Genomic DNA, 72,089 nt, shown 5'->3' with positions numbered 1-72,089 from the left:
TGACACTCTTGGGGAGTGCCGTTTTTAACACACTCTTCCCTCCTCCTCATGTTCAACATACACAAAACTCTGAACTTGAAGCAAGGAAATTGACTTATAGTGCCTTCCCTAGCTACTGTCAAACATACTGGAGACAAAATGGTGGAAAAGGGTTTTTTCCAAGTTGCTTCATTGTTTGGTTTTGCATGTGTGAGTGGGAGCAGATGGTAGGGCATACTCAAAGGAATTGTAGATCCCCTTGTGGGTGGATCCAGGACCATGGAGATGGAAATGCAACACACACGTCAGCTGTAGGACATGTGCAGACAATAAAGCTTCCTGTGTTTGTGCAACACAGACAAAGGGGGCATGGCTGCAGCCCCCTCGCTGTGATCCTGGATGCCAGTGAGCTCTACTCCCTGTAACATGTGTTGTGAGTTCTATGAGCTCACTAGTGGGTCTGGAGACCCTGCTTTTATTTATGGAACTTACTGCTGTTTTCTCTTCCCTTCCTTCCTCCCTGTCCCATCCCACCATCCTCACAATTCAGTAGCAAAGGAAAGGATGTGATGATCTGTGGCATGCACAACTCCTAGACTCTGTTAAAGCAGGAGCTGAGTGTCATTACTGCTATTCTAGCCACTTGTCTGCTCCTGGCCCTTCTGCTGAATTCAGGTGTGTGTATGTATGCATGCACGTGTGTGGGGGCAAGGGGTGGGTAAAAAATGGGAAGGAGGATAAAAGCTAACAACTGCAGGCTCTAGAGGTGCTTAAAAACAGGGAGTAATGACCTAATAATATTCCCAGTATGCATGGAGATAGAAGCTGTGCTGACATGCCAGTAAGCTCTAAAAGATCATTGTGGATATGGCACACATCTTGGGGAAGGGTGCAGGTATGACTGATGCTGAACACACTCTGGATCCGCCCCTGGATCTCCTGGGCATGTAAAGGAGTAAATCAGACATGACCTTGGTGGCTAAGTCTTCTTGTGAAGCTACCTCTTAATGGTATGGCCTGGTACATATAGTGTTTCAAGCTTCAGGTGGTGTATTAGAGAATTAAACCTTCCCACCACAAAGGGATGAACTGGGCCCCCCACAGTTCAGAGCCCTAGCAATGTGCCTATTTGCTAATCCAGCCCTGGGCTACACCCTGGGCCCCCTCCCAGCTGGGGCTGCTCCACCCCTGCTCAATGGATGGCAGTTCCACGTTAATGTACAAACACAGTGCCTTCAAACAATCAAATCCAGCACTATATGCCCCAGAGTTTGTTACTTCATGTTAATATGCAAGGGTAGATGAACTCAGTCAGTGCGTCTACATCAGTGGTCACCAACCAGTCAGTCGGGATCAACCGATGGATCCCAGAGCCTCAAAACTGATTCTGGGCTGTGAGGGCTGAGCATCCATGCATGCCACCCCTGCCCCATAACCAAGCCCAGCAGGTCAGTGAGGGGGGAGGGAAGGAGAAGAGGCCTGGGAGGCAGTTCAGCAGGACTTGGGGCACAGATGCAGGTGGGGAACACAGCCTGGGAGGGTGCATGCCCCCAGATCTGCATGTTGGGTGGGGAGGGCAGGTTGGGGCCAGGGTAGTGGCAGCATTGGGCTGTTTTTGGCTAGGCTGCATTCAGGCCAGATGGCTGCAGTGGCAGCACTGGGACCGGGGCCATGTGGGGGGCATAGCTTCCCCAGCCCCCACGTACAGTGCTGCCACTGAGCACAGCATGGGCCAGGACTGGCAGGAATAGCCCAGTGCAGCCTTCCCTTCCCCTTCCCCTTCCCCCACTGGGGAAGCTGCGGGCTAGTGGGCATGGGGGAGGGCAAGCTGCAGCTGCAGGCTGTGCTGGGATGTTCCCATTGGGCCTGGTGTATGTTGCACTCAGTGGCAGCACTGGAAGCAGGGGTTGGTGGGGCTATAGCCCTCCCTGTGGCCCCACTCCCAGCGCCACCACTGCAGCCCCCCAGCCTGAGTGCAGCCCAGCCAGGAACAGCTCAGCACCACTAGTGCTTGCACCTCAATCTGCCCTGCCCCCTGACAGCCCTTTCCTCTCTCCCCTCCCCTTGCCACAGACTTACCTGCTGGGCAGGGGGAGGGAGGTAGATATTCAGTTCCTTTTAAATTCTAAAAGTGATCTCTGATCTAAAAAGTTTGGACAACACTGGCTACATGTCCATTAATCGACCATAGTTACTGCACATTAAGTTTAGTACTTGGATAACCAAGTACTAAATCAATGCACAGTATCTTGTGCTATTGTGCAGTAGTACCAGTGCACGGCTTTTTTTCAGATATTAACTGTGCAGTAGCCTTATATTACTGCAGAGCATCATATTAACACAGTTTTTGCTAGGCACGCTATTGCACAGTGTTATTAGGCTACTGAACAGTTAGCATTTCATGTAGATACACCCAGTGAGTGTTAGTCACTTTTGCATTATGTTTTGTTTTAGTATCCTGTCTCTCAGATCAGTTAGTATTTTTATGGCACATTTACATTGGAAACCATATGCAGTCCTGGCACACCACTGGGTAATCTCTATTTTCTGTGATCCCTATCTTCTGTCCTGAGGAATACTGAAAATTGGAAGAGTAATAATGAGATATGTGAAGAAGATATTTACTAAACCTTTGACTGGCCGTGGAAGATGATTCTGGAATTCTCAGGACAATAGCTAAATAAATTGCTGCCATTTGACCTTGCATGAGGGTTTTGAAAGCCTAATGATTCTCTTAATCCTTTTACATAATGGAAACGTAGAGTTTATTGAAACAGAAAAATAGAATTCTCTTTAAGATTGAATTAGAATCAATGGAATTAATTAAAGAAAATGACTCATGGCCTATGTATGTGCTTGGAGGTGGGGGGAGGGGCATTTTAGAGTGGCCTCTGGACAGTCACTCTTAATAAAATGGCTCGGTATCATGTGTATTAAGTCTCCAACTCCTGCCCCTGCTTTTCAAAATGGTCATGGGGGCTATTTAAAACTCATTCAAAAAGGTTTGGTTAAAGTGCAGCCACCGCCATTTTGAAATGTGGGGGGGAGGAGGGGCTAGCTTAATACATGTGGTGCTCAGACGATGCTAGAGCATTCTAGTTAGAACACATCAAAGCACATCTGCAGGCAGCCATTGGGCATAGCAACACATGCCATTGATGTGCAGCAATAAACTGTGGAACTTTTTGTTCTGCAGCTTATTGCTCCTGGGAAGCTCCTGGCCATGCAGTTTACACCTGAAATTGGACCACAGCACATTGAGCCAGATCACAGCAGCGGCAGCTGGCAGGGGACCTTGGAAGTCAGCCTGTCAGCCCCAGACTGTGCCAACCAGGTTCAATGTGCTATGGAGAGGCTGGATGGGGCATGAGGGTGCTTCAGGATGGGGCTAGCCAGCAAACAGCTCCCACACTAGACCACCATCATGCCCCAGACAACCTGATCAGTATCTACAGCTGCACACAAAAATCTCTGCAGCAGGGTAGTATTTTTATTTACAAGTACAACCCTGCTATGTGTGCCCTGCTCAACACAACTTGAGTATCTAAGGCAGCACATGAAACTAAGGCAGTTTCCCCCACCCCACCGACAGGGCTGTCCCCACTGTCGATGCTACTGGTAGCTTCTGCAGGTGCTCACCAGCCTCATCCCCACTGCTGACTCTGGCTTCTGCGGGTGCCCCCACCAGACTCAAGAGGCATCAGTCACTCATGTTGTTATCTGTTACCTTTGTACCTGGAACAGTCCAGTTTTCATGGTCAACACTTTCAGCCTCTGCACACTTTTAGTTTTTCCGTTAATTGGTTTGTCCTCATTGGGGTGACCTTGAGCTCCACGGTTTCCAGCTCTTAAGTTCTGCTTCCTCATGCCTTTTTAATTAATGGATTTATAACTTCACACTCAGGCTGTATCCAGACATATTCTTGGTCTGTGGTAACAACAAATGGGATCTTCTGGTAGCCCATCCTGTAACAGTGTATACCATCCTGGGCAGGTTTTCATAATTAGCCATTGGAGCCATTTCCGATATTTTCTCAGCATTTCTCCAGCCTGTTGTTGAGGCTTCATGCTCCACCATCCTCCTCCATTGTGTCATCTGCCATTTTCTTCCCTTCGTGTGCATAAGCTCAGTCCAGTAGCTGCTCTTAGAACTGAGTAATTTCACAATTGCCTTCTTGGAGAAGAACCACCAAAAAATGGTTGGAGTAATGATACAGGAATGAGTGGAACAACACAACATATGTTTATTATTAGGAATAAGGTTCTTCTTCTTCTTTTAAGTGCAAAGATTTTCTACTTATTTGTGATTATCTGCATATACACATGGACATTCACAAGCTAGAAAGAATTACTGAAAAATTTTTAGATTCACCTCTGGTTTGAATTTGACCACACATGCTATTTTATACATATTTTTTCTCCTCATTATAGCAAAAAGGGGACTTTCCATTATAGCAGAAATTTAGTTTCAGATCAGTTCAATACCTTAGGTAAGCTGTATGAAGATTTTTTTTTCTCATTATCTACCCTCTATTAATGACTACATTTCTAGCAGATTTTTAGCAAAATCCTGTAAGTTAAAATAAACATAAAATATGACTAAGACTTTTTTTTTTAATGAAAATTAAATTTTATATATGGGAAGAGGAAATTTATCACTATATTAGAAGCTGAAGAAAGATATGGCAAATAAGAGTTGCTTTTTCCATTTAATTTTGAATATAAATCCATAAGAATTATATCCTAATGGTATTTTATTAATACCTTTTCATTAGGGCTGTGCTAAGCTTCAGTAGCCACTTTGATTCAGAGGAGATCTGGCTCAATTCAGTGGCCGAATCTCTGATTCCAGATTGAAATGGGAGACCCATTAAAAACTCTGAATTGAATTGGAAGCCTCCAAATTGATTCGGAAAAGATTCAGTGCTGATTTGGATATTCAGCCATAGGCTAAACAGGCAGCATGCTTGAGGATGCTGGACTCAGCTGCCTCCAGCTGGTAAGTCTGTTGTGGTGGGTGGAGGGGAGAGGGAAGGGGCATGGGAGGGGGACAGATCAATGCGCCCACAGTGAGGGAGGGATTGGGGCTGGGACTCAGGGAGGGGGGCTCCCACCACTGCATGCCACCTGTCCAGGAAGGCATGGGAGTGGGCATGTGTCTCTGGAGCTGCATGGGGCAGGCTGGATCAGGCTGCACTCCAGGAGGCTACCCCAGCCGCCTGCTGCCAGCTGCATTCCATGGAGTAGGTGGAACCAGGGCTGTGCTCTGGGCAGCTAGACCCAGTTGCAGCCCAGAGTGCATCCCTGGCTCTGCCCTCCCTACAGAGCACAGTGGAGTAGGGTGTATGGGGGGGATGCAGCCACCCTAAAATTCCCTGTAGCCCCTTCTACTGCCTGTCCAGAAAGCAGCCCAGCCTAGCCCTCCTCATGCAGATCTGGGGGCACACATGCCCACTCCCACACCCTCCTGGACTGGTGATGCATGAAGGCGTGCAGTACAGAAGCCCTCCCCCCCTGAGTTCCACATCCCCCTGCCCCAGTTGGGCAGCTTGTCTCATCCCCAGCCCCAGCCCCAGCTCCAATCCCTCCCTTGATGTGGTGGGCATTGATCTGCCCCCTCATGCCCTTTCCCTTCCCCCTTTGTCCACCACAACAGATTTACCAGATGGAGACAGCTATGTCCAACATCCTCAAAGACTGCTGCCTGTTTAGTCTATGGCTGAATCTCCAAATTGGCACGGAATCTTTGGATCCGAATCGACCGAATCACATCAGGACAATAATTCAAATCACTGAATCAAATCACTGTCCCTCTGAATCAGCTAAATCCGATAAAATCTGATAAATCTGAATAAAATACTTGCTCCTTCGCATAGGCCTACTTTTCATGTTGTGTATGCATGCATGCAGCTGGCTTTGAAACCCTTCCTGATTTCACCAAAGGGTCCTAAAACTTTCTGAACATTTCTTTTTCCAGTTTAGCTTATATCCTTTGCATTAATAAAGCCACACCAATTTGTTTGTATGTTTATAAAATGAGTGAGTGAGTGAGAAATAAAAGGAACTATGGGACAATCATATTGCAGAAGCAGCATAAATAATGAGATATTTGATCATTTAAATGTGAAAGGACCTTTCTCCAAGACACTATCTTTTTTTACCCTGGGTCTTTTGCCACACTGTGTAAATCTTGAGCAGGTTCTGATCTAGTGTAAGTTGTCATCACTCCTTTCCTATTGTTACCACATAAAGACATTATTTCAGGGTCTTTACTGTAGGCTAAACAAGCCTACTGGAGGCTTAAAGTATATATACACAAAGCTCACATCTTCCCTGATATTGTTACTCATGCTATCTAGATTAAAAGGTAGTTAGGTATACTTACATAAGATATAAATCACACTTTCCCTTGTGGTGAAGGTGTACCCTTACACTTTTTGAACACTATAATGTATACTCCATATCTGTGTAATGGGAGCCTTAAAACGATTATAATTTAGAATGTGTTCTAACTTCTTAAGAACTATACTGCAAACATGCACATACAGCTCATCATTTTTCAAGCTCCTGTCTCTTATGTTCAACATCACTGCTCTCTATGGCTGTGATATTCTAATCAAATTAGAGGCTCATTTTGTTTATTTGCATAGACTAAAGAACTGTGAACAACACCAAAGTGTAGGATTTCCATTTCATTATTATTTATTTCCATTACTATATTTATTCAGAGCTAAGACTAATATTGGACATATGTAAATTGTAAAATAATCCTAGCATATGAACAACATAAAATCTATTTATTTCCTCTTGTTCTGACACCTTTTTGATGCTGATGACAAGTACAACATGGCAAAAAGTAGCAGAGTAATTTCATTTATCCAGTTCATGGCACTTTTTTTTTTTTAACTTAGTGTAATATAAACCAGAGAATCTAAATTAACTTCATTTGGGAAAGCAACCCAGGAGATATAAGTTTCTATGCCGCTTAAGTTTTAAATAAACCCTTTAAAGATGGATTTGGAGGATTAGCTATGAGCTTAGTGATGTAATAGGTTCCCTTATGCTGTATCTATATTGGAATGATTGCTTCTTTTCCTATTTCTAAATGCATTGTCAGCAAGCTATAAAGATATTATATATAAAAGCCTTCCCTTTCATATTATATATAGTTAGCCTGCAACTGAAGCTGAGAGACACTATCTGAGATTAAAAATACTTTTTCAGGTGAATCAAAAAAAAAAAAATCACATGAGGAAACCAAATTATTTAGGGCCTCAGCTTCCATCATTGTTTCTAGGATTAAATTTGACAGCAGAGTTGTCTACCTTCCCCCCTAGTAGATATGAGCCCTGCAGACAGGTTTTTGAAGCTTCATATTTTCACTCCATAACCCACATTTCAATTAAAAGCATTTAAACTTAAAAATGATTATCTCAGTAAGATAGAGGGTCATTTTTATAGCTCCTAATCTTTTATGACCTAAGCACAGTAACCTTGATTTAAAGTACAATAAGCTGATATTTAAGCAGGCAATGTTCATTCATTAAGTACTCCATTTTAAATTCTCCTGTAATAAGTGATTAACTTGCCAAAGACGTATGCCATATCATATATTTTGGCTTGCCATATGCTCTGACACAAAATATTCTCTTGTAGTCCAGCAAAATTATATCATGGTGTGTATACCCTTTTCTCAAAAGATTTGTCTTTACAGCAACATCAAGTTTAACTCCTGTGAACCCAGTTAAGAAGCAAGTAATTCTCCTTTCCATCTGGAGAATGTGTTGTAACACAGTGGGGAGCCAGTGATTGTAGTATTTTTGCAGAAGACCAATGGAAGCACAGAGATTCACATGCCTGCAATTTTTTTGCTTAGACTTGAAAATGAAAGGTTCTAGCTGAAACTTTTTATTTAAAGTTGCGTTTTTACAGGGATAATTCTCATCTGAAGCTCAGATATAAATATGCTAGCTGTGCATAAGTCTTGCATATATTGGAAAAATGGCATCATCAGTGGAGTATAACCATAAATAGTAATGGTGAAAGGCATGGTATGAATATGGAACAAATTAGATCAGAGTAGAAAGGGAATTTAGAAATTCATCTTAAAAAGAACACGTAAAGTAAAATGAAGATGGGAAAACAGTGACTCTCTGTACATCAGTTATTAAGTGTTAGGATTTAATCAGGGTAATCAAAATGGAAACATACAAAAAAAGAGAATTACAGAGAGGAAGTGTAGGTAATGTTATACATGGTCATTGTGAGCTAGATGTCTTGTTCCATTTCAGCTTTGTTTCAAGAGATTATGGTAGCTGACAGCACCACAAGCAGCTTTAAAAGTTAGCTGGTATAGAATGTCCTGAATCAAATTGCATTTGTATTTCCCTTAGGCCAGGTACAGATATTACACTTTTACTGGTCTAAGTCAGGGATTTTCAACCTTTTTTAATAAGTGTACCCCAGGTAGCTGGACGTGGAGCAGCAGGGTGGGGTGGCGCAGACAGAATGCAGAATGGGCAGTGGCATGTGGAGTCACAACAGCATGGGGTGGTGGATGGTGGCAGCACCTGGATTCATATGCAAGCTTCCTCCTCCCCCACACCTCCCACCAGCATCCGACTGGCTGGACAGCACATGTGCAACCCACAGAGGGGCACCGCTGCACTCGCCTTGGGAGGTGGTGGTGGAGGATGGTGGTTGGCAGTGCTCCATCTCTGCCTGCCCGCATGTACCCACTAGGGACTTCCCAAGTGACCCTTGGGGGTACGTGTACCCCCAGTTGACAACCCCTTGTCTAAGTGATTGGAATCCTATCTAAACCCATAACAGAACAGAAGTTTAGCACACAGAGACTGATCTAAAGATGCCAGAACCTGGTCTAAGATAGACCTGAGTCAACGTACACTGAAACTTAATCAGTTTAGCTTAGACTGTTGAATCGAAGCCCAGTACCAGCTCCCCTATCAATTCAAGTTAAGCCTCATCCCAGCATCCCAGCATACTTTGTGGAACCCTGCTGCCCCCCTACCCCACAACACTTGCCCCATGTTCCCCTGCTCTGGCTGAGCCCAGCAGACCTGGATGCCAAGATGTCACAGAGCTAAATCAGCACAGACCCTTTTGGCAGCCCTGCCTCCAGTGAGCCGTCAGTGCATGCAGGTAGCAGGAGAGGGTATGAGAGTCATCTGTTTTCACATACACAAACTCCAGCACCTGGGCATCCACATCCCTGGGCTGTACCACTGCACCATCATGAAGCAGCCCATGATGTACACACAGACCTTGACACGGAGCCCAGGAAAACCCCCGTGCTCAGGTACAGCCTCATGGAAATGGAAACTGACTGGGCTGTTGGGCACAGGCAAGCTTGCCTTTTTCCACTGCTATGTCATCTGTCAGCTACAAGGCAGGCAGTGGAAGGAGGTTTGCTTACCCATGCCTGGTCACCTAGTTGGGCTCCACAGGGCTACACCAAGCACAGGGGTTCTTCTGGGCTCCCTGTGAGGTCTGTGTATACATTGTGGGGATCTTTGTGACAGGGTGTGGGGGCACAGAGCAGGGACATGGGTGCCCAGATGCTGGGGCTTGTGCACAAGAAAACAGATGCTTCCCTTCCCCACTCCCATTACCTGCCTGTGGCTGAAAGATGACGTGCCTGGGGATGGGGGTATGATTGCCTGTGCCCTGAAAGCCAATCAGGGGTTGCCTGGGCACTTTGCTGTGCTCAGTAGTTTTCAATAGCCTAGGGCCTCCTGGGTGGCATGCAGTAGCATCTCCAACCTGCTCACCTGGGCTAGTGCAGGCAATTTGTTACCAACCTAACATATGCTGCTTACAGAAGACAATGTAACTTAGACTGATTCTGCCTCAGGCTTTTTGAATATCTGTACCTAGCCTTAGAGTCAGAATAGACCTGGTTTCTTGCCACTTTTTTACTTGGAGATGAAAGTAAAAAGTCTTTTATCTTCTTTCTGACTGTGTATTCACCATAATAAAAAAGATATTGTTTATGACCTGGAGTCCTTCATCTCAACTGCGTACCACCATGAGGAAGACTGATATATGGAGAGCTAGAACCTTTCAGCAGGGTTGGGGGAAAGGACTAATTACAGTCCTAAATTACTAAACACAGCAGTTACTTTATAATAAAAGAATCCAGCAAAGAATTGTAATGGCATCTTCAGCAAGACTAACCAAGATAATGACAACAACTTGTTCCAATCATAAAATTATAGAAAATTAGGGTTGAAAGGAATCTCAGGATATCATGTAGTCCAACCCCCTGCTCAAACCAGGATCATCCCCAACTAGATAATTTCAGCCAGGGCTTTGTTGAGCTGGGCCTCAAAAACTTCCAAGGATGGAGATTCCACCACCTACTTCCCTAGGCAACCTGTTCCAGTGCTTCACCATCATCCTAGTTAGACAGCTTTTCATAATATCCAACCTAAACCTCCCTTGTTGCAACTTGAGACCACTGCTCCTTGTTCTGTCATCTGTCACCAATAAGAATAGTCTAGCTCTATCTGCTTTGTAACCATCCTTCAAGTTGTTAAAAAATACTATTAAATCCTCTCTCAGTCTTCTCTTCTGCAGACTAAATAAATCTAATAACTTCAGCCTCCCCTCCCAAGTCATGTGCCCCAGTCTCCTAACCATTTTCACTGCCTTCCGTTGGACTCTTTCAACTCATCAACAGTGGGGGGCCCAAAACTGGACACAGTATGCCACATGTTGCCTCACCAGTGTAGAATGGAGGGGAAAAATTACTTCCCTCAATCTGCTGGCAGTGCTCCTACTAATGCAGCCCAGTATGCTCTTAGCCTTCTTGGTAAGAAGGACACACTGTTGACTTATATCCAAATTACTGTCCACTGTAACCACCAAGTCCCTTTCTGCAGAGGTGCTGCTTAGCCAGTCAGTTCTCAGGCTGTAACAGTCCATGGGATTGTTCCATCCTAAGTGCAGGACTTTGCATTTGTCCTTATTGAACATCATAAGATTTCTTTTGGCCCAATTCTCCAATTTGTCTAGGTTATTCTGAATCCTAGCCTTACGCTCCAGCATATCTAATTCACCCCCCAGCATGGTGTTGTCTATGAGTTTGATGAGGGTGCAATCCATCCCATCTTCCAGATTGTTAATGACAATATTGAACAAAACTGGCCCCAGGACTGAATCCTGGGGCACTCCACTTGATACCGGCTGCCTACTAGACATTAAGCCATTGCTTACTACCTGTTGAACAAGACAATCCAGTCAGCTTTCTATCCACCTTACAGTCCATTCATCCAATCATCAGACTTCAGCATAGATTGGTAATAGGATGACATTGGGAAAAAATCCTCATAAGCCCCTTAACACTAAATTGTGGATAACTGACTCAACACTAATCCTGTACATGCAAGTAGCAACTTTAGGTAATCTCTTTTATTTCAACTTTGCCCAAGGTAAATTTTTCACATGTTAGTCAAGGATTTACTCAGAAATAGCCTATTTGCAGAATGATATACTAGAGAAAATAAACCAAAACACCAATCTTGGCTGGTTTATAGAAGATATCATAAGACTCATTGTCACTATACCAAATATTGCTGAAGTTGTGGGTGTCATGCCAATTTTTGTGTATTTGTTTTACTAATATGTTGTGTGGTCTCATTTTAAAGCCAACACTAGGCTGTATTAATTTAGGTTGCTTTTATCATTGCAAAGTGTGTTACGATGTCTGTATATAGCTTTATGATTTGTAATCTTTATGATATATCTTTATGATTTAAAGTATGACTTCCTAGTAACTAAAGGATAGGGGTGCATAATTAAGGGAAAAGGACTAGGTATAAGTACTAAATAAACTGCTCATATCTTTGTATCATGATACTACGGCAAGGACAATTGACACTCCCAATAATAGGCAGAAGGGATTGTTGGTCGAATGGGCACCCAAGTTAATTGTCTGCTTGTAATGGAAAAGAACAACCACACAATAGCAAAGGCATCTGAGTGAAATGGTTCTTTAGTCAGTGGAAGAATCTTTTCCCTAGTCAATATCAGGCCAGAGAAAGTCACAAACCTGGAGATAGTGAAGAGTGAGCAATGTCTGTTACAGACTTATCAATGTGGACATTAATTATTATTTATGACATGGAGAGGAGGGCATTAGGCACTCTAATACAGTGACAGAAGAACTATACTTTTTTATTTCCATACATAGACAAAAAGGACTGTAAGGTTTAAATACTTATTTTAGAATAACTGTCTTAGCAAGGCCCTAAATGTACACAAATTAGTACTTCAGAAACAGAACCTAAGAGCAGCACTGCATGTACACTCAGGGCTACCCATAATAGAATCATGGGAAAATCTGCACAGAACAATATCCCATGAAGCTGCTGCATGAATTGCATCCTAGGTCTGACTCCACAAACCACTGGCCTATAAAGAAGACTAGAGGTGACAGTATGAACTATACTCTTTTCCCACAAACATCTATTGCTACAGGTGAGGAGTTCATATTAGCCACCACAGAAAAATGAAGAAAATCCTGGCAGACCCTGCTTGAGTCAACTGATATGATGCATAACAGGAAAAAGGCATGGGCGACAATAAGTAAACTAAGCGACAACCCATGGAAAGTAGATCAACATCATAATGTCACCGCTACCCAAATTGCTCATCAGATGCTTCTCAATGGAAAAAGCCCCAAAACCAAAAATAAAGACAAAATCCCTTAGACTGGAAAGGTACAAATACCCCAAAGACCTGGATTTTACAAGCACCCTCTTAATAATTGAGTTTAATACTAGTATTAGCACATGGAAGACCCAGAAAGCAGCTGGCTTTGATGATGTACTTACTGAAAGTCAAGCAAAATTGAAATCAAGCAATTTGGACCCCAGACTTGATAATGCATCCTTTGCCTATACAAATCATGCAGAGCCAATCAAAACATTCCAAACATATGGTGACACGTTCAGGTAGTGGCAGTTCTAAAGCCAAGGAAAGACCCATCTGACCCAAAGAGATTCAGCCCTCTCTCTCTCTCCTAGGCCACATGTACAAATTGTACAAATGGCTGATACTGAACTGGCTTGCCCCATATGTGGATAAATGCCTAATCCCAGAACAGGGTGGGTTTCACCCTAGAAAAAGCAACAACCCAGCTACTCAATCTAACTCAACATATGAGGAAGATTTTGAAAGAGACCAAATCACCAGAGCTGTGTGCATCGATTTGACAGCTGCCTATGATACAGTTAACTACTGACAACTTCTCCACAAGATCCTGGAAATGACAAAGTGATTGGAAAGCAAAGCAGACAGAGGTAATGTCTGAAATCATGCAGGAGTTTCCTCACCGGCACCCAACTTCTCAATGCCACACCCAAGAGAAATAACAGTAGATGTAGAATGAGAGGCTGGAGAAAATACTTAGCAGTGAAAAACTGGACAATCCAGTGGCTGAGTCCTTGGCACCAAGGGCTAAAGAACCACGGCAAAGATGGTGATGTCTGAACCACCTACATCCCTGAGTTGAATGCTTTAAGGAACTAATGAAGAAGTGGGGCTATACCATTGTTCAAACACCTGTGACTGCAGCACAGAGTCTCAGATTATGCAATACCTCCTGCAATTCTCAGTGCTTGAAAGCACATGTACAATGAAAGATCTCACGAAGTACAATAAACAATCACAAGCATGTGTAACAAAGGTATTAGTTTTACTCCTCGGCTCCATGGTGTCTGTGTAGATTGGGTGCTTGAGCAGTTAACTCTTGTTCAATTTTCTGTCCACTATAACACCCAGATCCTTCTCAGCAACCAAACTAATCATTCCCCAATTCATATTACTGTAGTACATTTGATTGCTCTGTCCTAAGTGGACTACTTGACACTTCTTACAGAGTTTCTTTTAGTTAATTTTCTGGTTTATCAAGGTCATTTTGAATCCTAATCCTAGCCTCCAATGTGTCTGCTACCCACCAAGTTTGGAGCAATCTATTAAATTTGCATTTAGTCCCATTTTCTAAATCATTAACAGGTAACATCACTTTTTAGGACCTGATACATGCAGAGCAAGAGTACATTGACAGGGCATACTTACAACTGCTCCCACTGAAAAATATGTGGCAATACAATGTTGTTACTTGAATAGCAGTAGGTCTTACAGGAACCAGATCCCAATGTATTCAGCACCATCTACACAACACAAGGACAGTTGCTGCCCAACAGTCCATTATTCATTAGACTAGTCCATTATTCTCTTCTTCCCTCCCTGAAATGCCACTTCTATTATGTAGAGGTAGTGGAACTGTAATGAAAGGGGGCTTGATTTTGGTCTAGCTAAGAATTTAGAGATTCTTCTTAATAAGAAGATTGACTCATGCGCAATAAAGATGGCAATTATGTTCTTTGTACACAAGAGGAAAAACACTACCTTTCAAGATGTACCATTAAAGCAGGGTAATCAAAAAGAGAGAAAACAGACAAAGGAAGATCTCAGTGGCACAAGTCCACCAGGTACAATGATTAGGTCAAGCTCAAAGCCTTCCATAGATAACTTGATACTGAAGATCTTTCCATGTATTGCTAACCACATAAATGGTATGCTCCTCTGTTGGAAGCAAAGTCACCATGAGCTGCTAACAAATACATTTAGAAGGCTTTGAAAGTCTGTAACATGTTGCAATACTTGACCTTTTCAAAATGCTTCTTCTCAGGTGCTTTTGTTAGATGATCACATAATTGAACAAACTTCAAGTAATGCTTAACTCAGTTGGTTTCTGGATTTTTTAAAGTTACAATTTGCAAGCCAACATTCAAAGTTTGCTTTCACAGGAGAAAGGAAAAAAAAGAAAAAAAAACCCTTTCCGAACTTTCTTACTCATGTCTACATGCCAAAATTTGTTATAGCTTCATGCAATTATATCAAAGCCTATCAGCAGTTCCACTATAAAGAGCGCTTTGCTTTCTTTCTCTCTTTTTGAAAAAAAGAACCATGCTTAAACATGACAGGTGTCCTTCAGAGAATGTGCATTTTCTTGATACTTGGTACAACGGTGATCATAAAAAATGCTTGGAATTTCTGATGTCCCTTTTTTCTTTTTTCGTGGCCAAGTGAATAACATGAATCACTGACTTTCCTTAATGATATATTTGAAACAGTTTCTTCACACTGGTAAATAAACTACAGATCCAAAAAATATATATATATATTGTAAGTATATGTTGATGGTTAGACAGAACTGACCCAATATTTTGGAATATTTGAGTCCAGACATTAGGCCTTTGTGACCTAAAACCTATCTAACATGTCTCACAACCATACAGTTGGTCCTCTAAGAAATATCACAACATCCTTGCTTCTCAAATATTTGGGGACATGTGGAAACATTATATTTGTTCTCTGGTAACTTTGTAAAAAGAGGTCTTTTCATGTAATTACAATCTCTCACTGAGAATTAGACACTTGGTGCTTTGCCTTATGTGTTCCTATGGATGTGCAGTGGTTACTTGACTTAAAATGGCAGGGTGTTGAGTGTTCTTGTTTTATTTAGAAGTCTTTTGCTTCCAGGCATCAGGAAGAGTCAGCTGTACCTGAATAAATGTCAAGTGCTGTGAAATAGTGCTTTACCATTCTTTAAACAAATATACTTTTAGTGTTGCTAAGTGCTTTGCTTATCTACTATGAGGTCAGGATCAGGTTTTATTAGGAAAAAGAGGGAGTAGGATATAGGACTTTTTTAGATCTGTCTTTAACTTTGTCATGTGCTTTTTTGTACCTCTATATATAAAGAATTCAGAATAAAAGTTCCTCTTTTCAAGTGTAGCAGTTAAAAAGGCTCGCTTGGCTGCAAGCTGAGTGGGTAAGCTGTGCCTAAGAACTTTGCAAGAGGGCTGGCAAAAACTTTGCAGAGTGTGCAATAGCTTTTCCAAGCAGGCGGGTATGCTGTGCACCGTACATGCTTTTTATTGCAACATTTGAACTGTGACCAGAGCCCTCATTGCAAATCCCCACTGAAAACCTATTGGCAGCTATTCAGTCATAAAAGGTTGTGGGTAGGAAAAGAAGAACAGAAGTCAGAGAGGAGCCAACACCAGCCTGGAAAGAGGGGCAGAGAGCCAGCCAGAGGGAACGGAGCTGAAATTTGCCCAGAGAGCAGACATCAGAACAGAGGAGAACCTGAGTCATCCCAAGAGAAGCTGATTCCCCACCTGGGTTTGGAGCTGTGCAGCCAGGGACACAGCTGCCAGGGAAGGAGTGGGGAGGGGTTGGTAAGCTTGCTGGGAGCTGGGAAAAGCTGTTTGGTCAGAGACCTGTGGAGGGAATCCCCTGTTTGAGCTGGGAAGTCTTGTGCTGCAGGAACAGAGATATGCACAGGGAGGAGTTCTCTCTCCCTCCCAGCACCTCCACCCCACTGTCTACAGGTGGAGGTCCTGGAAGGGCAAGATAGCCCAGATAGGGAGTGGGCTGTGAGACCCCCAAACCTGCATGGTTGTGTGAGGGGACACTTAATCCCTAGTGTCTGCAGGAGATGTATTTTCAAAAGGAAACAGGAAAAGGAAGCCTATTGCCTGCAGCGGCTCATGGGAGACTTGTCTTGCTGAGCCACCAGGAAGGATCAAAGGAGCAGCAGAAGCCTTGCCTCCACCTTCTAGTGGTGTATCATAGTCTTTGCTATGTTGCCATTTATTGTTATGGGAAAAGGATTGTCATCAGAGGGAAATCAGCTGGTTTATGGGGGGAAATTATTTTAAAGTGTTATAACCAGGTGAATGTTTGATATAAGTAGGACCACCCAGTGTGCTGGAGTTATCCAGTTAATGTTGCAGTTGTAATTTCTATTTAAACTGATAGTTTTATTATTAACCATTGTTATTATATTTTTTGTTTATTTTTTATTTTTTGTATATATAGAATATTTGCGTGTAGTAAAGAATAACCTGTTCATCAGGTTCAGAGTGAATTCCTGGGCGGTGAGAGTGGGCACATACCTTTTCACAGGATATGTCAGTCAGCAGACCTGCCTGAGGTGCCATAGCTACTGGCACCCTGAGGACCACCCAGCCCACCATGCCAGCATGGGTTACACAAGAACTGTTCTTTCATGTCACTTAAGAGAGGAATAGCTTAAAAAAAACATTTTTAAAATGTATTTATTACTAAAAAACAATCAAACACAGCATTTAAAGATACACAGAGAGCCAGATCTGCTAAAATAAGGTAATGAGAACCTATACATGGTCTTAAAGCTGAGAATATCCCCATGCTTTGTTAAATTACATTGTTTAAAGGGTAAGGAAGGTTTCTTACATTTCTCTTCCCACCATACTCAAACATTTCTAATAGTATACACAATACAGGATGGTTTACCCCATCAGCACTTCTCCTAAATTCAATATTAGGGTTTACAAATAAATTCCACAAAACATTATATTCTCTGTTTAAAAAAAGTGACAGGTGAATGAATGTGTCTTTGAATCTCTTAAAAAGATATCATAAATGAAGTACAGCTGTTGGGGAGAAATGTGATTAGTGATTCCACAATTATGACATAAAATTGACCTAGCTCTAAGACAGACATAAAAAGAGAATATCAGTTCCTGTGGTCTCTAAAAGTGCAAGGTCAATATATATTTGGTTTAGCATTTAGAGCCTTTCCGTTTTCTGTGCAACTTCCTTTGATTTTAGAAGAACTTTAAAATTAAGAAAATCCCCTGAATCCAGGTGTTGTCTGTAATCTCCCTTTAGTAGCATCACTTTTTTTGAAAACCACTGTACATCTACAGAAAACTTGTCAGAAAGAGGGATTACATGAAAAATCTACAAATGGTAGATTTTTTTCCACTTTAAATATTGGTCTGGAATGGATAAATATTTATATTATAATTAGAATATTAGCATATTATAACTGAACTATGAGCCTTGCATTTAAAACTAGATTGGTGGACCCTGGGCATGTCTACATGTGCACTTTACTGAATTTTAGACTAATCTAATGCTCAGTAAAGCATCATCATCTACACATGTGCAGCAATTACTGAGCAGCAGGTTAATTTAAAATGCTGTTTGCTAGTACCGACAGATATAGGTACTAGAAAATTGTACTTTGAACTAGTGTACCAAAGTGCATATGCAGATGCTTACCAGGAGCAAATTGCTCCATCAGCCCAGCCAGCAGTGGCCACAACTGCTTTTGGCTAAGCCTCGAGCTCCAGGGGGACAGGAGGGAGCTGTCCCTGGCTCTAGGGTAAGCCCCGAGCTCCAGGGCACATGGGAGAGCTGTCAGAGCAGCTCCCAGCCATACAGAGTTGGCCACAATGTTTCCCCCCTCCCACCCTCCCATCTCCTGCAGCTTGCGGTTAACCCCGAGTGCCTTCTGGCTCAGAGACATCCCTAGAACTGAGACAGCTCTCTGCTCTGCATCCCCTGGAGCCCCAGCCAGACTACCCCATGCCCTCTGTCAAACCAGAGCTGACCCCTGGTCCCCTGCCAGCCCAAGGCTGTTTCCAGTTCTCCATGCCAGCCTGTAGCTGGCAGCCAGGGGAATCTGGAGCTCCTCTGGTTGCTGCAGGGGGCCAGAGGAGGGCAGGAGTAGCACTGGACTAGGCTGCTCCTGTCAGACTCAATTTGCATCTGACCTTGGAGCATGAATATGTGCGCAGGAGCACTTTAATACACTGCAGAGTAAATTCAGGCACATTAATTGCATGTGTAAATTTGCCCCTTGGGCACATGCCAACTGATTTGTCTGAAAAGAAACACCTACAAGTGACAACCACACAATCATTTTTCTAAAATGATGTTGTCCCATTATTTTTTAGCTCGCAACAAAGATAGATTCATGTTCATGACAGTTCCACCCCCACACCAAAAAAACGGGAGAGGTGCGGGAAACAGAAGCTGTTGCTTTGGGAAGAAAACCACCTGGTAAAGTAGTGTATATAGAAGAGACAGAGGTACGGTTGTGATTTTCAGTATATAGCTATGAGCAGGGATCCTGGTTTCTCCTCTGCTTAAAAAGCCAAAAATTTCTCATTAAAACCCAAAATCCATGTTTTTCCATGATTAAAATGAAACACTACTATACATAGATATCACTTGAACAGTGTTTTATTGATATATTTATCATTTTAAAGCAATTTTGAGGCCTACCAGTGCCTCAATCATTATAATAGAATACATTTTAAATACCTATACATTTTGGTGTTTAATTTTGGATATTTTATAACAGAAAATTAGAGTTCCTTCTGCCCTCTTCACTCACTGGGACACCTTCTTCTGCTTTGTAGTGCTAAGCATTCCAGATATGTCAGTGCCCCTCACTCCTAAGCCACAGCTCTCCCTGCCCTGCACGTGCTCCTTACTCCCAACCCATAGCTCCCCACCCCCTCCAGTGCCCCTTACTACTGACTCACAGCCTCCCCCGCTCCCCAGCCCGGCTGGTGCCTCTCACTCCTGACCCACTGCCCCCCGCCCCAGGCCCCCAGTGTGTGAGGCAGAGGGAGCAGGGGACAGGGGAGTTGCCTGACCATATATATACACCTCACTTCTCCTTTGTGGTAAAGCTGCAGCCCATAAAACCTGGATCCCTGGCTATGAGCAACAGGGAAGAGGGTATCACAATAGCTTAACTATTTTTCCTTGTTTAAGAATTTGTTGTGTATCTAGTAAGGCTAATATCATTATATCTAGTTTCTTTTGTATTATACTCTAAACCTGACACCTTTTCTGAATTTCAAAAGCCTACAAATTCCTCAGGCTACAGACAACATGCCTAACTCACCTACCTCCCATTGGCTTTGAATGGATATTAAGCACTTAAACTACTTAGGTGCTTTTGAAAATCACCCTAGACAACGATATCAGACTTGGTGCCTAAGTAACTTCATGCATCTAACCCTAGGCTAGTTTTTTTAAAGATCAATAAAGTGTTAATTTTCTTACTTTATTTGCACAAATCCACTGGGATGACAGTTGATCTTTGCATATTACACAGATGAACTACATAATACAGTGACTAACAAACTCACATCATAAAACACTTCATAAAATAATTTACTGTCCCAAAAGACTGTTTACTAGGGTCTATTGACTTATTCATGAATGACAGACATAGTACATTCTTCATTAAGTAGAATGTGTGCCTTGCCAGGATATAGATGACACATAGACTGTATTTATTGAAGTGGTCTAAATAGATTTTTTTTTAACTGCTAAAAAAAAATGTGGGCAGGAGGAAGCCTTCAGGTGCAAACACTTCAATAATTCATTTTTGCATACCCTTTAAAAGAAATTGTTTTGGATGATGGATTTTTTCATTAAAGAATTAACTTTGCACATACTTTGCTTCTTTACAAAATTTCAGAGAAAGTATGTTTTTCAAGATTCAGGGAAATTATTACATAGAATTTTCCTGCTCCCAAGGATCAAGGCATTCTTTCAAATTGCACACTCCATGCAATTGACAGGAAGTTTTAGATAATATAGATCTGAAATAATAAATCTAGCGAATAATAGCAGTGGCAGAATGACTTGGGAATTCAGTAACACTGCCATCATATTTAAACATGATAGTTTCCTGGTTCTTGCAAAATGCTTTGATGTAGAAAGCCCCTTTTATAAATCAATATTGTACATGTAAGGAGACTGAACAATCTGAAATGGGTCTTATCATGATGATCAAAATATTAAACTAGCATTCCCTTCCATAAGGCCAGCTGCAGATTTCTTTTAAAATTCATAATTAATCTGATGCAAATTATCAGCCTCCCATACATATCAGATTTGAAGGAGTGCTAATTTGCTATTCAAATTCAGAGAGATGCATTTAGTACAGCAAGAAAACCAGCTAGTAAATAATAGATAAATAAATAAATGTTTTTTTCTTGCAGTACATCTCCTTAAAATAAATAGCCAAGTGGAGAATCAACCTCAAAAATAATTTGATCAAGATAATCCTCTAAAAAACGAGTGGTTTTCAACCTTTTTAGACAGAAGGCACCCCTCAGAATATGCCAGCTTTTATCTTTCAGTTGTTTTTTGACTAGAGCAATTCGTCTGTAGCAAAGAACTCTGAAAGACCACAACAGGTCAGAATGTGTTTTTTACACTATGGATTCCTATTTGAATTCTCTGGATTTATCTTGCAAATCATGCACACCTAACAGTGCTGACATTGTCCTGGCACCCCGGTTGACAATCATTTTTTCTAAAAGTTTGTGTACTTTATCCCATCCATATTTTAACTCTTTGAACTTCATCCATATTTTAACTCTTTGAACTTCTCAATTCTACAAAATTGTGTCTTGTAACGGAGAAGAACTAAATACATACTTAAAATTAAGTGTGTGATTACTTCCAGAGTTTTGATGATTCAAAAGAATATGTATGCATAAGTACCTTAAAAGTTGTTTACATTTTTCTCAGAAAGCACTGGCCACATTACTGCTGCAAGCAATACTAATTATAATGCTCGGGGTTAATTCATCTGCTTCTCCAGCAACATCATATATGTCATCAACTGTTTACCATGCCCCTTTGCTGTCTTCATTGATCAAATAGGGCTAATCTTATAAAAGAATGAATGGATAGAGATTTAATATCAATTCCAATATATATATATACATACACACACAAAAACCCTTGGCAGAATATTCTAAGCTCCCTGGATGTTCCACTGCTAGCTTCAGAGTAGTTGTCCTTAAAATATATATATTTAAAGAGTCAAACAAAATTATAGGACAAGAATTCATTCACTGACTGGATGGTCTCAACAGGGACTGTGGTTTCTTATCCCACCTCCTGAAGTAGTTGTTAATTCAGGTGTCCCTTTAGATGTTAATCGCTTTGTTCATCTCAATTAATTTGGTCAGTTATTGCCCCTTTTGGCCTTTTAATGCATATCGTCACTGCTCCCTGTCCCTTTCTCTTCTATATAGAAGCTTTTATTTCTGCCAGTCCTTTAATATTATCTGATGAAGTGAGCTGTTGCCTAAAAAACCTTATGCCTTTCTGAATCAGCTAGTATAAGGTATCATCCTGCCCTACCTTTTACCTATTCAGATGATAATTTCTTACTTTTACTTTTTTCTCTTGGCACATGAAACACATTCATTTGAACTTTGTGGCCCTGACTGATGAGTGTACAAATTTCACCCACAAAAATAAACTACATGTTAAATCTAAGCACTCTCTAATTACCTTCCTCAAGGAACAAAACTAGGACATTATTCTTTTTGATTGCTGTAAACTGCCAATCCATTTGGGCAAATTTAATAGGACATCAATTAGATTTATTTGTATAAAAGACAGTGGAGAGGGAGAGGGGACTGCTTCATGTAAGCCTTGAAGTGTGATGATCCACAATGAAGGCTTCATGTGAAAATTGGAAATTATTTTTTCTACCATTGAACACTAAACATCTGCTGCAATTATGTTTAACAAGGACATGGTAAAGCTTGAGAGAGCCCAGAGAAAGGCCACCTGTATGATTAGAGAATAGTACAGCAAGCCATGAGAGGAAAGGCTGAGGGATCTGGGACTCGTCAGCCAGAAAAAGAGAAGGCTGAGAGGGGACTTGGTAGCAGCTTACCACTACATCAGGGGAATACATCAAAGGATTGGTGAGCAACTGTTCAACAGGGCACCCTTGGGGAAAACCAGGAGTAATAGCCACAAACTCCTGGAAGACCATTTCAGGCTCAACATTAGGAAAAAACTTCTTTACAGTTAGAGAGTCCAGACTGTGGAATAAGCTCCTTCCAGAGGTGGTGCAATCACCTACCCTGGAAAACTTCAAGAGGAGACTCGAGAGTCACCATGCTGAGGTCACCTGACCACCAGTTGTCTTTTGTGCCTGGTGCAGGGGGCTGGATCTGATGATTTTCTGAGGTACCTTCCAGCCCTTATAATCTATGAACCTATGAATCTATGTATTGTAACTTAGTAACTACTACTTCTTCCATGGGTATATTCAATACTTAGGAGACGACTGGAAGACTTGGAAATAGTTACCATAAAGAAACCAAATAATAGCTTGCCTGTGATTATTGTTAGCATTAAAGTAAAAAAAAAAGGCTGCAGGAAAACCAAAACAACACACACTCATTACATTCATTACAAAGAATCAAAGCACACAAGCCTGAAAATTTGTCCTGGCTAAAACACAGAGTTATCATATGTTTCAAATGTTAAGGAAGCATAATTTGTAACATTTCATCATTCAAGCCCAATCATTTTACTTGCAGGAACTGAATATTAGGGCTGTGTGAAACTTTGGTCACTGATTCAATTCAGTAGAGATTAGGCCCAATTCGGTAGCCTAATCTCTACTGATTAATCAAATCAGAAGACCCTTTAATCTATCTGAATTGAATTGGAACCCTCCAATTCAGAGTGAATTGATGATTTCTAGAGATTAGATTACTCTGACAGACACAGCTTTAAATGTTTTTTCTACATATCTCAAGGTACCAGTGGCTCATGAATGCTGAGGTGGATGAAGCATCCCAAGGGAGCATTGGGGCTCCCCAGTGTGCTCAGCAGAGGACCTGGAAGTGGACCAGAAGCATGTGCTACATGACTGGTGCTTCCTGGATCTGGGGGGGGGCCCGGGCCCCCCCATGGCCAATAGCTGAGCTGAGAGGACCCAGGGGGGTTCATGGCTGAGTATGCGGGAGGCCCCTCACACTCCTGTGGGACGCTCCATCCACCTCACCATCACAGCATTCACAGCAGGTGCCTGATACCTCGAGGTACATAGAAAAAACATTTAAAGGTCTGTCTATGGCCAAATTGCTGATTCTCCAAATCAGCATTGAATCTTCAGGTTCAGATTCAGCAAAATCAAAACCAGAACAATGATCTGAATCAATGAATTGACTCACTGTCCCCAGTTTGGACTGTTTCCTTTGGTCTTTTATTTAGATGTAAGACTTACTACTCTATCGCTACCTACTGCTGGATGGGAGGGGTGGGGGGAGAGGTATTTCATATTCAGTGGGCATGTCTACACATGTGCATTTACTGTGCAGTAACCAAAATTACTGTATAGTACAGGCATGCATCTACATATGGATGCCCATACTGCACAGTAAATGGCAACTTATGCCAACTTGATTGTAAATTTTTTACCCGTATCATACCAGTATCAAATTTATGCCTGATTAATTACTGCAGAGTAATGCACATGTAAATTCCTTACTGTACAGTAACACTGTGTATATAGACTGACTTGGGCTAACTTTGGTCCCAAGTAAATCTACACACAGTGTTAATGAGCTTTAATACCTGCACATGTAGCCGCCAGCCTATTCCCACTTGTTGCTCAGTAACTTACTACACTGTAAATGTAAGCTAGTGTAAATGCATATGTAGACATGCCCAGCATAAAGTATAATTACTAGAGATCACGGATACAAAAGTAATATGGATACAAGTCATCCTCCTCTTCAACAGAGCTGGAGATAAATGTTATGCTTTGTCTAGATCTGCAAGCAGTATATTACCGAAAAAAAATAGAACCTCTCAGAACCAGACTATACAGATGAAATACCATTTGTCTTGTTAATGTTGAGCCAAATCCTCCAGTCCTTTCCCAAGACAAAAAGTGTCATTTAAATTCAATGGGGTATTTTGCTTTACTGAGAAATATACATGAAGAGATTAAACACGTCCAGTCTTAGTCCATTATTATTTTATCAATGTGAGAATATGTAATGTGTCATTGCTGTAGTATCTGGAGGGAGAAACACAAATGCAGTGTTTACCCAATTAAGGAAAATGACAGAAAACTTGGAAGAGAACTGAATTAAAGGACACAAATCAGGGGGGAAAAATCTGCCATTCATGTGGAATTTTAACTTGTTTACAGTTTCTTATTCAGTGTCTTCCTTTTTCAGTCTCTTTGAAATAAGAACGTACCTGAGTGGCAGGGTACAACCATACCAGTATGTTCAAGTTTATCAGCAGATAGGTATACACAAAAGTGTAATCACAGAGGAAGGAACTACTTTGAAGTACCAAGAATGATACCACAAAATGTGTGTCCAAGTACTAACAGAACATATGGATCAGAGCCTAAACTGATGTAAAACTATATGGCTCCAGTAAAGTAAAAATTAAGAAAGCCAGATTTAGCCGTTTTTGATGCCTGATCCCAAATCATTCCTTCCTTGAATATAATCTTAAAATGTAAGCTTAGTTTTTTGGTTACCTCTTTATTTTTGACTTGGGCTGCTACAGGTTATACGATCTTACATCAGTAGCTGTGGCAGGTTGGCATATGCAAATTATTTCAGTGGGAGCAATATATAAATAACAAAAAGTAGATTAAGGTGATTATAATAATCTACTCCGCATAACTCAGCCCACAGAACCTCATTTAATGATAAACAGTTATCCATAACTCCTATTTGGAAAACAGTCTTTCCAGGAAGACATCATTTCTAAAGATGAGTCCAAACTGTCAGACACTTGATCTCACACAGAGCCTCCTGGTCATCAGTTGGTCACCACAAAGAACAATTTGCATGATATGGGCTAAAAGCATTTTAACAAAAAAATTACTAAAGTACTCACATTGTAGGTGCATGTGCTTAGCTACCAGGAATACTGGTCACTTAGAACTTATTTGCAGTTAACCAAAACAAAAAACAAAATGAAAAAGAAACCCACAAACCAAATCTCCCCTCCATCTTGTAATAAAAATTTGAAGGATCACAAAACTGTACCCATCCAACAAGATACCCTCTTCAAAAAACAAAAACAAAAAACACAGATTGCAGAAACTAAGAAAATAGGAAACATTAATTTTAAGGAAAACCCCTAAATTAGAAATTTTGCTATTGACAGAACCTGACAAAAATATTATATATGGCTTAGTATGGTATCTTTTAAACTCTTTTACATTTTAAGATCTCAAGAAGGTAAAAACAGTCACAATCACAGTTGGCTATCTTCATTTTGTAGCTACAGAGGTACTTTCTAAACACTTTTTATAATAATGTTATCATGGAAACAATAAAACTGTCATTTGACTAGTAGACAACTGATTACCTTGGAACATGATTTATAAAGATCTAAATAAAGATCTGAATAAAAAGTGTGCCTAAAAACCTATTGTTGTTTTTTCTTGAGTCTTTGTCAAAAATTCCATTAGTTGTGTGAAACCTATGAAGGTAGCGAACCCTCATCAATCAGAGTTTTAAATTAAATAGAAACATTAAACTGTACCTGAAATAAAAGGTTTTGAACTCTAGGATTTCTTTGTTGTAATAAAATTAATGTGATAACAAGTATGCTTTTGTATGCTAGTATTATTATACAGTACTTGGAAGACATTAATAGGCTGATTTAATATCATGTTATAGCTATTGTTGTGATATTGATATTTTTATAGGATTATACCCTTTGCAAATATGCATATTCAAAAGATAATGTTCCTGTGCTATATGATTAAATCCTTACTAAGGGCACTGTTAAGGGACCTTGGCGGGAAGTAATGCACACTACCATTTACTAATGGTGTTTTAATTCTTTGTACTATTAAATTATCTACCTATGCTGCCTCTGTGCTGCCTTAACATCAGTGTTGTATATTGTATATCAGACTTCTGAGAAACCTGATTGCAAAAAAAAAAAGAAAAAACCCTAAAATTTTAATACAGCCTTCACTGATTTCAAGGAGAATTGTGGTGTGAAGCTAAAGTAGTTGAAGACAAAGAAATGTAACTGAAACTACTCAGTTTGTATCAAAGAATTGTCATGAGGTGTCTCAAAGTCTTTCAGCAGAAGTATTGCTTGATACGAAAATTAGGTGAGAGATTCTAAAAAATGGTAAGTTTACAGCTGAACACAGTAATATTTCTGCTTTTTCAAAGGACCTAAAGAATGCCCCGCTTTAAAAAAATTGTCCAAAACTATTCCAATCATGTAGTTGCTCCAATAAAAGATATTACCCACAAAAGTCTTTGCCTTTCACAAATGTGTTTCAGCTGCTTAATGTTAATGGGATATGTTTTGTTTTGTTTTGTTTTTCCCATTTTGGGGGCATTCTTTATCATGGGGGGCTTGTTATAACTAAGTAGGAGCTACAGAGACTGGAAGCAGGAAGGTTTACTGTAGTGACTGTCACATACACTGTGCTGTTCTGATCTGTGGGAGTGTTTGGGCCTGCTGTCACCCTCAATGCACAGACTACTGGGGTCCATGTCATTTGGAAGGCTGCCGCTGCTGACAGACATGAAAAAAAAATCCAAAAAACCCCCAGTGCTTTACCAGAAGAGGAAGCGGTTTAGTTTAACCTGACCCCCCAGTGTCTGTATGGATCATACACTACAGAGGGGCTTGTTGGCCCTTTTATCTAATAGCTGATTCAATCTTCTATTAGATAAAAGCACCATAAAGCCCCACTGAAGCATTCAATCTATACAGATGCTGGGCAAGCTGGGACAAACTAATGCAATTTCTCTTTCGGGCATGCTCTGAGCTTGGTATGGGAGCGCGGCAATCTTTAAGTGCTGTTTGTTTAGTGTTTGTAATCAGCCAGAAAGAATGACTCAAATTTGTGTTCAGTGATGAAAGCGCAGAGAGGTTTATTTTCCCTTCAGGCAGTACACTACCTGGTATATTTAGCAATCAGCCCAACTCAGCAAAACTGCCCAGGATAATGGCAGGAACTTACGCACAGTTACGCTCCCCGCTATGAAGAGCAAGTCTCTCAGCCCCCATGTTTAAGCACAAGATGAAGGCAACTTGGGCAAATTCTTATCTCTTTTCTGCCAAGGTGTCCATTTCTTCTTGCTCTATGCAGAATTTTCCCACCTGCAGCTTGCCTCTGCTATCATATTCTTACTTTCTACTTCATATTGTTCAGTTACTGCTTTTCGTTATTCCCTTCCTTAAATCAGTGTTTTTCTTAGTTCCCGGTGTTGCCCCCACTGCAAGCATTGTTAGCTGTGGGGCTTACAGAAGGGACAATGCTACCCTGCCTATAAGCCTCCTGCAGTGTGGGGTTCACAGAGGCAGTAGTGTTTCCATGCTGCCTCTGCTGCAAGCACTGCAGCCCATGTTACTGTGGGGTTTGGGGGGTGGCGGCAGCGGGAAGAGCGCTGATGCAGGGGTGGCAGCATTCTCCCTGTTGGAAGCCCTGACCTGACAATGCTGCCACCACTCTGAGCCTTGTCAGCTGTTCAAGCACTCTGAGCCTTGTCACCACTCTGAGCCTTGTCAGTCTTGTCAGCTGTGACGCTGGCAGCGGGTGGTACACCCCTGCGGCTGGGAGCCCCTCAGTTGATGGGGCTCTCAAATCACATATAATGATTGGCTAAATGTTCAATTAATGGTATGATTATAACATCAAAAAAGTTATGACACATTTTTTGTGGAATAACATTGTAGGTTATTGATTTTTTTTTATGCCATTAATTGGTCGAATATGTAGCTGGGCTATAACTTAAGGACTGTAACTTAAGGCACAATTAACAGGTTAATCATGCCTTAAGTGTAACATGTAGATGGGGCCCAAGGCCTGCTATCCCCAAACTCTTTTTGGTGCCTAAACTATAGCTTAGCATAACTATGGCCTAACATAACCAGAACTCTTATATCCTTGGAGTCACAATAGCTGCTGACAAACATGGGGGAAAAAAAGCTACAATTTACTGGAAGCAACCATGTGTTAGTTTGACCTGTCTCTGCAGCATCTGTATACATCAGCAGAGCTTTTTAGTGCTTTTTTCTAAAGCTGGTTCAATCAGCTCTAGAAAAAAGCACCAAAAAGCCCCACTAAAGCACCTGATCTATACAGACATTGGGCAAGCCAGGTCCAACTAATAGGATGCCTCTTTAGGGCATGCGCTGGGCTCTGCACAGAAAACATGAGTTTAAAGTCAAGCACAATATTTTTCACATCTGCAAGCAGCCTATGACATCAACTGTTTTTCATTATTCTTATCCGAAAGGGTGTCTGATAAGACTAGAGTGGGAAGCAGAGGACATTACCACCTCCAAGCACTGACTTCAGCTAAATCTTGAACATCACTAATGTGTTCCTGTTCCCACTCCCTCATGTATCATTTTCATTTCTCAGCTAAATTATGAGAGAGACAGAGAGAGAGAGAGAGAGAGAGAGAGGGAGAGATGGCACATCAGGATGATAAGGAAGGACGTCAGGTTGGGGCATGTCTGGCTGAGATGGCAAAAACAACTCAATTTATTTAATACTGTTCTAAAATGTAACACCTTAATCAGACTAATATTTGTGCAAATGCCATAACAACATTTCTCCAAACAGCAAGGCTGCAAATAAAAAGGTTGCCATGGACAGAAGTTGTATTTTCTATCTTTGCTATTCTTTTCTGTTGTCTTTGGTGCAGTTGTCTTGTCTGTAAAAAATACCAGGATCTCACTTTCAGAACAACAGTGGCAACAATTTTGGGACTTCTCAACTAGTGTCCCTCCCCCTCCATTTTTAGGGCAAGTAATTAACCAGCTTTGGTGACTGGTTTGCCCCTTTTTATTACAAGCAATTTTCCAATATTTGAATCTTTAATAGATTACTTTGGAAAAAGAAACTACTGCTATGAACTGTATGTTTTCTTTGGTACAATCTATCCTATTTACAATGAATATGCCTAAAATCCTGGTGGAGTTCTTTTCTTGGCATCTACTTTCAACCCTCACCCAAAAACAACAGAAGCAAGTTTACTTGTTCACAATATCCATCTCTGACTTTCAGGTGAGATGGAGTTCTGTCAATGCTTTCTTAAGGCTACAGTTCCCACTGCTTTCCTCAATCTAATGGTTTTGTGTTTACTCTCTGCCTCAAAAACGCAAGCAGATCTGTTTGGTGACCCAGATCCTATATTTCTAATCTCTTCTCTGTCAAACTCCTGATCCAACAGAATTTAGATCTTGCTATGCTGGACAGAGTATTACATAGTGACTTCTCTTATTTCATCTATCCTAATATAAAGGAATAGTTTGCTCCTTCTGTTTAAGTCTGAATAAAGGATGTTCAGTACACTCTGCATTCATTTATTTATAGTCAGCATACCTTCTAGCACAACTTCATCTAAAATAAGGATTTTCTTTCTCTAAATAAACAAAAAAATAAAGAAAAATATATAAAATAGAGCTACAGATAGAGATATAGATACTTGCTTAGTGTTGTAACAATAGACAAATGTTTCAGAGACAGCTTGCCCCTTGGTGGGCCTGAAACACATAGCCATACCCAATTACACAGGTCCCAGGTTCTATGACAATATCATGGTCTTCCAATTATAATTGACCTAATCTTTATGCATTTAATAGATCTTATCAGGTTGGGTTTCTACATAGAACTGGGTAAACGCCCTTAGAATATTGTCTGCTCGCCTTGCTCTCATAGTACTTCAGGGTTCAAGGGCTCTGGAAAGAACAAGGATGTGTAGACATCGCACTGGTGTGATCCAGTACAGCAGTTTCTGTTTTTTGCGGGTTTTTTTAGGGTACACTTTGGTCATTACCATACCTGTAGAACTTCTCAACTAGTTTACTGCCTCCCTAATTAGTTGTTAATGAGGTCCTGTTATAATAGCCTTAATATTTTATTATTATAATTATTTAAGGATCTGTGACATTTACATTCTGCTGATTCATTAAGAATGTGTTGATCATCACAACTTGTTAATTTCTTTGCCACAAGAATAAATTAAAACTAATCATCTCTTATTTTCATTGAGCAGCCGGCCTCATTCTTATTTCAAAGATTATTATTGAAAAAGAAGAAAAGATAGTATTACCAGCGTTAGCCAAAAATTATTATGATCATGTTGAATACCTAAAGGTTTTAAGTTCATTCTAAGATGCACTATTCAAAGCTCATTTTGATTCAGACTACAATCTAAAAGTAGCAAAGTTGCATTCAAAACTTTTGAGCTGCTAAGAAAAATAGGAATAGATGGAAAAAGAAAAATCTCAGTATTCCTTGATCTGATTCAGTGAATAAGAATTATTTGACAGGATTAGGGGCTCAGTCCTGAAATCTAAATTACTGAGTTACCAAATTGAAGAATGGAATCCTTAAGAATGCCCAGATTGTTATGATATGACAATCAATCATTAAACCCCAGATCTTTACTTAACAAAGAATTGCAGTGACAATTAGCTTTTGGATGTCATATGGCATGACCTTCAGCTGCCTATTATTTGTGAAAGATTTTAAGCAGATGGTTCAATACTTACAATCTTCCAATCAAGCTAACTTAAAGTACCTAATGTCTTTGTTTTCAACAAGATTACATGACATCTCTTCCTACCAACAGGTTGTGGTAGGCATCATTTTGCTCATCTTTTGGTCTAAATCTGCTATTGCTTTAATATATGCACAGAAATAGAAAGTAGTTCTGTTTTTCCTTACACAAAAAGTGTTTTCAAGGCAAATTCCTTCTGCAACAACTGTAAGATTTAATATTATTCCCATCTCAAGTGGCAATTTACAAAACAATACTTAGAATGGTTTTCTTAAAACAATTTACATTTTAGAAGAAAATAATTCCTGAAATCTAGTATTTTCCTTGATTGACTATCCTAGAAATATTAAATAGAATTAGAGATGTTGCAAGTAACAAGAATTTTATTGCAGAAAAAGTACAACATCTTTCTTTTATGATCATAAAAAATAGTAAGACTGTTAACTTATTTCTACATTTTTGCCTCTACATGACTATCATGAGTATTCATAAATATCAGGGACATTTGTTGAAACTGAGTTTCAAGAAGCTTATAGAAAAGAGAATGGCCATTAGAACATTACAACCATCCCATAACACTACAGGGCTTTTGGAGAAGAAACTTGGAAAAATGCTGAGATTCCATATCTACTCTCCTTCTTGCCATTAAATCCTAAAAAGAAAATAACTCATAGGCAAACTGTAAATTGACCAGGGAATATAAATATGCATACACCTTTCCCGATAAATTGCAGATACTACTATCAGTAACTGCATTTCCTCTTTGTTGCGGACCTCCTTCAAGACTCCTTAAAGAAAAAGGTATACTGAACAGTCTGTGACACACAACTGCCTTCTTAAATGAGCAATAGATCTGGATGCTAAGTCAAAAGATGCATGATCTTTGAATGTGTGTTCAGTACGCTATAGATTGGTATTGTGGAAACCTCATAGGTGTTGAAGATTCAGCTTTATTTCTTGTAGAGGTAAATCAAAGGTCCAAAGTACAGGCTTCATTCTAGTAACTACTCTTTGTAGAGTTATTTCAGCATAACCAATTAATGAACTCTGAGACTGGAAAAACATCAAGATGAAATAGTGATACTTTTTATTTTCTGTGTATTGTGCCTTGTAGAGTTTCCAAGCTAGTCACACAGGGGATGTACACATTCTGCGCTCTTGAACACAAACATTTAGATTTGAGAGGCTATCAGAGCAATCAAATATGTAGTCATTTTTAGACCAAAGTATATGTTTTACTTTTTGTTATGGAAACACAACAATTATGGGCCCAAGCAGAACCACTAGGCTTTGTATCAAAGTTTTTGGCTTGGGCCACTGAAGATGGCATTAGAAGCAGATCCAGGATTTTAAAATGGGGGCAGGGGTTTCATAGTTTCATAGTTTGTAGGGTTGGAAGGGGCCTGAGCAGATCATCAAGTCTGACCCCCTGCCATGGCAAGAAAGAGTACTGGGGTCAAATGACCCCAGCAAGGTGTTTGTCTAGCCTCGTCTTAAAGACCCCCAGGGTAGGAGCCAGCACCATTTCGCTTGGAAGTTGATTCTAGATCCTAGCCGCCCTCACAGTGAAGTAGCGCCTCCTGATGCCTAATCTGAATTTACCCTCTGCCAGCTTGTGACCATTATTTCTAGTCACTCCTGGTAGTGCTCAGGGGAACAGGGCCTGCCAGTCCCATCTGACTAGTTAGTAACAGGCCACTAGATCCCCCCTCAGCCTTCTCTTGTAGAGGTTGAACAGGTTCAGGTCCTGTAGCCTCTCTTCATAGGCCCTACCCTGCTGCCCCCTGATCATGCGAGTAGCCTTCCTCTGGACCCTCTCCTCTTGTACACATCCCTCTTGAAGTACAGCACCCAGAACTGGACGCAGTACTCCAGCTGCTGCCTGACCAGTGCCACATAGAGGGGGAGTATCACCTTGGACCTGCTCAAGATGCATCTGTGGATGCATGACAAGGTGCAGTTGGCCTTCCTAACTGCATCTCCACACTGCCGTCCCATGTCCATCTTGGCATCGATGATGACTCCAAGATCCTTTTCTGCCTCTGCACTGATGAGAAGGGAGTTCCCCAGCCTGTAGGTGTGGTGCTGGTTCTTCCTCCCCAGGGTTGGGAGCATCAGCGGATTCCTAAGGAGTGGCTGCACCCACACACTCCCAGCTTGGAGCCATCCTTCCCTCCTGCCAGGGTAGCAGACCATGCAAGAGCAACAACAGTTGGGGAAATTTTATCTCTCCAAAGCAGGTAAAAAATTCATCCCCTTTACCTCCATGCTCAGGGGCACATCCCTTCTCCTCCTTTTCACCCCCACCACCTCTTGACACTGGATTTATGACTCAGATACCTTATTCTGGGTGGACCCAAGCCCTTAGACTGACCACAATTTCCACCACTCAATAACAGGCAAATTTAATAGATGCACACTGATAGTAAATAAGAGTAATGTAGGCAAGACAAACCAGATAACCCCCCTGATTCTATTTATCTACCAATTCCAGGGTATACAGAGGAAAGGTATGCCTGGCCAGTACGCGAGCTTCATCTTGAGGTTCTTTCTTGAATGTCAACATTTCTGTGAGGTCAAGGGCCAAGGCCCACGCCACCATAGTGGGGTGGGTGAAACAGGCTGGTAGTGTACCTTCTGTCCATGGTAGCCTTGGGATCCTCCCTTTGGGGACATTTTGCTGCTCTGAAATTCCCTTTTTTGTATTATTTTATCCTCTGATGCCAGGCATCATTGATTGGTCTCCCTGTGGTTGTCAAACTGTCCTTTATCTTTACATCAACATACTCCTCTTTTCCAACAAAACCATCACATCTTCATAACTTAATTTGGTTATTTACTGGTCTTAATTTGGGCATGCCCTGGCCTCCTAATTTGGTTTGTCCACCAAAACCAGAAATCCCAGGGGCTTTGCAGCTAGGTACTGTGATCTGGCACCAATGCGGCAAGCCCTTCTTTTGTTACAGATTTTCAGGAAACACTGTTCAGATTTCCCAGTCTATTTTTCTGTTGGCCTCAGACATGGTACCTGCCTTGAGGGTTGTGAAACTATGTCACAAAAAAGCTCTTAGAAACCAATTAACCCTTGCCATTCCCCAGAACAATTATTCTAACGCAATATTTACTCTACCTACAAGCCAATTCCTAAAAACAAATCTCTAAATATCATTTGTGACCACCACCAGCTACTGTCCCTACTGACCCAGCAGGAGGCCCTGGCTAGGCTGCACAGGGGATGGTCTCAGCCCAGGATGATGACAGGAACAGGTAGGTTCCCCCTTTCCTGTGCCTGCTCCCAGGTTGGCAAAAACACTGAAGTGATGCATGTGGTACTGGGTGGGAGGAAGGAATCCACCAACCACTGCCACTGCTGCTATATCCAAGGCCAAACCCATGCCCTGTACAGCCTAGGTAGAGCAGAAAGAAGAGACTCTAGAGCCTTCCCCGTCCCTGGGTCAGTGGGGACAGCAGCAATACCAAGCAGAGAGGGAGAGGTTACTCTGAGCATGTGGAGGAAGGAAAGAGGTTAATTCTTACCTGCTTGGGGGACTTTAAAGTATTCCCAGATGCTGCTTGTCCAATACGGAGGTGCGTCTGCAGCACTGCACCACCTATGGATTCATCTCTGGATAGGAAAAATATATAAATCTGGTTTTGGACCGAGGGCTTCATTCATCCACAAGGCATAGGCTCATTAGTGTTATGTTCATCCCATGGCTTTCAAAAATGAATGACTCCAGCCACAACTGTAGAAAAAAGTGCTGCCAGATGGGGAGGCACAGAATATATTATAAACTTAAAGTAAAACTATATATGCATTGGTACTGGTAGATTCAACATAAAGTAACAGAAACTAACTTTAGAGTCACACATGCAGTTTCAACACATTAACATATCTTATAGCTAGGACTCAGATAAAATTTTCAATCCAATCTCATAATATTTTCTTCATTAAAGCTTGGGGAGATACGTGTTCAGAAAAACTTGTCCCTGTGACCATGGTCCTTCGCTAATAAAGGTTAAAACTCTTCTCTCATTGAAGGCATCCCTTCATTGCAGAGATACCGTTATTATGTACACCTCCAAAGTTGGTGTAGTTAATGTGAGGGTGGACACCTTGTGAAACAACATAGAAGTGGGCTGTCTCCACACGGATGCTGGATGCATGTGATATGAATACTTCCGGGAGCACATTCCCTTGCATAATGTTTCATACTATTACTCAAGCAATGGACAGAGATCCCCAGGTTCCTAAAATGGCTCGAATCAGACATAGTTACTGGGCTGACTCCACCCTTATGTTCTATCCCTATCCGTAAGTCACTCAAGGACCACCTCCCACAAACTCCATCTGTATGCCAAGCAGCTTGGTTAAGTATGTGGAAAATTGTTTCTGCTCCTCAGCTTTGGAATTCCATGCCCACTTAAAGCCAATTATGTCTCAGAAAGCATTTTAGCACCTTTTAAAACCAGGTGGGGTTATATTTTGGGGTATTACTGGAATATTTTACTGTAATTTTTATTGTTATTATAAATTTAATCTTGTTTTTATTGGAAGCTGCCTTGAGCCTTTTGTGGGAGGGAAGCATATTAATCAACTAATAAAACTAGAACTTCACTCTTTATTAAGAGATTTTGTTTTAAAAGAAATGAGACAAAGATACCATTTAAACTGTGTGCATACAGACTGATGCGTAATACAAAGCTGCCCCTCAGCTAACCTGTATTTTTCCTTCTTGTGCAAATATTTCCATATTGGGCTTGGTAAGTCCTTGGGACATGATCTTTATTGACAGGTCAAAGGTCAGAACTATTAGGCCATTTTCCAGGAATCCCACCAACTGCATTTTCCGGAAGCATTGCAACACCTAGATAGGTGGATTTTAATAAAAAAGCTGATGAAAAAAAGTTATTTTTCTGCATTGTGTTCTATGAAAAATAAAGGCAGATATTTCAGTGTTTCGTTCTCATTTGGGATGAGAAATGTGGAAATATTCCCCCCCCCCGGACAGAAATTCTAGTTTTGGTTCAATTCTTTTATATGCAGGTTGCCTTTCAGGTTCACCATGTGGCTATTCTTCCAAAGCAGACTTACTCCTGTGGTTTTTAGTTTATGTTTTTAGCTAGTTTGAACCTGCGTTCAGCTGTGTCATTCATAGATGTATGTATTGTAGTATTTGATACAAATGTACTTTTGTAAGTCATGATGTAATTTGAAGAAAATCAGGTAACTTATTTAGTACGTACCCAAGACATTGTCTGCCTGAAACAAGAAAATCTACTCCTCTACTGAAATGGTATTTGAGAGAAATTCCCTCCAACCAGAGAAAGTCTATGTACCTTAGGGAGACCAGAAATTTCTGGAGGACTGTAGAGACTCATAAGAATGAGGTTGGAGGGTGGAGGCTAAAAAAAATTTAAGAAGGTAGCTGAAAGAAATGTTTGGGCTTTGGATGATCCCAGACCTGGGGATAGTCCAGGATCCCCAGCTGTCAGGGTGGTAGACTGAGGAAAAAGGCTGATGTATAAAAATACTGGTCAGGCTCTCAGGAGATCTAGGCTATAGCCAGACAAGAGCCTAAGAAACTTTACTTGTTTTTTCTGTCTCTGAACCTATAGTAATTTTTCTTGTTTAATTATCTCTTCTTTTGCTAGTTTTTCTTCTTACTGATTGCTTGTGGAAAGAGTGACTGCTGAGGGGAACCTTTATTTCTCATCTAAGAGGGTAGACACCTGGGGCTGCCAGAGATTCCCTTACAACATCAGGGTTCAGTATAAGGGCAGTGGAGATGAGGCTTTCTGGTTTATGGCTTCCGGGTGCAATGAGTTGTCTCAAGGCAACTTCAAACTGTTTCTTGGAGCAAGTGAGGAAAAACATGGGGTTTTAGGACTCCTCAATGAATGGGTTTGTGATACCTTGTGTACACATTCATCCAAACGTCAACAACAGTACAACATAACACACAAACTAAAGGGGACCAATACAGAAGCCAAGGTCACACAAAAATGTGCGTGCTTTCTTTCCATCTTGTGTAATTGAGCTTCTGCTGATGGCTGCATAGACCTTGAGTGGTGTGGCTTTACTTCACTGAGTACTTCATGCTTACATGATCTGTCCATAACTGGTTTATGGTCATTTTGTAATGGTAAAATAGAGATAAAGATTTGAGTTAAGTCAGCTGCATTATCTGTACTTGTTTACAGTACATTCCTATTGCTTACTAAGTAATATTTTATGGATAGCAAATGTGGAAAGGAAAAAAAAAAAAGAGGATGTTGTTACTGCTTATTTTTGGAACAGTAATAATTTATAGGACTGTTGAAGGCACTTTAAGAACATACTGAATTCCACATAATAAGGCTATAATTCCATTGAGAGGGTTCTGATGAGACAGTAAAAAGGAAAGCAGAGTCTGAGATTTTTCTTAATGTCATGGAATTACAGCCTCATGTATTCCATTCTGATGTGCAGTATGTTATTTCTTTTAATAATACATAGGAAATTAAGTGGTTATAGCAGTAAATCATTTAAAAGAGAAGATCAGAGTTCTGAAATGCTTTCTGAACAATTATTATATTTGACAAAAAGAGTTTTGAAGACCTCCTGTTGCGTAATGATACATGTGTTGTTATTTAGTAGGAATTTGCTTTTACCAGGCAATTATCCTCTTCCGTGTATTGTGAATAGGTTATTTATGGCATTTAAGAAGGTATGCTCTGCAAGTAAACTATAAAAAAAAAAACCTTTTGCAAATCTAAAGATTTGCTACCAATCTCCCCCCCACACACACACATAACAACAAGAACAACAATAATTATTTTTCATTCAAATCTTAACAAATATATGACTGGGGGGGTGGGGTTCAAAAGTTCTGTAAGATATTTTTTTTAAAGAATAACATAGCTACCTGGAAAAAAAGAAAAAGGTGTTAACACAAGATTCGAAGTTAAAATTTAAAAACATTAAGTTAAGAACTCTGGAGTTGAAGTTCTATTAAAATGATTCACTATGTCTTTATTAAATTAAAACATTTTCGCTCCAGTTAAAATGCAGAAGGTAATTAATGTTAAGTAAGAGCCAGCTGGTAATTTTATTTCAAATTTCTAAATAAGATACTTATGTGGGGACCCATCTATGTGCTCAACAACAGGCTGCCAATTCCCAGTTATTTGTTGCTGTTGTCATTTTGCTCACTCCCCTAAAAAAAGCACATATGCTCCAGCCATCTCTCCTTGACCTGTGACTTCCTCAGTCTGTGGAAAGCTCAGGTTTCTATTTTTTTCCCCACAGTTTTTAATTAGGAAGCTGAGGAGTGAATCTAAATAATTTATTCTCTGCCACTTGTCTCCTAGCACCAGAATTGGAAAGAAATCATGGGTGTACCCATTCCTTGGCTCAAATGTAAACACATGCTAAGAAGTTCAGTAGGGGCCAAATAAGTTTCATAGGGCTAAGACTAGAGGTGCCCTGATACATTGATCCTATACTGGATTGGCACTGATGTAAGGAAGATTAACAGCATTGGTAATCAGCTGTTTTTGGCTGATGTGGTCAATAATGTGGCTGATAAATATCCTGTGCATGCGCGCAGCCACAGCACAGCACACAGGTGGCTAGAAGTGCAACCCAGCAGCATGGAGAGCAGCGAGGTCTGGCTGGTAAATCTGTTGTGAGGGAAGGGGGTGTAGGGGGACAGATCAAGGCCCCAGCAGTGAGGGAGGGAGTGAGGCTGGGGCTGGGACAGCCACTGCATAGGCAGGGTGGGGCACAGGATAGAGCCATGAGCAGCTTGTCTGGGGGGTGCAGGGGAGGGGAGGGGGACCTCTCTGACAATTGTCACCTTGTTGTGGTGGAGAGGCTTGCATGTTCCAGTGACCCCAAGAGTGATGCCACATGGAGTTCGTGCTCCTGGTAGGGCTGCCCATGGCAGGAAGGTTGAGGGGGAGGTTCCAGACAAAGAATGATCCAAGATCTGATCAATGGCAGATCAGGCAGAGGAAGGCTGGGACCCCAATGGCTGTGAAGGTGGAAGGCTGAAATGGAGAAGTAGCCCCATTCATCATAGTTCACTGTGCCACTAAACCTGGCCACCAACCGCTAAAATCACGTGGAGCTGACTGCACACCAGAGTCCCTATGCTAAACATGCCACTTGCAGGCTTCCTTCAGGCTGTGTGGCAATGGAGGATTGGTGACAGAGGCAGGGCTGTGATACCCCAGCCAAGAATCTGCATGCAGGCAGTGGATATGTGAAGTTTATTGGGCACCTGTGTCAGGACAGGGGTGTCCTTCAGCAGCTGCATCCAGGACTGAGCAGCCCTTTTTAGAATACCCTCTGCTCACCCTGATGGGGAGGGGGCTAGAAAAGCTGATCTCTCCTGGCTGGGAAACTGCACCCAGTGAGATCACCATTCCTGAGAAAAAGACCATTCTGGGGCCGTGAATCCTACTCCTCTGCTCAACGACATGCCCCCATTGCTGAAGAAAATGTGCATCCAAAATTGGGCTCCTCAGTCACTTGAGGACCCATTAAGCCTAATGGATGTTGCCCTTGACTTCAAGGGACTACCAACGATGCAAAGAGGGGGTGCAGCTCCCACCTCTCTGCAGACCCTGGGAGGGCATGGCGGGGGGGTGTGCCCCCGATCTGCACACAGGACGAATGCAGGCTTCTGGTGTGGGCTAGGGCCAGGGCTGCATCAGGCCCTTTCCAGCAGTGGGGTTGGTCTGGGGCTGCACTTGGGGCAGGTGGCAGTGGCACTTGAAGTGGAGGTTGGGGGGTTAAGGCTAACTTGGAGCTGGCTGCAGCCCCCCACCCAGCACTGCTGACATCCTGAGTGCTTCCAGGCCTAGCCCCCCTGGAGATGCCCCAGCCCCAGCCTGCAGTGGCAGCCCCCACTTATGGCCCACAGTTCCATCTGGTGCTCTGCTCCACCCTGCCCCAACTTGGCAGTGTCTGCCCCTGCCCCAGCCCTACTCCCTCCCTCATTGTGGGGGCTTTAATCTGCCCCTCACCCCTTCCCCCACAGCAGATTTACCAATTGGATACTGCTGTCCGAGCTGCCTGGCTGCATATTGGTATCAGCTGATATGGCTCATTAGAAATCGGCCATTGGCATTGGCCCCCAAAATCTCTATCAGTGCATCCCTAGCTAAGACTTGTTTTGTAGGCCTATGATCTGAAGGAAAATGTTACATATATGATAATAAAATGATGATATTTTTCTGGGGATAAATGGCTTTACTGGCATTTGAATTTATATGAAATGTAAGTAAGAAGAGGGCACCAGGTAACGTAGGGCCCCAGTTAGACTCCAATGGTAATCTTGTGGCTACGCCAGACAAGAAACCCAAAATTTTTAATATGAGCCACCAATGCCAGACCACAGCCAGCAAAGCCAACCACACCTTCTTGTGCATCAAAAGATGAATCTCAAGCCAGTCCAGAGAGGTGATACTCCCTCTCTACGCAACATTGGTCTGGCCTCAGTTGGAGTACTGTGTCCAGTTCTGGGCATCGCACTTTAAGGAGGATGTGGCCTGCCTTGAGAGGATTCAGAGGAGGGCCACCTGCTTGGTCGGAGGGCAACAGGACAGGCCCTTTGAGGAGAGGCTGAGGGACCTGAACCTATTCAGCCTCAGCAAGCAGTGGCTGTAGGGGGATTTGGTGGCTGCCTACAAACTCATAAGGGGAGATCAGCAGCAAATAGGAAGGGTCCTATTCCTCCCAGCAGTACCTGAGGTGATGAGGAACAATGCCCAGAAGCTGCTGGAGAACAGGTTCAGGTTAGAGATTAGGAGGCACTATTTCACTGTTAGCGTGGCTAGGATCTGGAACCAACTTCCTAGGGAAAATTTACCTTGGGTAAATTCAAAAACAGTTTGGATGAACATCTGTCTGGAGTTGTGTGATCCCAGTGTATGCTCCAGCCAGTGGCGGGGGGTTAGACTAGATGATCTATTCTGGTCCCTTCTGACCCCTAACTACTATGAAACTATATAATTAAACTTCTAAGTAAGAAAATTATTTTCACTAAAACTACCAAAACATTAATCAGCACTCACTGTAAGTACAATCTGAATTTCAATCTGAATATTGTGCTGCACACAAACACAAAATGTAGAAGGTTGATATAGGAAAAAAAAAATACAGTTTAAGAGAAACCTTGAAATCTATTTAACTGGAAAAAATGGCAGTTAGATGCAAAAGTATTTGCTACAGATCCTATAAAAGAACAGGTTGGACATTAGAAAAAACTTCTTCAGAGTAAGGGTTGCCAGAATATGGAATGGGCTTGCAAGGGAGGTGGTGCTCTCCCCTACACTGCAGGTCTTCAAGAGAAGACTGGACAAGCACTTAGGTGGAGTCATGTGCACCCAGCACTCTTCCCTGTGTGGGGCAGGGAGCCAGACTCAATGATGTACTGAGGTCCCTTCCAGCCCTAACATCTGTGAATCTGAAACACAGAGATGGTCTTGCCCCCTTAAGGTTCCCACTGAGAAACAGAACCCGTGGAAAAGGGAAGCCCCACTTGGAAATACTAGGGTAGGATTGGAACTGCCTAGGGTGTTTATAACCTCAGGGGAGGAGTTATTTGCTGTTAACTAAGCCCTGGTGTTTCCCCTTGATACAGGACAGATGAGCTACAGCTGAGGGTCAGAAACCAGTCGGAGTGCAGAGTGGAGAGCCCAAAAGGACACAAGCAGTAGTGAGAAGGGAAATTCTGCACTGGAGAGCAATGGAAACCAGGGGTGAGGAAAACCCCTGCCCATACTTTTGCATGTTTGTTTCTAATGGACTGCAGAGGCTTCCTGGGAGTCATTCAGGAAAGTACTAAGAGCCGCTCCTAGCTGTGATGCCTTAATAGCAGGAGTCTGTACTTACACCAGGAGGACTGTGGAGGGGGTACTGGGGTTGAAGGAGCCCCCATGTAAGGCCTGTGAGGCTGTTACAGGCCATAACTGATTATTTTTGATTATTGGCCAGCCCTGATGGCAGAGCCAGTTTTTCCTTCTCGGTGGGAGAATTCTCCAATTATTACCATCAAATTATGGCAGGAAAGTGCCCCGAGGTGGTAGGATACCCATTTAGGGGTGTGCAGCCAGCACTGGTCAAGCCATATACTGCCATATACCATATACTCATTCCCATTTTGAAACCAAAAATTCCAAATTATTACAATTTCTGTTTCAGTGAAATCCTGATTCTATGTAAAGAAAAATGTCACCATAGAGTTAATTTTGACAAAAGACCATTTTTCGTTAAAGAAAAAAAACTCCTTTGGATTTTTTTTTTTGTACAGCTCTACTACTATGCTGATAATAAGTACAGTGATATGCAGTGACATGTTTTGGCACCCAGATTTGTATTTAATATCCAGTATATTTTTAGGCCTTTAGCACCTGACAAATTGAAAAGATAAAAAGAGGAGGAAAGAGGTTGAGAAGAAATAGCATCTTGGTAAAATTTGAGAAAACAAAGTTATTTTGATAGTCTAGATGAGAGATAAGGAATAACAGAATGGGCCCTCAGTAGTACATAACTGGAAAATTGAAGGCAAGTGAAATTCAGCACAGACAATTGTTAGATAATGCATTAATATATGCTTTAATTGCAGTTGCCAAAGAAAATGTATAGACATCTTCACTGACAGCTATATGAAGAAGAATCCCCCATGTTCAATCATAGATAAAAGAAATTAAAAAAATTAAAAAATAAAAACCATATTATTAGCATGGGACAAGAGAACAAGTCTTAACTCTTCTGTACTTTCATGTGCAGAAGTCCTCAAAACATGTAACTCACAGGGCTATCTTGGGCCCAATCTTGGGCCCAATCCTGTTTTGTTACAGGCAGCTTAGAATCACTATACTCAAATGAATTCTTGTAAGCACTTAGGTATCCCAACTGCTCTAGATGGAAGGAAGTTCATGGCCCCACTTCTCTAGTCATTCAGTGCTTCTTCTAATTTCCAATCTAAATTTAAACAACACTTTTAGCTACAACAGCTCTTCTGCATCCCCATTATTTCTCTCTTTGATATATGTGTAGAACGAAATGATCACATCCCTTCTTGGCTATTATTTTGCTAGGCTTTTTGATTGGCCTTTATTTCGCTAGACCAGAATCTTAGTAGTAGGTTGACTGGGGTGAGGTGTAGGGTGCACCAGAGTAGTAGCTCCAGGCACTACATTTGGAGGTGGGAGGGGTACAAAAGCATCCCTTGAGAACTCAGGGTCCTTGTACATGTGACAGGGTTTAGTCCTTTAGGGTTACATTTTATGCCCCCTAAATTAAAACAACGGGGTTTTATTTTTCTGTTACTGTTTACGTGTATTGGTCTTAAATCTCATGAAATGCTCAGTGTGCAGGGGGCACTATGTAACAATTCACCCCACTGATCTCTTCGTACTAAATTACAGTAGGGGGTGCTGCACACAGATAATCCCTGTTACAGACCAGTGATGTCTGTAGCTCTCAGCTTGCTGATATGTACAGATGACCAAAAGTGGTGCGATCTCATTAGTTACATCAGTTTTACACACATTTTTACACATTAAGAAAAGTTTACACCAAAATTTAAAACATGTACAAATCTACAACCCATTAATTTCTTACTTCTTCACATGCATATTGGGCAGTTTAATGTCCTTGCCGCATTTCACTGCCAGAAACACAAGCAAAGACTTCAGCCCCCTCTGGCTTTCCCCCATCACCCTCACTGCAGCCTGCCCCCTTCCCCCCACTACAGATAATGTAATTATGATACAGAAGCGTTGCAACAGTTTTTTAAAAATATATTTATAGAAACAGTGGTAACTGATGAACAGTTTAGTGTTCAATGCTGTTGATCGGTGGCCGACAGAGCACCTGCTCCATCTGCAGAAGCCAGAAACTGTGTCACCAGGCAGTTCACAATGGTTCCGCAACCAGCATTTGCAGACTGATCATAGGGGACACCCACATCTCTCTGGCCACTGCCTCCCACACTTCTTCAGACCTCTCACTGAATACCTCCCCCCAGTCTCACAAATAGTGTAGAGCATGCAGGCTGCCATAATGAATGTAATAATATTTTCTGGCTCCACCTCAAGCCTGTAACTTCATAACCTCCACCATGCTTTCATACAGCCAAAGGTGCACTCAACAGTCATCCTGCATTTCTGGAGTAGTAGTTGAATACCATCTTTGGCTGGTTAGTAACTTGTCCTCCATATGGCATCATGAGCCAGGGCAGGAGTTGGTTAGTTTATTTTATATCTATTTCTATAGTTCTGTAAAATTTAAATATAAATGTTATGGTAAATGAACAACTTTCATGACACAAGGTTCTATGAAAATAGAATACAAACAGAACAAAGGACATTCAGTTGTATGTTGTCAACTATGCTAGTGGAACAATTAGGATTGCATCTGTAATGACTCAAATAATTGAGATGTTTATGGATAGCAAGAGAGAGAATTTGTTCTAAGTCCACTTCACAGAATGTTAGGTTTAAAAATAAATCAGAATGGGTTATTTGTTATGAAGTAAACTCAGACCATATTTAAAATCTCATCTTGTTTTGTTGTACCTCTTTACATTGCATCATGTTGCAAGTAAAGAACTGTACACAGTGTCACAAAGACTATCTGGACAGTTATTATCTTCTACAAACCCTCTGTATTCCCGAACAAGACCAACTTCCATCTATGGCAGTTCTGTTATATTCCAAAGTCTGAAGAATGAGTTTTTATCACGTGTATGTCGCATACACATATCCTAAATTGTGTGCGTCAGTTCAGTCACACATTTTCATGTTAGGTCAACCTTAATAGTAACAAAACTTCAGAACATAAATGGGAAATATTTAATATAACCAAGGGTAGTTAGTTGGAAAACTGAAGACATTTTATTACATTTGAATAGTATATGAAGATAAATATCTCCTTAAAAACAAGGAACTTGCCATTTGGTACATTTGGTGTAGTAGTGTATACTCTGGTGTAGTAGTGTACACATTCAGAATCCAAGGAGAAGGGTTTAGGTAGAGCCCTACCAAATTCAGGGAGGAAGTGAGCAGCAGCTTCTTTAGTTTTGCAGGTTTCTCCACTGAGCAGGGCTGGGAAGCCCCAGTGACCCCGCTGACCAGAGTTGCTGACCGGCTGGGAGGCAAAAACAGCACCAGATTTAAAACCATGGTTTTCACCTCTCTGCTGATCAGAAGCAAGTAGTGGGGCCTCTCCATCAATCAGGGCGGGGGGGCACAGAGGAACCATCAGAATTAAAGGACATGCTGTGCAGCTTACTTTCATCATGAATTCAGTAGGGCCCTGGCTTTAGGTATTAAGAATATGATTTAGGTCACTGTAAAATGGAGTCATTACTTTAAAGAGAAAGCAGCCACAGAGAGTTTCCCAGGTGGAGGAAACCACTGCCTTACTGAGTGGGCTGCAGAGGAATCACAAATCAGAGACTATGAGTGCCTATTGCAGAGCTAGCTGTTCTGCAATAGTACAATAAGGCAGAGGCCTGCTTGGAGAACAGAGACACCGCTAAAGCAGTTAGACCAACAGCGTATTGAAGAAAGAGACACAGTTGTACAGTTCTGACTGGAAGTGGGCAAGGACTGAAAGATACAAACCCAAGGCCTGCACCAGAGTAGTCAGTCTGGCCCTACAGGGTGCAAGAGAGAGGGCTGTAGATGAACAGCTGGCTAGGATCCTGTTATACATGGGAGCTGCAAGCAAGAAATCGGTGCTTGCAGGGAACTCTAAGTTGAGGAGAGTTGATACAGCCAGCAGTCTAAAGTTTGGTTATAGCCAATGGGCTTATGTTCCTGTTTAAGTTTAAACCAGTGGGCCAGTTGTGGCTGGCAAAGGGCTGCAGTGGGGCTTCTGAGGGATGCACTGCAATTTAGTGCCTGAAATGCATGTAAAATCTGGAACTCTGCCAGTGGTGAGACACAGGACAGAACCCAAGTGGGCAACAACAGGCCTAGGGAGAGCAATAACAACATAAGGCCAAGAGAGCTGGAGCCCCAGTCGGAGAGGGGCAATAGAGGACCTGAGCCTGAGGGCCACAGCACATCCCCTAAGGCATGGAACCACAGCCATAGAGGGGCAGGGACAGAGCCAGAATCCCACAGGCCTTGAGGGGCAGAGCCATAACCCTACATGGGCAAAGCCAGGGCAGGGGCCCAGCTCCCTAGAGCAATGAGACAAATGCCAGCGACCCAAAGCTGAAGGATGAGACAAGGACTGGAACCCAATAAGCCAAAGCCCAGTGCAGTGGGTTGAGGCAAAGGGGCCAGCAAGAGTAAAGGGGCAGAGGCTGAGAAGGTCCTAACAAGTAAAATTGACTGAACAGTAACATCTGCCAGGCATAGGCATAACTTTAGGAGAGTTCAGAGACCATATAGATTAGCCCCCAAGGTAATTATTTTGCTCAAGTATGGATGGGCTGGGAGGCTCCCATCTAATACCCAAGGGCAGGATGGGGATTTTCAGGGTTAGGGAGGAACCCACTGACAGATTGCAGACTACAGCTTGCTCAAGAACCCTGGGGCAGCCTCCCTTTCTCTCCATCAATTACTACATTCAAGGTGAAAGACTAAAAGTGAGGGTACCTAAAAAGCCTGAGTGGGGCAGGATTTTTGCACCCATCAAGGGACATGACAGCCATCCTTGAGGCTCAGTCCTACTACAGTCATTTATAGACATTACACTTAGACCAGTTTAAGTGGGTGAAGATCAATATAAATTTATAACAATAAAGAAGTTCATCGCACATAGACCAGTCTAAAAAAAGTACAAAAAAGAAGTCTAAGATAGACCTGGTGTGTGGTACACTCAATTGAAATGGATTCAGGTTAGACCAATGCATCAAACATCTGTACTGTTTCCCTACTGATTCAAGTTAGATTACTATCTTCCAGCATCCTGCCCTGCTTTGCTGTACCCCTCCCTCTGATGGAGGTGTGCTAGCATCTGGTTTGTGCTTGACTGCCCCAGCTGTGAGCAAAAAAGACCCCACTCCTGGGCTGTCCCAGTACTGAGCAGACACAACCCCTGTTCCTACCCCTGCCTCCAGCCATCTATCACAGAACACAGAAATGCAAGGGGGGAAAGGGACACATCTATGTCCCCTGCATGATCCCCAGGACCTAGACACCCAAGTCCCTGGGTTATGCCACCATGCCCCCAACTGCCTGTTACCAAGAACCCCATGACGTACACACAAATCCCAACATTGAGCCTAGGAGAACCCCTGCCTTTGGGCACAAGCCTACATATGCCAACAGTAGTACCTACACAACCAGCCAGGGATCCACATGCCCCCATATTCTCGCACAGCCCCACAGACCCCAACACCCAAATCTCAGAGGCCAGAGCCAGGCACCTTGCAACCTGGACCCTAGGATAGATGTACCACAACTCCAAAGCAGAAACCAGTGTGGACAGCTCACCTCTAGTGGGTTGGAGTGGTAGGGCACAGAACATCGGGATTGAGCCTGCAGAGCAACCCTGTGACCTCCACAGTTCAGCCACTGGTGGCAGGTACCTGGGCTTGAGTACCAAGTGTTTTTAACCAGAAGCTACAGAGTTGCAGAGTACTGCTGGGGGAGAAGGGGACATGGACCATTCAAGCCAAAGCAAGTAGGCAGATGCCCCTGGAAACTTCAGGAGCAGGTAAACCACAGCCAGGTGTCAAGGATGATCCACTCCCATTAGTTGCTGCTGGGTGTATGGGCCCAGAACCGGTGCACATCTATTTGGAGGTTGTGCCGGAGTACCTTGGCATCCATGGCATACTGGGTGGCCTCATCCTTGTTGGCCTCATGGAAGTTGTTGGCCCAATCAATGATGCTTAGAGGGTGCAGGAGGTTGCCCCACATAGGAAAGCCTGCTGCTAGCTTAGGGGCAGGAAGCCACATTCCATGGAAACTAGTTGCTACATCATGTCCAGATGGTCACATGTCTTATCTTGCAGCCTTCTCAAAGAGTTGTGCAGGGTGATAAGCAGGACACACTGCATTTCCTGGGTCTCTATATTTGAGTGAGGGTAGTATGGTAGAGGCAGGCTGCAATATGGAGTCATGTGCAATTCATGAGGGTGGGGACCCACTCTGGGGCTCTTCTCAAAGCCTCAGGATGGGGCCCAGAATAGGGTCCAAGGTGACATGGCAGGGTTTGGGGGCATGTTTGCCAAAGCCTGGTAGCCAATTGGGGTGGCCTGGGCACTCAGCAGTCTCTGTCAGCCCAGAGAGTCCACAGGGCACGCTGGGAGGAGTGCAGAAGCACCCCTCAACTGTGGGCCTCAGCAAGCACAGGCTGCTTGTGTCCTCCATCCCCGCCCCTCCCCAATCTAAACTAGGCTACTTACAGAAAACTATGTAAATTAGATCAATTCCTCCCCCAGCTTTTTGAATGTCTGTACGTGGTCTTTGTGGAGGATCTTTCTTTAATAGCTAAGCCTGAGCTTTTAAATGGAATGTAGAAGAGGTTGGTAGGCTACTGTATGCCATTTTGTATTTACAGACACCCTAATAAGTCACTTTGTTTTCAAGTGTCATCTTAGAATTCCACATGACAGCCTGCTGATTAAGTTCTAAGCTATACAGATTCAGGTTACAATATGAAAATAAATAAAGAGCTAATTGAAAGGCAGAAGGAAAGCACATCAGAGGGGGAAAAAGTAGCTCAGATGTGGGAATTAAAAAGATTTTATACTGTTTTTTACCCTGTGCAAACAGCCTAGACAGTTTGTTAAAGATGCATAATGACACAAAAATGTAGGAGTAGTGAATGCAGAGACAGCATCAAGAATTGCTTGATAAGGACTGGAATTATTGTATAAACAAGGTGACAAGGTACAAAAACGACATGAGAATGACTTCTGTTAAATAAATTGAAATGAGCTCATTAATAACTCCAAATAAGAAAAAAAGGTGGTATTTTCATATTAACGAAAGGAAGACAGGAAAGACAACAGACCTAAGGATTAACCATGCAGTAACAAGAAGAGAAAAAGACCCTCAAGAGAATTCCAAAAATGTTGACACACATTTTCTAGACCAATCTGTACTTTTGCTAATGTCTTCCACTTAATAGAATGCACTGACTATTGATCATTGCTGTGGAGAGTGTAAAGAGGCATGTGCAGCATTTTTTTTTGCAAGGTAAGTAGGAATTGCCATATTGGGTCAGATGACTCAATTGTCCATTCAGCTCAGCATTTTGCCTCTGGCTGTAGCTATCCCTATACTTACCTAACAAGAGGATGCAAAAAAACACCTGCAATTGCAAAATAGTCCCCACCAGGCACTTTTTTTTTATACTAACTTTTCTAAATCATGAAGCCAAGGCCAGCCAAAGCCTCATGCCCTCTCCTCTTCTCTCCACCCCCTCTTCCCACTTCATTTCCTAAAATAAATAGAGGGTGATATTTTCTTCTCCCAATATTTACCTCCTCGTTAATGCTTCTTGCTATGGAATGGGATGGGGAGAAGAAGAAGAATGGTCACAGATTACTAACCTTGGGTGGGGCAAGTGGAGTGGTTAAGCATTTGCCTCTATCCAGTGCTGATGTTGAGGGTCAGGGTAGTGATGCATTTTGCTTCTCACCTAGGGTAGCCACTTCTTTCTCCCTGTTCCATACCTACCCATGAGATAGATGGAGGATCTCTTCTGACCAGCTGTCAGTTCTGTACACTGTAAACAATTCTTTACTCATGATAAAAGTGATAAGCTGCTTTATGTGCCCCTCCACACACACCACACAAACACATACCCTGCTGGCTTTCTCTTGGTTTGTTGCGGTGCGTGTTGGGGGGTTAGGTGGAGAAAAAGAGTTCATTGACAGTTATCACAACTGCAGTGTTCAAGTGCAGTTGGTCAGTATAGTTCATCAAGCACAGTTGGTCTACTTAAGTAGGCTGTTGGAACACCTCCATCACAGTGAAGAAGTTTGCCTCAATAGACAAAAACTTACAGCACCTCTCATCTCATTTCCCCTAGCTTCCAAAAAAAGTACAAGATCAGGTCATAATTCCTAGGTATCTTAAAAACAATTGGGCGGGGGTGGGGTGGGGGGCGGTGTCCAGTGCAGCACAAATATAAAACAAACAGAATTTGAAAAAATGGTGTAGAGGAAGGTGAAAGAAAACAAGTCAGGTCTATAAATGATTACAAGTAAATGACTCATATTTACTCATTGAGAAATGAGTGCAAGTAAATATAAACTGAGGCATATAAGATGATAAAAATAATGTAACATATTTTAGCATTTATTATACACAGTCAGAACAAAGAGGAATAAATGGAATAAAAACAATATGAAAAGATATCAAGGAGAATCTTTAGATGCAGGGGATAATTGACAGAAAATCTCTACCAAGCAAAGTGTCCAGATAAAAAACACAGAGGACATTCAAGATGGGAATACACACCTTTCTGGCAATAGAGTATTAGATAAAAATTATCTTCATGAACTTATTGATTGCTGTTCACTTTAAGGTAGTTTTATGATATACTAATTTTCTCAACTAATATAATTTGTATAAAATAAACAACTAGTGTCTGTAGCCTTTCCATTCTGCATCTATCTTCACAGCAAATTTCAAAAAGTAAGTGGTGCTACTAAATTGGGTTAATACTTAAATTAAAGTCCTTAAAGGAAGATAAAACAAAACAAACAAAAAGTGCTCCAGTGATAAAGGGCAGTGGTTAGCCTGGTGTTTAAAATCTGTACATAAAAAAGGGAATGAAACAAATCAACCAGTGCGACAGGAAAAAAAACATATATATTAGTTTGTTTTGCAACATCAAAATATTTTGTACAAGATTTAGATGTGTGTACCCCATAGATTCCTGCTTCTGATTCATGAATTCAAAGTTCAAAATAAAACCATTTTCATTTCTTTAAAATGACAAAGGTGTGCAAAACTGCAAAGTTGCTCTACTAACATAAAAAGTAAAACTCTCATTATATTTAATTGGAAAGATAATGAAGCCAAGGCTTGGTACTTTTCAGAAATCCTATTTACAATTATACATTCAGTTATCTTGTTGTTGCCATTAAATCTGGTTTTCTTGAAGGACTAAACACCCAGAACGTATGTATGTGGGAAAACAGGAAGTCACATGCACACTTTTGTTAATACTGATAATATGGAAATATTTTTCAATACTTTAAGTAAAAACATAAAAAATAGGCAAATTTTAAAGTAAAATTCCTTTCAATACCCAGCAAAAATTAAAAGAAGAATTTGGCCCCACAAAGCCCCGGTACTGACAGCTGTCTTACACTTTTTTTTTCTCTCACATTTATATTTGAACCATTTTGTTCAGTTCTACACTTACCATGTTATTAGCTTAGTGAACAGTAGCCATTTAGATTAAGTACAGACAGCCAAAAAGTCTGAGGATGAATCAATTCTATCTTCATAGATTAGAGTAAACTGAACAGACTGAACTGATAAACAAGTGAACAAACATTCATGTTTGATTTTGGAAATGCAGCCACATGGCTGTAGTGAACCAAGCCAGAAGCCAAGGGGCACTAGAGCATGCCTCCCTGCTGGGCTAGAGCAGAACTCTTGCGCCAAGATGAGCCACCCACCCGGAGGATGGAGGGACTACAGGGGAGGTGCAAAGCATCCTGGGATGCTGCGGAACTGAGATCTAAACTTGAATCAGGAGGGGTCTGGGACAGAAATTCAATAAACCAATTTAACCTAAATCAATTAAATCAATTAATATTACAGCCATCCAGGTTTATCTTAAATTGGTTGGCCGCATCCAGATGAGCACAGACGTTTGGTTACCTGGGGATAAGTAGCAGTGGCGCACCTTGTGCTACTACTACTTGTCACCAGGGAATGCCCTACCACATGCACTTTGGTGGGCAGCAAGTTATCCCTGGGACATTAGGGGAGGCTGGGGCTAGCACTATGCTGGCTCCAGAAGCTTTAACTGTGGGTCTGGAAGCCTCCTGGGGCTGCAGCACTGGCAATTCACAGCTGGCAGCTGTGCTGGCCTGACTCTGCTTTTCAGCACGCACTGCCTGTGCATACCCTGCTCCACTGCTTTTTTCTGGCTTTATTATTATTATTATTATTATTATTATTATTATTCCAGACCCAGTGGTAAAAAAAACAAAAAAACAAAAAAAACCCAGGTGGAACAGTACAAGCACAAGCAGTGTGCCCTTGCAGCATGGAGAACACCTGGCTGTGTGGTATGTGGTGCTGCAGACATGTTTGTGGTACCACATACCGCATGGCCATGCTCATTTGAACACACACATTTTGGCCAGTTTGAAAGTGGTCTATGTGCACTGAACATCCATTGTGTTACAGATTTTCACCAGTTTCTGAACATTTATATCAATTTGTGTGCGATTTCTGTTCCTAGCCTTAGAGTACTTATATATAGTACTATTACTAGTGGTAAATAAATGGGGATCTAGCACGCTCTCACTTTTCAAAGATTGTATACCTCATCTATAACTATATTATAATAGTAAAGGAAAATCTTATCTATAATTATCCTATCATATTAGCCAGGCATTCTTCTTGGACTGCTTTATTACCTTTGACATGTTTATTTCAGTTAAGACTCCTGAAAGTTGCATGTTCCATATACATCTTTAACTGCCATTTGGAGTGTTGCTTGTCACCCTTCCAAATTTAAGCACTGAAAACAAATGTCCATGCTCATTAAGAGATTTAAATTACTCTACTGCACACAGAACAATTTAAAATGATTGGAGGACCTCAAATTTTATAGGCACTTCAGTATGGATTTTAAAGCACTGCAATAATTTTAAATCACTGTGTACTGCAGAAAGCTATTAAATTTATTGGAAGCAAAAATTTGGAAGTGATCAAGGTTCTGGGCATCACAGCAAGCACTGGTTTAAAACTACTTTTTTTTAAAAAAAAAAATAAGGAATTCACTACTTGCTCCAAAGTAGTATGGATATTTGTACAAATTTTGGATCCCTATATGTTTACTGTTCTAGTTAACCTCTCTACCTCCTTTCATATTGGCCAAGTACAGACAGTCAAAAATCCTGAGGCTGAATCAATTCAATCTTCACAGGTTGCTATAAGCTATGTAGACTGAACTGATAAGCAAGTGATCAGACATTCACTTTTGATTCTGGAAATGTATCCATGTGCCTGAAGTGGCCAAGGCCAGAAAATGGGAGGGGAGAGGGGGGGAGGGGGCAGTAGAGCATGCATCCCTGCTCAGCTGAAGCAGACAGCTTGGGCCAAGACTAGCCCACTCACACTGCAAGGCGGGGGAAGATACAAAGCATCCTGGGATGCTGGGGGACTGAGTTAATTTGAACCTGGAGGGGATCAAGGACAGAATTTCAATAAACCAATTTAGCCTAAATCAGTTAAGTCTGATATTACAGCTATCCAGGTGCATCTTAAACCAGTTTCAGCCGTTTTGAAAGTGGTTTAGGCGCATTGAACTTCTTCGTGTTACAGATTTGAACTGGTTTCCAGTCACTCACACCAGTTTGTATGTAATTTCTGTACCTAGCCTTTATGTTTAATTAGGCATGACAGTTTAAGAGAAAGAGAAATTTACAACTGAAGTACCTTACCTAGTGACACAGAAGATGTCATCACTGGAATACTTAAATTGAGACTGAGTAGCTAAGGGCCGATATATACCGGTAGTCCAAGAAAGTTAAGATGTATTAAAAGGTATGCAGTTAAAATACATAAATTCAAGTGAAATTAACTCCTATACGGATTATTTTATTCCAAAGTAGTTTTAGCTTGCTGTAGCTTTATATCATATATTTTATTAGTTTGTCTCACACCCTATGTAAACAGCCCCCCTTTGAAATATGCTCCAATGCAGCCAGAATTTATGGGATTGATATACATATTACTTAAAGAAATTGTATGGTTTGAAAAAAAATGAAAGGTCTAAGTAAGGGTATGTAATAGCCCTTAAATTCTTAAAAATGTATTCTGTGTGACCTCATTCCCAACCCTGTCTGCATCTGCATCTTCTTACTCAATAATAACATTTTTATTAATAGAGTTATACCATCAACATGTGTTCCTGGTTAACTGAAGTAACCTCACAATAGTACACCTTAGCTTTCACATTGCATTTGCCATTTCCACCCTGCATCATCACTCATTGTGTCAAGTCTACCCTTGGTCAGGCTAAGGAAGCAACTGCACACAACTGCAGATGCTTCTTTAGCCTGACCAAGGGAATTTATACCCAAAAGCCTGTAAAGAAGAATTTTTCTAGCTATTTGAGTTTGCCTGATAAGAGATCAAATTTATCTAAATAACTTATCATGAAGTGACTTTATGGAAATAGTAGGGAAGGATAATGCTGACAGTCTAAACAAAATTCTAAAAGAGAAATAGATTCTAATGTTGTAAAATACAAGTGTGATCTCCTGAGAATTTAATGGCTCCCATGATAATATACAAAGTTACCATGTTGGTGCAAATAATGAATATATTACTTTGCGAGTGCTTTGTATAAGTTGTCATTTTAAAATGAGCCCACCTGTATGATGCAGAAACCTGAATTTAAAGGGGTGTTGTTTTCTTTTTTTTCTTTTTTTATTTTTTTTGCTCATCTTATTGAAGTCAGTCCTGAAGCATTTTGTCAAGCACTTCAGGAATGAGGAATAAACTAGCTCAAAGCACTTCATGCATATATTTTACTGATTAAAAGGGACTATAACCCCACTAGACTTCTTTGAGTTCTGTAGAAGTCTAACTCCTGGTAACTGAACCTTCACAGTCTGGTAGGCATCTCCACAAATGAATCCAGAAATGTTGTTCACAGTAATTTGCCTCCAGTGCCATTCATTCTAATTGAATTGTAAATGAAGCAGTCACAGTGTAAACAGATGTGAGGATTTTTCAGTGCTGGAAGGCTGAAAAGTAAAAACCTATTCTAGACTCAACACCTTTTTATACTATTGATTTTTAAATTTTTTAAGAGTGGACATTCCAGGACTTCCATTTTCTCCTTCATGTTATATTTTCCAACTAGGAATCAGTCATGGGGAAAAAAGTAAGGAAAATATTGCAAATCTTACAGTTTAAAGGCAAGTATGTCAAATATAGAATATATAGACTAGATCTGGCCTGTAGGCTACTAGCAGATCACCAAAGGTTGCAAGGCATGGCCCACCACATAATTAAGTGCTTTTTGGCTTCTCTGGCCATAGCCATTGGTGGTGAACTTGGCTCACTGCTGCAGCCAGGCCTGGGGCCCCTCTTGCTGCCAGCAGACCTCTGCCGCCAGACCACTCTCTTCAGACTTGCTTCCACTGGTTCCCTCACTGCCACCAAGAATGGCTACAGTTGTCAGCCATGGGCTGGATGTAGTCCCTGAGGAATCTTACAGTCTGGATGTGGCCCAGGGTGCTGGGTGATTTTGACATCCCTGGTTTTAGCAAATGGCTCAGGGAAATTGTCAATAGAAAAGGAAAACTTTCCACTTGTGATCATAGTGAGAGCCAGCTGAATAAGGGGAAAAAAACATAAAACATTATTTGAGAGAGAGAATCCTTGAACAACTCAAAGATTTAATTCTGTTTTCTCATTTGTTCATGACTATTAATAGATTACTGGTGAAAATTTGGGGGAAATAGTGGAAGTTTCATGAAGTACACATTGTCCAAAGTGTCAGATATATTTAATGCATTGTCTCTTAATGCTTTAGGAAGTTTATTGACAGCAAAAGAGTCAATCATCTTTACTCAAAGGCTTCAAACCTGACTTAGGTTGGAAGGATTTTAAAATATTTTCTGCATTCAGAGATAGATCACATCCACTTCCTTCCTTTGTAGTCTCTGCCAGTCATTCCTTTTACATTGATTTTCACCCCTCAGGCTCCTCCACGATTTCCATTCCTTTGATGATTCTTTCAAATTTATCTCTCTTTACTTAGCATCATATTCAGTTTATATTCCCTCTATCAAAATATCTGGCTGCCTCTTGGACTCATTTATACTGTTTATTTCAGTGTCCTTGTTTGGCAGGTGTTTCCATCCCATATGTTTGAAATAATTCACCCTTAATTCTTTGTTTAATCTTAACTAATTCACTGCTGATCCTCTAGCACCTGTGTTGCTAAAACATCTGTGCTGATGCATTCTTAAGTGTTCCAACATTATTTTTTCAACCTCCATGAAATACCATAGAGCACACTATCCGCTACAAGAAAAGTACTAAAAGTGCATCTGTCAGATGCATAGCAGGCAGCTATGAACTTCTCATTTACTAACCATGAAAGTTCAATCCTGTTCTCATGCCTATGTTGTGGCATTGTCTAGGAATTATCAGACTGGACATTGATTGACCCAAATATTTCACACACATCTAGGCTCAAACCTCTAAATCAAATAGTTTCTCATTTTTTCTTCAAGACATTGTAGACTTTGTGCACATTGGGAACATGCCCTAATTCCTGTAACAAATGGCCACGTATCAATGTAGCAACACAAATCCCAAAGATAACCAGGCAATTTGCAATTTACAATGTTCACTCTGGTTTTAAGCACAGGTAAATTCCATTGGCTTAAAATGTGTCTTCTCCAGCCTAAGATACCAGTTTGCAATATGTATCTACAGCAGTTGCTGGCCATTGATTGCAGAATTCCCTGATGGTATATTGGCAGCAGGGTTGATGTGGACATTTGCTTTGTGTGACTTGTTTATGGATCTTATGATTTGATTGTACATTCCCAGAGAGTGTTAGCTAGGAACATTTTATGTTGCTTAAAAGTATGGCTGTGTTGTAATTCTTGGGGAAAAGAGAATTCAGCTCTTTCCTACAAAGAAATTACAAGGGAAAAAACAGACAATTTCTTAGCCCATTACCTTCATAATTTTATGCACTGCAATTTTATTAAGTCATCTTAAAGTCATCCCTCATTCATTTCAGCTTCTTCGGATTTTCCTCTTAACAGATGTATTTGGAGAACCTGGGTAAAACTGTCCTATCCTATTAATTGCAATTCCTGTAGGCCAATAATGGTGTGCTGAAATACTTTATGTTCCCCATATGCCAGCTCTCAGCCAGATAAAATTTAGAACAGTTGAGATACTGTTTAATTAAACTCCCTCCCAAAAATATGGTTCATAATGAAAATACTGACAGACACTTAAATATAGTAACATGAGCCAATAAAATAATACAGTATACATATTTTTAAAGTACTCAATTAAACATGACCTGCTGTTCACTAATTCACATTTACCGGCTAATCTAATTACATAAAATAATAGTTGTGCTTAAAACAAATGGATATTTGAATGTGACTCTCTGAAAAAAACAAGTAAATTGCTAGAGTACCTAAGGAACTTAAAAACCTGAATTGAACTGTTCAGCAGTGACTTTGGCATTTAGGGCCACGTGTAGATGAAATGAGAGGCATGTGCGCACAACACTTTAAATCTGTCTAAATGCTTTTGCACTGCTTTAATGGTGTTGATGTTTGCACACCTCAGCAGTGTTTTGCACATTAATTCCAGCCACTGTAGGAAAGCGGGCGGTATAACGTGCCTTAAATGACTCCTTCAAGGTGTTTTAGTTTGCTGCCCCTACAGCCGTGGAGTGAAGCACTGGGCTCTGTGCAGCTCCACAGAACCCCTGCAGACAGCCTGACAGCAGCCCGGTAAAGCAGCTCTGCCCAAGAAAAGCAGGAGGGATCAGCTCATTGTAGCCTCAGTAATGTACTTGTCAGGTTACAGAATGCCTGTGGGTGAATTTAAGTGGGCTATTCTCAAGCCCTTCCTGACCAGGACATGCTGTTGCCATGATTAAGACAAGCCCTTAAGTGCCTGCCCTTAGGCATTGCAACGCTGAGTATTAGGGCTCCTTGCTCCAGCAGGTGATTCTGCTGGACTTGGTTAGGCATCTAGGATACAGAGATTTCAAGACGTGCCTAGTCACTTTGCACAGATGATGGGAATAGCAGGCATCTCAAAGAGGTGGTGTTCTGAAAAGGTAGAGGCACTTAGCAACAACCAAGAAGTGCTGAAACACGGGAGCAGATCTGAGGTCCAGTCCCTTTTCGACAATGGTGCCTACCTAGTATCCATTGTATTAGAAAGCTTGCTCAGGAAATGGGAAGCTGAGGTTCTAGGTCCCTCGGGGCTCCAAAAGATCTGAATTTGTATCTGGACATCCTATAAAAAGCATTAACAAAACAAGGGGCATAGAACAATGTTGTATTTGGAACTGTTCCCATTGTTTTTCAATGTGGAACTGCTTCCAGTGTTATATTTCTCCTACAGTTCTGGAAGCTCTTAGAGGATCTTTTGCCCTGAGTGAGTGAAATTTGTGAATTTTATAAACATTGTAAAGAGACTAGTGAAACATAAGTCTATCTCCCAACCATGTGATTGGTTTAATAAATGATAATCACCCCCCAAAAACTCCTTGCTTCTTACACCTTATTTTTAGAATTGAATGGGTATAAATGACAAATCACTTTATAACTCTGGAATGACTGACAAACAGAATTTAGAGCCATGTTTATAAAGGCCTAATTTTTCACCAAGGATATGCCAGGGGAAAAAAATCTGTGGATCTTTAGGACAGAAAGAATTTCATGTGATAAGGAAAGGAAAATGTTCCTTCTCACTGTCAAGAAACCCACTGTTTCATATGTTCGTGGGGTATGATGAATGCTTTCCTGAGTTTATTCTGATACATTGTTCTGATCTGACATGCGAGGTCTTAAGAGATAAATACAGCATTCAGCTGTATCATCCTTATAATTGTATGCACTGTGGTATTTGATAGAAAAATGTATTTCTTGTATGTCATAATAAGACCAGGCTTGCATAACAAGATAATGGCTTTCTAATTGTTATTCCCTAAATCAAAGAGTTTCTCACTTGGGAGGGTTTCAAAGCCAGGGGGCTGGAGAGTAGTAGTCACTAAAATATTAGCATCTGACAACGGTATGCTAAATAGACAGGCAAACAACCCCTTGGGGATCGGCCCTAAGGCACACGAGCAACAAATGAAAAATTTACATTGTAAAAGAAGGGACTGTATAAATAATGTATAGATATTCAGGCCATTTCTCAAAGTGGGAAAATTAAGTAACATGTAGTACCTGTTGGATATATCGGATATGATATGGTCCTGGGTATGACTGGAGGTCCTGGGGAAACTGCATCCAACTAGAGGGTTTAATGGCATAATATTGCAACTTCCAAGATAAAGTGAGTAGAGAGCACCGCAAAACCACTGCCTTCTGGGTATTCTTTGGTTAGAGTAAGGATAAGGGGACATCACCCTGAAAAAAAATGTGTCCTCACTTAGGCTGTCAGCAGCAGCTGTAATCTGTTGTTCTGTGGCAGAAGCTACACCCACTGCAGCACTGAACGTCTGAACTTGGTTTGCACTTTGAACTCTGTCTTACTGGTTTAAAGAGGGGTTGGTAGGTCTAGGGCTGCCTTGACTCTTCTATACTGTTGCCTAGGTGTACAAATTGATGGTCCTAGTGTGAAAGTCAGAGGACTCTGTAAGGGACATAAAGAACCTGAGGCAGCTACCAAGGCAACCAAGGATCCCTATTCAGGGGTAGCCTACTTGCCTCTCTTGAGGAAGGCCCTAAAAAAAGTGGGCCAAAAAAGCCATGACCCAACCCAATTTATCCTGGCTAAATGATAGGATACAGATATTTTTCTTATAATAATCAGATCAGGAAAGGTTTCTAGACTGGTAAAAGTACACTTGAGGGGGAAGGGAGTTCTATTCATAGTATGGGCTCCCCAAGAACCCCATGGATAATATATGTAAATAGATAGATAAGAAACCATACTTAAATCTTGCCAGGAGAGCAAGTGTTTTGCTTTAGTTTCATGAGCTCATGAAACACAGAGTGGGCTGAAAAGAAATTTCCTTGGATTTAAGATGCAGGGAAAGAGCAGGTTACTGGTCTGATATTTCCTTTTATTTGTTTGTTCCTATAACTCTGTCTATATTTTAATGTATTGTTACTGCCTTATGTTTCCTCTTGTTCTTATAATAATCTTTTTTGTTACCTTTTATCACTAACACTAAGTCTGTTACAACTGTGATTATAACTCTGATTATAGAGCATCTGACCATAAAAGCAGGAATCTTAGAAGGAAGGAGACAATCTTATCTTTTCTTAGTGCTTGAGCAGACAAGGGTATGCGTCTTGTAGCTGGCAAAATCCCCTCTGCTAAGAGCTGGCAGGACCTGGGTGAGACTAAGGATAAGGTACCACAGGTCAAAGACTTCCTTCCTGGCAAATCTCAGCTGGTTCTCATGGTCAAGCAGTAGGCTGAGGAGAGGGATTTGGGACAGAAGGGCACTCCTGAAGGACTGTGAATACCCCAAGAACACAACTCAAAGCTGTACCTGACCACAACAAAGGTCAAGGTGTGCCACATCCACCATGTGTCTCTATGAATAAATGCTTATATGAATATAGGGCCTAATTATGACTGGTTCTTCCATGGGATTGCAAGAAGACAGACTGCATTATATTTAATAATTAACTTTTTAGGGGACAGACCATGCCCACCTATGAATGTACGTTAAATCCATCATTTCCTGACTAGCATTACTTTGAAAAACCAAGGTGGCTTTAGACCCTTATGGCACCCTTCAGTTCCAGTCCTTTCTGCACTGTGCTTATTTACTGAGATAAAACTAAGTTTTGCCCATATGTAACTTCTGTAAACCTCATTTCTACCCATCTCAATTCAGATCTTTGCAGCTCCAACAGATGAATTTTTGCCAGCTTGTCAGTTGCATCCTTTTCAGTTTATATAAAATTATAGGTCCTCCACCTCCCTCACCCATACCACACACCTTACAGTTGTCAGTTGCTCCAAAATCACATTTACCACTAGCAGTCAATTAGGTATAAGAAATAGCAACAAAAAACACAGTCTAAGTGTTGCAAAATGTTAAATGTTTGGAAAAACTTTTAATGACAGTTCCTAAAAAATGTGTTCTAGAACAGCAATTATTACAAAGATAAGAGTAGGAAAACCTGAAACAGGACATAAGTCAGAATGCATTAATACAATCAAAATAAGGCTTATCATAAATTCCTCTATTTTGATTTGTCTCTCATCAAAATCCTTGGCTTAAGATGAGTGACATGGTGGATGAATGAAACAGAAGTGTCATATCTCACTCAAAGTAGTACTGCAGGTAATTACAATTATGACAACCTGTAATTCCTGGAATAAAGGTGGAACTTCATTTCTCTGATTAAGCATTTTATGTATATAACATTCATTTTTATATATAAAAATGAATGTGGGTATTTTGATTAATTTTCCTTGTATACTTTACCCAGGGCAACTGTATTCTCCAAGAGACAGGTGTTACTTATAGCAGTTTCATTTCATCCCTGTTTCCTGAGGTGATCCACAACATGATTCAAGCAAGTTAGACTGCTACAGGACTGTACATTAGGCATCCCTTTAATCACACACACACACACACACAGATGTCAACATGTCATGAATCTTATGTATAAAAGATGAGATTTCAATTTTTTGTTTTTGCAAAGTGCAATCAACGGGTTCAGGTACTTTTAGGATCTAGTCTAAAACAGTGAGTCCACCCCAAAGCCATTCTGTAAGCAAAGCTCTTTATTAAATCAGACAGTTGCAAGCATGCAACAACAGTGCTGGAGCCATTAACATATTGATAAAAATTCTAAAATATCTTCAGCATCTTTCATTATCTAAACATGTCAATTAATAAGATGGAATATAACATTTTATTAAAATCAGCTATAATGTACCATACAAATGAAATCACTCTAAATTATAGCACTTCAGGGTATATTTTTCTTCTAGAGAGCATACAACATCCATTAGCATTAAAAGGAATTACACGTGCCCCTTAGTCTAATTTTGTGACACTGGCGAATCTGCCCTTTGGTCTAATTTTGTGACACTAGCTGTAAGATAGAATTTCTTGACTATTACCCAATTTTGTTCAAATAAAGTGCAAACAACAAAAGTAGAAAAAAATTATCGCAATAGTCCCTTCTGGCCTTCTAATCTTTGAAAATAATTTATAATGATTTTTCCTTTGAATCAGAACTTTGCTTAATACAAAATGTTATTGCTTTTGCCCGACACCCCCCTGCCATGTTCGATCTTTTCATAATAATTTTTCTTGAAGGTTCCAAGTTAAAAGCACTGTGTGACTTTAAGCAAATGTTTAAATCCATCTCTATTCAAATATATATTTAAATTATTTGCTAGCTGAATCAGGACTTGCTGTATGATGTGAGGATGGGATAGGGTTTATCTGGTCATAAGTGTCCGGATCAGAGCATAAGTGATCGTAACCTTGAGAAACTGTTCACCTGAAACACTGATCCAATTGTGTTGCGTTTTGTGACAGGATACAACCATGACTATATAATATAAAAATGGCATTAAAAAAAAATCCAATCCAAATGGGAACTTGATTCAAGGTACACTGAAATACCAAAATAGACATAGAGGAGTATCATTATGAAACAATACAAGCAACCTGAAGCATCTGAATATGTTGACCACAACAAAAATAAAGCAGCTCTGCAATTAACTATATTTAGATGAATTATGTAAAATCACTAGTAAAATGCAGAGTGGTGCATTTCAGTGTCTTAAATGAGAAAATTATTTACCATAAAATTCTTAGCAAGATATAAATATCTTTCCTTAAGAGTCCTACAAAGGTAATGCATGACAGAAGATGATTCTAAGGGCCCCTCTTGACATTCAGGTAAAGGCATTACAGGATCTGATGCATGATCCACACAATCATGCCTCCTGGCATGCCACACAAGCACGGCAGGGGATGTGATTGTGGCGATCAGGAATCAGATCCTATCACTCCTTATTGCTAGTGCAGGGGGAGCCCAGGATTGCAACCTTGGGCTCCCCCTGCACTGCCTTCTGCTGCTCCAAGCCCCACAGCAGAGGAGGCCCACAAAATGGGCAATGTGTCATGTGCTGCCCTGGCTGGGAGCCTCATCAGCTGATGAGGCTCACAGATGGAGCAAAGCCTAGAATGCTGTCCCTTTCTCCTGCAAGCCTCTTCAGATGCAGGGCTCACAGCAGGTAGTGCATCTCTGTGGCTGGGAGTCCTGTCAGCTGATGGGGCTTCCAGTCACAAGGAGCACTTGTCTATACATTCATTTAATGGTGTGATAAGAACAAGCCACAAAGTCATTATATTAGTGGAATAATTTTGTCACAACCTAAGGCATGATTAACTGGTTACTCAGGCCTGAAGTGCAAGATGTAGAGGGGGCCCAAGTTACACTGAGGGGGGCAAAACAAGTCAGCACATACATATGCATTTAAAAAAAAAAAAACTTGCTACATAAGAACTAAATTAACATAATGGCAAGAGTGCTTTGGCAATGCTTCCAAGAGTGTTTGTACTCATGATGCCATTATTATGTACACATGATGAAAATGTCACTGTGTGGCTTAATGAAATCATGAGATACACATGCAGGAGTTTTGGGGGTTTAAAATGAGTTTAAATTGTTGCACACTAAACTACTACTGATGTAGTTTAGTGTGCAATGATGTGTTGCAGCTATTAGTCAGCCAGCTCCTCAGCTGCAGGGGAGGTGGGCAGGCTCTACAGAAAAAAAAGGATTGGGCCTCTCTCCTCTTCTGCCTTCAGCAGGAGCCGGCTAAAGACAGAAGCAGTGAAGGGCCTGGTCCTTTTTCTTTTTTTCTTTTTTTTTTCCCCCGGTGGATCCTGCCTGCCTCTCCCAGGGTTGCGGGCAAGCTGGTGATGGGCTAAGTGGCCCAATTAGTTAGCAGCCCGCCCAGCTGGCCCCAGGGGGCATCACTGCCATTGTGAAAAGGACTGGGGCCCCCTGCAGCTCTGAGACTTGCCCATCCCACTGGGTAGGTTCCTCTGAAAAATAAATAAATGAATAAATAACTAAGGTTGGGCCCCTTGCCATAACTGTTATGGAAATCCCTAAATTGAAAGAGTGGGTTTCAATTAAAAACCCACTCTTTCAATTTAGCGGGCATAACATTTCACTCTAAGGACTAAACCCCCCTCATATGTACAAGCACCCCAAGATTCCACAATGAGTCTCACATGAACTGTAGTTGGGGTGCTACATACAGGAGGAAATATTTTTGGTAACTAATTATATGTGAGTAGTACATATTTCTCTGAAGTACCTAAAATGAAAATGTCCAGAGCCAGATCCAAAGAATCAGGACTTTAGGACTTCTAGATTAGGTGCCACAATGCCCAACATTTAGGCAGTTGATCCCCCAAGACAGAATCCAAAACTCAGTGTTAGAAGTTTAGACTCCCTATATACTTCATAAAGAAGATGCACACTTCAGAATCTCTCCCAGCTAAACAGTTGGTCTAATAAAATATATCACCACACCCCCCACAAAAAAAACCAAAACAACAACAACAACAAAACTTGTTTCTTGCATATTCTCTGGACCACTATGGCTACAATGCCACTCTAACCCTTCTGCAATCCAAACAAGCAAAAACAAAACTCCAAAATAAATCACATGCACAATGAGAAGGAAGCAACCTAGAGCTAGCTAATAAGAAAAACTATAGGACTGTGTCAGAACTCCCATGCCTGTTCAGAGATGAAGCATCTCAGTCTGGGCTACAAGGGACATTTTTCTATCTACTTGTCTTCTGGCTACTTGTAAACCAGAACCTGGAACCCAATCATCTGGATATGCACTTACAAGACTTAATATAAAGAAGTCACTTTGTGAAGCAAAGCTGCATAGGTAATTATATAAATCATTCATGGTAGGGGACAGCCATCTTCAGCCCAAGGGAATTGAAACCCATATCTCCTACCTCCCACGAGAGTGCCTCGAACGGGTTGAGGTACACCAGCCTGTTGTAGCTAAGCTACTGTGAAAACAATGCAAGGTTGAAGAAGAAATAAAAGATATTTTCTTGGCTCCCTGGACTATCTGACATTTGGTTATTGGATGAAAAAAATAAATAAATCAATAATCCTGAGAATTTGCATTTCCCACAACTTTGATGAGTTGTCCAACTACTAAGATATTATGCAAAAAGAAATAAATACAAAGGTACCATAAATTTCTACCTCCTCCTCCTCTGGCAATGTTATTAAAAGAAGTTAGTCATTATTTCCATATTTTATACTAAACTCAATTCTGTAGGCTTTCATTAGACAGGCTCATAACACACCTACCAGATCAAGCTTTTCAGGGGATTTAGACCATGGTTTATCTAATTTCTGGATCCAAATGGGACTTAAAGAAGAGTTATGTCAAGCTATACAGCCCAGGGCAGCTCTGGACATACAAGAATGAAGACTTGCAGGGATCTAAAGAACTTATAGGTCAGGAAAAACCAAAGTGCCTGGCAATTAAAGCTGGGGTCCCCTATAAGTAGCTACTAAGCAAGGGTTTTTTAAATGGCAATTTTAGATTTAGGTGCCAGGAGTCACCTCCAAGTCGTGTTTTACTTATGTCCTTCTTTTTATCTGGCCCTTAGTAAAATCATGTTTAATAAAGTCATCTTTCAGTGCAACTTAACACTCTTCTTATGTGTTGAATACTGCCACATTTCATTTAGTACATGAGTACGGAAGACACTGATAACAGTGTAGTTAGTATCTCCACTGATAAAGGACAGGGACAAGTTCCTTGCTAGTTTGCTTTATGTGTGGATATAGGTAGAATACCTCTAAGTGAGATGGTGGCTTTTGGAAAATTTTCCAACAGCAGCAGAAGTTGCACCAAAACCATTCTTTGAAATCATCCAGGATCCACAACTACCAAATGTAAGTTACTGAACAGCCATCATTAAACACCTGACAACTTCTGAATAATACTGATGTGAATTAGCCTGTCAATGAAGACCTAAAAGTGAAGGTTACTAACTATTCTGGGAACCCTCTAAGGCATCTGATCATAGCACAAATAAACATAGTCATTATTTTAAAGGGAAGGCAAGGAGTGTCATACAAGTTGTGAAATCTCAATCCATCACTTACCAGTGTGATACAAATTCATTAAAGCCTATGTTTTGGAGGATGCAGTATGAATGAGAGGAGATGGACCCTCCTCCTTGCGTATGGAGATTTAGAGAGAAGCTCTCTGCTTGCATAGCTCCATCAATCTCCACCCCTCCCCTACACACATATACACATGTGCATGCACACACATGCACACACTTTTGCCAGAACAGAGCTCACATGGGATGACATTGAGGAATCACTATTAGTTAGCCACTGTGTGCATGAAACCCAGTCAACTCATGCTGTTAGTCACAACTATTGATTATAGTACTGGTTACAGAGGTGCCCTGGAAGCAATAAATCATATGAATAAGATATGCCCCATCAAAAACTTTATTAAAATTAAAAAAAACCCCAAAACCCCCCCAAAAAGGTTAAATATGCTAACTGCATTTACAAAACTACAGCATGAGATCTTAAAGAACCAACAACTTATTAGTATAGGTAATAAGAATTCAAATATTTAGATCTACTCTAGATTTGGGGACGGGGAGGGGGCACAATCCACCAGAAGTAATTTAGCTTAACTGGTGTTAAAACTAATAGGAACTGTCTACAAAATGGGAATAAAGGGGAGGAAATACAAAAAATACAACAAACCAAAAGCCTGTCTTTAAAATAGTTGTCTGATCCATGCTTACTTTTAAACTTATTTATTGGAACTAGCATAGAAAGCCAAAGAAAGTTTTTTTTTCCAGAAACCTCCTCAGTTTAGACAAAACCTCAGGTACCCGCTTTTTAAATAATACATATTAAATATACACAGCATAACTGATAAGGTCACCTAAGAGTTTTGATGCTCAATTTAATTTCCTATGTCAAAATCAACCCCCTGATATATTTTTGTGTTGCTTCATTTTAAAAAAATGTAGGCGACATCTTTCAAAATAAGCTTTCTAAATAAGCTTTGCTTATTTCCCCCACAATCTATTAAGGTTCTGACTACTATGTGTAATGAGTAATCTTATCAAAGAAAAGGCCACATATATACTAGAAAGCTCATTAAAATGCAGTCCCTTGAAAAGCCAGGTAATATTCCCCCCCTCGGAGAATTCATTTAAGGACATGTTCAACAGACACCTTTTTCTACTTGTTAAAATTATGGGACATGACATTTGTTCACAATTGTGACACACATGGTCTCTGTCATTCTTTAAAGTTTTACAGCAGAGTTGCAGGGAAACAATTTTCCCATGCACTATTGTTTTTTTGAGATGACATCAGGATGAACCCAAGATGGCCTTTACATTTTTTTAGCCCATACATGTTATCAGATAATCTAGTAATCAGAATATTCACCTGTGGTAGAGGACTTAAGTTTCTCCCTTGAATCAGTTGAACCATGAAGTCCAAGTCTTTCACAATCCAAGTGAATGCCTTCACTTACTATTTGAAAGAGCATCTGTATAAGTCTCCCCTGCTGGAGTTGTTTAGCCCAGTAGGAATATCTGATTTACACTGTACAAGAGAGATCCATTGTGCTCACTGGTTTGGGTACAGCTGGGATATGGGAAGTTCTCACTCCAATAATTAGTTAGGAAGATAAAAAAAAAAAAACCAAGTCCTGGTCCTAGGGATTCCACCTATGCTATAGCTGTGGTAGTTTACTAAATTCTTAGCTCTTCTTTTGGGAGGATGGGAGAAATTCTTAACACAAGCTACAGGACTTCTACTAGATCTTTTTAACTAGCTTTATGCTACCACAAAGAGTTTAGATATCAACATGAAAACTTCTGAATCATCTCTATTTATGAATACCAAAGCTACCCAAAGTGGTCTATAAAGGACCCTCTAGACATGTGCATGGTAGGAGGCATGATTGTGGGGGGAAAATCAGATCAAATGATACCTTAGTGCAAGTGCTGGCACTTGAAGTTACAAGTTCGCATGCTAGCATCCTGCAGTCAGGGAACCACCCCAGGCATTGGTGCAGCTTCAAGTCCCACAGCTGACAGAGCTCACAGCTGTGGGAGCACCCCAGGCTCTGCCATGGCTGGGAGTCCTGCAGCTGACAGAGCTTGCAGCTGAAGTGGTGCCCCATGCGCTCTTGTGACTGAGCCCCGCAGCTGACGAGGCCTTCAGCTGTAAAAGTGCCTACGGTGCTCTCTGCTTTAAGTCTCATCAACTGCAGGACTCCCAGCCATAGCAGCTCATGGCACAGTCTCATAGCTGGGATGTGCAATGATGATTTTAGATATGACTTTACATATACCTTAAATCATATACTACTTGCCACTGGCAAAGACAAGATATGAGGCTGGATGGACCATTGGCCTGACACAGAATGGCCTGTCCTGTATTCTAAACTAACTTTTTTTTCTTGTGGATCACCCCCAGACTTCTGAGAATAGGAAAAGGGGAAAATTGGAAGAACATCTCTAACCTCTGCCCACCAGGAAACCTCAAACCCAGCAAACTAACTGAGGCAGGAAAGGACCCGAGAACTCCATCTCTGATCCATTTGAAGATGGCCTGTTTTCCCCTTTCATTTAAGATACTTTGAAAGCTAAAACAATGTGCAGTTCTGCAGCCTTAAACTCCTACTTTCCCATGGGGTAATTTCCTGCTTTGGACGCATATCGTGTGCAGTGTCTTAAAGTTAATTAATTCAAAAAAAGTTTCTTTTTAGGACATTGTCACTGGCACAGCAACACATAATATCTCCAAAGAACAGCCAACTTACATGAATGGTTTGCTCTCTGTAGATGAAAAACTTCCCAGGGTAATATGTTCCCCCATGCATGAATGTGTTTCCATATGGGGTAACATCTTACCCCAAGCCCATGTTAATGCATTGGGGTAACTTGTTACCCCAGTGCAATTTCTGTATAAATGACAGGCCTGGACCTGTTTGGCCACTTCAGGTGGATGCATCTGAAAGGTCAGCTTTCACACCACATTCATGTCCACTTCAGGTATCCATGGTAACTAATGAATGGCCATCCTCCACTCTGCTTTTGCAGAAGATGTGGTAAACCCTTTTGCTAACCACTTTGTTTCCAGGCTGCAAGATCATCAAAACACCCTTCCCTTTGCCAAAAACAAACAAGCAAACAAACAAAGAAACAAAAACTCTTTGTCATACTCAAATCCACCTCTGCTCTTTTGTCATGGCAAAATTCCACCTCACCTTCCCCTTTCATAACATAGAAGCTAGTTTGCCATGCCTTTGTTGGAAGTGAAGACAAAGAGCAAAGGTATGGCAGAGAAGAAATAGAACAACATCATACTGCAATACAGCATGCACTGTGGAGTCCCCTTCGATGGTAAGGGCTTGACACCCTGCCATACCCCTTTTACCTGCTTTCAATAAGCCCCTGTATGCATGGTTTCAAAACAGCATTCACACACATTTGGCTTGCCTGCAAAGGGTGGATGCTGGTCTCTGGCTTCTGTGCCCAGGAGGAAAGGGTGCTACTTGCGCTGCCATAGGACAGGGTGGAATTGCTGGTTCATCCGTGGTACAAGACAGGAAGGAATCTTGTGGGTAACAATTTCTTGACAAGTACCGACCTGGCAGAAAGACTGCTACAGTAGGATTTGACCTATGTGGGTAGGATTCAGAAAAACAAGGCCCATATCCCAAACAAAATGCAAGAAAATTGAAGAAGGGAAACGTTTTCCACCATTTGTGTTTTTGATGGGGAGCTCACCCTTGTTTCCTATGTTCCAAAGAGGTCCAAAGTTGTGCTGTTACTGTCAAGCATGCACCATGACCTGTCAGTGCATGGAGAGCAAAGAAAGCCAGACATCATCCATGACTACAATAAAAACAAGGAGTAGATAATCTTGACCATTTACTCTGTATGACCACCTGCAGATAGAAAAATCAACAGGTGGCCAATGATACTATTTTTTAATTATGCTGGATGTGGCTGCCATTGCCCGCCTCATCATTTGGCTAAGCCGCAATACAAACTGGAAGCAAAGATCACATTTAAGAAGACAGAACTTTTTTTGCAGGATCTTGGAGAACAGTTGATTGACAGACAAATAAAATGAAGGATGATGGGTACACATAATGCGTCTGTCGCGCCCCAAAGACTGGTGTACCCTTGACCTGCGAGCCTGGGTCAGCACGACCAGCTTGGCGCAAGGAAGGATTTATGACCGGACAGGTGGGTGTTAACGGTGAGCAGGAGTCAGATGATTTAAAGCGTGATGGTTACACAGAAAGTTTATTTTACTTATGCTACTGATGTAGTGCAGCATAGGCAGAGGAGTTGATTTATTCAGTTACAGCATGCAGATATCATGTTACCCAGCATTTACAGGATGGGTAAGAGAGTTGCTTGTTACAGATTCCAAGTGATTCACACAAGCCATTGCAGTCTGCAGATTACCGAGAACTCTTGATAAGAAAGATAACGAGGGAGATAATCGAGCCAGCAAGAACGGAGTTACGCTGAGATAAAGATCGGAGGTGGGGAGATGTTTGTAAGAGGCCACTTTACAAACTGTGTCTCCTGGGTGTGTGTGTGGAGAGTTCTCCCCTTTGGGTGGAAGTTCTTTCAAAGTTATACTTGGCCAGGTGGCCAATTACTGCATGCCAGGCATGAATAATTAACGAGTTGGCACTTATGCTCTCTTTGTTTGCTCAAGTTTCACGAAAAAAGGGGCGTTATTTTTTGCTTGGGTGGTACTGGTTCTGTCTGGTCACAGGAGGGCGAGCATAGCACATTATTTAATTTTACAACTTCATTAAAGTGAGCTAATCTCATTACCATAGGTACGATATCTTTTTTGACGTCATAGTGCTGAGTTGTATACAATTCAAGGTTAGCTTCTCTCTCGTATGGGAGCTCAAGTGATTTGAAATGAGGCACAGACAGGGGTGTGTATATGCAGTACTGTTAATACAGAGGGATAGACTACAATTGCAGAGTTTGTTGTGTTAGCCTCTGACCTTTTGCCATCGGCATCTGAAATCAAAGACTTTGATCTTTGACAGTATCTAAGTCTGTCAGGTCTGGTATGACTGCCCTAAATTACAAATTGCCACAATGCACCCCAATAGAACCTTCTGCAATCATGAGTAGATGTTCTGCTTTTTGTCTAAGGACAGGTGACCACAAAACCCGGAAATAATACAAAAATTCTAGGTGATTTTCTTGTGTGCACCACCGTAAATCACTGTTGCTTTACAGGAATACAATATTAGTTAAAACAGTTAGGGAATGTTTTTGAAATAATTGTTGTTAGACCCCAACTCCATGCTGTGCCCAACAACTAGGGAGACAATGATCCAATTGTCCATGGATCCTGTTACTCATTAGCCAGAGCAAGCAGGGAGAAAACACCAGCACACATTGCTCTCAACAGATTTATTCAGAATGGACACAGCTTCAGGCAAAGGTCCTTCACAAACACACAGCTTGTGAACCAGGGGACCCGCAGTGAAAATTAGTTCTTCTTACATTTTATACACCTTGGTTCATGCTCATTAACATTCACTCCACCCTCATGCCTCCTTTGGTTCCACTCATTCTCCTCCCATCTCAAGCTCCGCCTCCGTTTACTGTTTGTTTCATTAGCATGGTATTACCTATGCATTTTTTTTTTAATTTACATGCCTCTTTGCTAAGAGATCATGGCTAAGACTGTGACCCTGTCTTCTCCTGTTCAATTGTGGTTTCTTGTTGGTTGTTTACTGATTTCAGCACTCTCTCCAAGGCCATACTTCTGCTTTATCTCCTGACAATAGTTGGTGGGCTGCATCTTCTTCTTACACAGTAAATGATGCATCCCATTGTTAGAAAACTGCTTGCTTAAGCATTTGCAAAGTTAGTTACTTTTAATATAT

The 72,089-nt window shown here is 41.3% G+C and overlaps 1 long non-coding RNA gene across 1 annotated transcript; it reads right to left on the bottom strand.

Moving 5' to 3' along the window:
* Nucleotides 1–39,515: 39,515 nt before the first annotated feature.
* On the bottom strand, nucleotides 39,516–54,526 carry LOC109324589. The gene is made up of 4 exons (XR_002104964.1): nucleotides 54,419–54,526; nucleotides 49,985–49,991; nucleotides 44,082–44,088; nucleotides 39,516–39,526 (listed from the first exon to the last, which is right to left on the bottom strand). It is a non-coding gene; the product is annotated as an uncharacterized LOC109324589 (long non-coding RNA).
* Nucleotides 54,527–72,089: the final 17,563 nt, after the last annotated feature.

This window comes from Crocodylus porosus, unplaced genomic scaffold, assembly GCF_001723895.1.
Source record: "Crocodylus porosus isolate Cpor-Errol unplaced genomic scaffold, CroPor_comp1, whole genome shotgun sequence".
NCBI classification, from domain to species: Eukaryota; Metazoa; Chordata; order Crocodylia; family Crocodylidae; genus Crocodylus; species Crocodylus porosus.
The sequence above is the reverse complement of the archived record's forward strand: the minus strand, read 5'-3'. Positions and strand labels throughout refer to the sequence as shown.